Here is a 72089-nt window from a genome sequence, read left to right on the forward strand (position 1 = left end):
TCTCTCTTTTTCTTGCCTCCGTCTCTCACACATACATTCTCTTCCTATCTGTCTTTCTCTTCATCTCTGGCACCTCTCCATCTCTCTAGTTTGTTCTCTCTCTCTCTCTCTCTCTCTCTCTCTCTCTCTCTCACACACACACACACACACACACACACACACACACACACACACACACACACTTAAACAAGAAATAAGGGTGGATTAAAAAAATGAAGGAGTAAATGTAAAAGTTTTAGAGCTTGACTGTGGAATGCATTGCCGATACGCAGTGTACGAGGAAACACTCAGAGAATTAAGTAGAATTTTCATTTCCCCAAATGCTGACTGACCTGCTGAGCATTTTGGCATTTTTCTGCTGCAGAGCAACTCCAAAATGGAAGTGATAATGTTTCAGAATGGAAATCAGCAGATTAGTAAAGAAATATCTGATCAGAAAAATGTATCACTGTTGAACCCAGCACCAAGGAAGCAAACAGTTCAAACAAATGCTAGTGTGAGGAATGGAATTCAAGATCAGGGATAGAGATCACAACAGGGACTAAAGAATATGGCTTCAATTATCCATATTGATTTGGAGGAAATTTCCATTTACCCTGTACTGATTATAGTGTGGCCCTTTTCACAAATGTAGGGATATCGGAGGGTTTGGCTGGGGTGGTTGTGAGGTAATACATATATCTGAACCGTTTGTTTTAATTGTTGCAAGCAAAGGGTGGTGTGTGGATCAAAATTAAAGACAGCCCCGAGGATATATTCTTCAGGCACTTCAGAGGTTGTACAGTACAACAGATCAAAAGAATTTAAGCAAATGGAAGTGGGAGCCGGACATTCAGCCCATCAAACCTGCCTGCCCTACCAGTTAATGTCATTATGAGTGATCTTCCACAGGTTTCACCTCCTCTCTTTGGTCAAACGGTCATAGCTCTCAATTCCTTGATCTTTCGAAAAATGTATCTACTTCCTATCTAAACCCTCCCCAATGCTCTGATCTCAGTGAATGAATGGAAACAAGTAGGAGCCTATCCAGCTCGAAAATGGAAGAAAGGAACGGGACAACCAAGCTGCAGCAAGAATTTTAACAGCTCCACATAGATCAGGAAAGATGAGGAGGGTTGGCTTACCACATTTCCTGTCACATAGGGTTTCAACTGTTACACTGCTGGGAGACGTTTGGTATTGTGGCAGAGTCACCAATATTTCCAACAGAATGAAGGTTCCGCTCCAGGATACACAGTCCACATCCTCACGAGCAAAACTGTAGAATTATGACCCATAGATTTTCACCCCACGTTAAGTCTTCAAATTCAAACATAGCATGTTAACATTTCCACCTCATCCCTGAGTATACAAAATATAATGTATAATAATAATTGTGATATCTTTATTAGAAATATCTCATGATGCTTTCTGAAATAGAAACGTTAAACATGCTATGTTTGACTGTGCTAAGGTGAAGGCAGCTGTCAGCAAAATGATAGTCTGGATGAGTGAAATGGCTCCACTGTATTTAAGCACTTCAAAGATACTTTTCATCCTTTAATAATATAAAGTTTTAATACTTCAATACCCTGACCTGATCTACCACAGCAGTAAGGATATAGTAGCTACATCTCGGTAGCTATGTAGAAGGTGGTATGGCTTTACCCAACTTCCGTTAATACTATTGGGCAGCTAATATTCGCTGTCTTACATTTCGCTGAATACCTACGCTCCGTCCGTCAGAAAAAGCAGGATCTCCCAATGGCCACACATTTTAATTCCACGTCCCATTCCCATTCTGATACATATATCCATGGCCTCCTCTACTGTCAAAATGAGTCCCTCAGGTTGGAGGAACAACACCTTATATACCAGCTGAGTAGCCTCCAACCTGATGGCATGAACATTGACTTCTCTAACTTCTGTTAATGCCCCTCCTCCCCTTCTTACCCCATCCCTGACATATTTAGTTGTTTGCCTGTTCTCCATCTCCCTCTGGTGTTTCCCCGCCTCCTTTCTTTCTCCCGAGGCCTCCCGTCCCATGATCCTTTCCCTTCTCCAGCTCTGTATCACTTTCGCCAATCACCTTTCCAGCTCTTAGCTTCATCCCACCCCCTCCGGTCTTCTCCTATCATTTCGCATTTCCCCCTCCCCCCACTACTTTGAAATCTCTTACTATCTTTCCTTTCGGTTAGTCCTGATGAAGGGTCTCGGCCCGAAACGTCGACAGCGCTTCTCCTATAGATGCTGCCTGGCCTGCTGTGTTCCACCAGCATTTTGTGTGTGTCTTACATTTTGGTGCTTTTTTTATAACCAGTCTGATTGTCCTAAATGGGTGGCAATGGAGTTTTAATGGTCTTCATGGTTTCTCTCTTTCTAGTCCTATCTTGCATAATCATCTTTTCTTACCTTCTATGCAAGACTCAACATTTCATGATTGGTATAGAAAGGGCATTAGGCATTTTGAAGGTCTTTTCATTGATAATCGTTTTGCAACTTTCCAACAACTTTCTGCAAAGTTCAATCTACTTCTTTAGATACCTTCAAATTAGACATTTCATTAATCCTTTATTATCCAATTTTCCCGCGATGCCCGAGAAAAACGTTGTGGACCTGTTTCTTTCTATTAATCCATTGGGCAAAGGCTTAGTATCTTTTATTCGTGATAAATTAGTGACCCTAAGACGTGCCCCCTTTGATCAAATTAGAACTGCTTGGGAGCATGATTTAAATATTTCTTTGTCTGATGCGGTTTGGGACTCAATTCTCAAGTCAGGTAATTCAACCTCTCTATGTGCTCGCCACTGTCTTTTACAGTTTAAGGTTGTACATAGGGCCCACATGTCCAAAACTAAATTGTTCCAATTTTATCCTGACATTAGTCCTGTTTGTGACAAGTGTAAAGGTGGTGAGGCTCCTCTTATCCATATGTACTGGGCCTGTCCTAGTCTAGAGAAATTTTGAAGAGAAGTTTTTTAAACTTTATCCCTTATTCTTAATTGCCACTTAGAACCTAATCCTCTGATTGCTCTTTTTGGTACCTTGGGTGAGGCAGATATACATTTGAGTCTGACTAAATGTCAAATGTTATCTTTTGCCTCTCCTTTGGTTAGACACTTAATTCTTCTTAGGTGGAGAGATGTTGCCCCACCCACCCATGCCCAATGACTTAATGATATTATTTCCTGTTTAGACCTTGAAAAAATTCACTACTCACTTCTCAACTCGGACATAAAGTTTGAAAGGTGTGGGGACCTATTCTTGAATACTTTCACAACTCCTCTTTCGATTAAGTTTATTTTCTTTAATCCCTTACTTGCAGCTTGTTTTTACTTTCTGTAAATTCTGTGGGTTTTTTTGTTTGACGTTTCATTTTAATTTTGGCAGTAGGCATTATTATTCTTTGTTTTTATTTATATTTACAGTTTTGGGGGTTTGAATGCTCCAATCAATGTTTTTTACATCTTATAATGGTTGGCCTGGAGTTTTTTTTTCCCGTGGGAGGGATGGGAGGATACTATCTTTAAATGATTTTATTCTGGGTGCTATTTCCTTACTGTTTTGAAGTATTTAAATGCTATGTTCATTTTGCACTGTATTAATCTTTATTTTGCTGTTGGGGTTTTTGCTTGTAGTGGTTTGTAGAAATGCTTTAAGAAATCAAAAAAAAAGGTATAATAGCCAGCATTTCAGTTGGTGGACTACAATTCATAGTTTATTATTGATTGGATGCATGAGTCTGAATCCCATCCTGGCAGCTGGAGAGTTTATGCTGCTAAAGTTATTATAAAATGATAGTTGCCTTCAGCATAATGTTGAGGTTGGCTCACAAATAGAGAAAGCTTGCAGACAGTGTGAAAGGGAGGATGGGCAGGTGATAGAGAAGAGACGCACTCAGAACGATGGTTTGAGATGTGTCTATTTTAATGTGAGGAGTATCATGAATAAAGCGGATGAGCTTAGAGCATTGATCAGAACTTGAAGCTATGAAGTTGTGGCCATTACAGACACTTGGATGGTGCAGGGGCAGGAATGGCTGCCTCAAGTGCCAGTGTTTAGATGTTTCAGAAAGGATAGGGAGGGAGGCAAAAGAGGTGGAGGTGTGGTAGTTGATCAGAGATAGTGTCACAATTGCAGAAAAGGAGAAAGACATGGATGGGCTGACTACGGAGTCTCTCTGGGTGGAAGTTAGGATTAGGAAAGGGTCAATAACTCTACTGGGTGTTTTTTTATAGACCACCCAATAGTAACAAAATTGTAGAGAAGCAGAAAGGGAGGCAAATTCTGCAAAGAAGTAATAATAACAAGGTTGTTGTGATGGGAGATTTTAATTTCCCAAATATTGATTGGCATTTCCCCAGAGTGAGGGGTTTGGATGGGATGGAGCTTGTTAGGTGTGTTCAAGAAGGTTTCTGTCATGGTTTGGTCCATCAAGTCCATGTTCCGGTTCACGGTCCAGTCTGTGGACACCAGACTCCGGGTCTTCCGGCTGTCCCTTGTTTCATTTGGGCTTAATCATAGGCATCTGACTCTCATGTTGGGACTGGAATATAAGTGTCCCTGGGTTCGAGTATGATTGCTGGTTTCTCTTGTCAGTATCCTGTCCTCGCCTCTGTGGAGTAAGTCAGGCTGTCTTTGCTGTTACCCTGAGGCTGGACTGGTCCCTTCCCTTCCCCTTCTTTCTGCAACCCCCACCTGAGCCTTGCCGGCAACCTCACCTGTGTCCTCACCTGTATCGTTATTAAGTTCAGCCACCGGAGTGAGACCGGAGCATTGCCATGCCAACAGATGGAACTATCTATCTCTGTCTCTTTGTGTCCCTGTGTTTAGTGTCTGTGTATGAATCCCGGCCCTATGTTCTGTCCCCAAGGAGGGGTTCTGGCTCTGTATAAAGCATGGGCCCTACATCCTGTCCCCAAGGAGGGGTCCTGACTCTGTATAAAGCATGGGCCCTACATCCTGTCCCCAAGGAGGGGTCCTGACTCTGTATAAAGCATGGGCCCTACATCCTGTTCCCAAGGAGGGGTCCTGACTCTGTATAAAGCATGGGCCCTACATCCTGTTCCCAAGGAGGGGTCGTGACTCTGTGTAAAGTCCTGGCCCTACATCCTGTCCCTAAGGAGGGGTCCTGACTCTGTGTAAAGTCCTGGCCCTACATCCTGTCCCCAAGGAGGGGTCCTGACTCTGTATAAAGCATAGGCCCTACATCCTGTCCCCAAGGAGGGGTCCTGACTCTGTATAAAGCATGGGCCCTACATCCTGTCCCCAAGGAGGGGCCCTGACTCTGTATAAAGCATGGGCCCTACATCCTGTCCCCAAGGAGGGGTCCTGACTCTGTATAAAGCATAGGCCCTACATCCTGTTCCCAAGGAGGGGTCCTGACTCTGTATAAAGCATGGGCCCTACATCCTGTTCCCAAGGAGGGGTCCTGACCCTGTATAAAGCATGGACCCTATGTCCTGTCCCCAAGGAGGGGTCCTGACTCTGTGTAAAGTCCTGGCCCTACATCCTGTCCCCAAGGAGGGGTCCTGACTCTGTATAAAGCATGGGCCCTACATCCTGTCCCCAAGGAGGGGTCCTGACTCTGTATAAAGCATGCACCCTACGTCCTGTTCCCAAGGAGGGGTCCTGACTCTGTATAAAGCATGGGCCCTACATCCTGTCCCCAAGGAGGGGTCCTGACTCTGTATAAAGCATGGGCCCTACATCCTGTTCCCAAGGAGGGGTCCTGACTCTGTGTAAAGTCCTGGCCCTACATCCTGTCCCCAAGGAGGGGTCCTGACTCTATGTAAAGCCCCGGCCCTACGTCCTGTCCCCAAGGAGGGGTCCTGACTCTGTGTAAAGCCCTGGCCCTATGTCCTGTCCCCAAGGAGGGGTCCTGACTCTGTGTAAAGCCCCGGCCCTACATCCTGTCCCCAAGGAGGGGTCCTGACTCTGTATAAAGCATGGGCCCTACATCCTGTCCCCAAGGAGGGGTCCTGACTCTGTATAAAGCGTGGGCCCTACATCCTGTCCCCAAGGAGGGGTCCTGACTCTGTAAAGCCCTGGCCCTACATCCTGTCCCCAAGGAGGGGTCCTGACTCTGTGCAAAGCATGGGCCCTACATCCTGTCCCCAAAGAGGGGTCCTGACTCTGTATAAAGCATAGGCCCTACATCCTGTCCCCAAGGAGGGGTCCTGACTCTGTATAAAGCATAGGCCCTACATCCTGTCCCCAAGGAGGGGTCCTGACTCTGTATAAAGCATAGGCCCTACATCCTGTCCCAAAGGAGGGGTCCTGACTCTGTGCAAAGCATGGGCCCTACATCCTGTCCCCAAGGAGGGGTCCTGACTCTGTATAAAGCATAGGCCCTACATCCTGTCCCCAAGGAGGGGTCCTGACTCTGTATAAAGCATAGGCCCTACATCCTGTCCCCAAGGAGGGGTCCTGACTCTGTATAAAGCATAGGCCCTACATCCTGTTCCCAAGGAGGGGTCCTGACTCTGTATAAAGCATGGGCCCTACATCCTGTTCCCGAGGAGGGGTCGTGACTCTGTGTAAAGTCCTGGCCCTACATCCTGTCCCCAAGGAGGGGTCCTGACTCTGTGTAAAGTCCTGGCCCTACATCCTGTCCCCAAGGAGGGGTCCTGACCCTGTATAAAGCATGGACCCTATGTCCTGTCCCCAAGGAGGTGTCCTGACTCTGTGTAAAGTCCTGGCCCTACATCCTGTCCCCAAGGAGGGGTCCTGACTCTGTATAAAGCATGGGCCCTACATCCTGTCCCCAAGGAGGGATCCTGACTCTGTATAAAGCATGGACCCTACGTCCTGTACCCAAGGAGGGGTCCTGACTCTGTATAAAGCATGGGCCCTACATCCTGTCCCCAAGGAGGGGTCCTGACTCTGTATAAAGCATGGGCCCTACATCCTGTTCCCAAGGAGGGGTCCTGACTCTGTGTAAAGTCCTGGCCCTACATCCTGTCCCCAAGGAGGGGTCCTGACTCTGTATAAAGCATGGGCCCTACATCCTGTTCCCAAGGAGGGGTCCTGACTCTGTGTAAAGCCCCGGCCCTATGTCCTGTCCCCAAGGAGGGGTCCTGACTCTGTGTAAAGCCCCGGCCCTACATCCTGTCCCCAAGGAGGGGTCCTGACTCTGTATAAAGCATGGGCCCTACATCCTGCCCCAAGGAGGGGTCCTGACTCTGTGTAAAGTCCTGGCCCTACATCCTGTCCCCAAGGAGGGGTCCTGACTCTGTATAAAGCATGGGCCCTACATCCTGTTCCCAAGGAGGGGTCCTGACTCCGTGTAAAGCCCCGGCCCTATGTCCTGTCCCCAAGGAGGGGTCCTGACTCTGTGTAAAGCCCCGGCCCTACATCCTGTCCCCAAGGAGGGGTCCTGACTCTGTATAAAGCATGGGCCCTACATCCTGTCCCCAAGGAGGGGTCCTGACTCTGTAAAGCCCTGGCCCTACATCCTGTCCCCAAGGAAGGGTCCTGACTCTGTGCAAAGCATGGGCCCTACATCCTGTCCCCAAAGAGGGGTCCTGACTCTGTATAAAGCATAGGCCCTACATCCTGTCCCCAAGGAGGGGTCCTGACTCTGTATAAAGCATAGGCCCTACATCCTGTCCCAAAGGAGGGGTCCTGACTCTGTGCAAAGCATGGGCCCTACATCCTGTCCCCAAGGAGGGGTCCTGACTCTGTATAAAGCATAGGCCCTACATCCTGTCCCCAAGGAGGGGTCCTGAATCTGTATAAAGTATAGGCCCTACATCCTGTTCCCAAGGAGGGGTCCGGACTCTGTATAAAGCATAGGCCCTACATCCTGTCCCCAAGGAGGGGTCCTGACTCTGTATAAAGCATAGGCCCTACATCCTGTCCCCAAGGAGGGGTCCTGAATCTGTATAAAGTATAGGCCCTACATCCTGTCCCCAAGGAGGGGTCCTGACTCTGTATAAAGCATAGGCCCTACATCCTGTCCCCAAGGAGGGGTCCTGACTCTGTATAAAGCATAGGCCCTACATCCTGTCCCCAAGGAGGGGTCCTGACTCTGTAAAGCCCCGGCCCTATGTCCCATCCCCAAGGAGGGGTCCTGGCTCTGTGTTCTGTGTTCCAGTGCTCAAGCCCAAGTCTCTGAAGAGGTTTCCAGTCCGTGTCCAAGTCCAAGTCGTAGTTCAGACCCTGAGTCCTAGTCTCGTCCAGGGCCAGTGTCCGTGTCCAGCTACGCCTCTCCCCGCTTCTGCTTTGCTCTCCCTCGATCAAGACCAAGTCTGAGCTTCATGTCCTTGTCCAGCCCTGGAGTCCCACGTCCTGCCCACACACCCAGTCCTGTTGCTTTGCCATGTCCAGTCCTCACCTGGATCCGGAGTCCGAGCCCTGTCCAGTCTCTGGCTCGGAGTCCTTGTCCAGGTTCCTAGTTCCTAGTTCCCTGTCCAGGTCCCACTTTCCTAGTCTAGTCCGAGCCCAGGCCCTGCATCCTAGACTTGTCCAGCGCTGTGTCTCCCCCACTTCCCTTGCTTTATGACACACCAGGTCCCACTTTCCCTAGTACTTCAGTGTCTGTGTCTTGCATCTGGCTTCCTTCCCAATGCCCACCTTATGACAGTTTCTTGACACAATATGTCGATAAGCCTACAAGAGGAGAGGCTGTACCTGATCTGGTACACCCTATCCTCATTATATGCTGGGGATACTTTCCACGCAGTCGATGCATAGTATGGAAAATGTGTAATGTGAATAATTATTTAAATGTAGAAAATAGGGATGTGTTCTGGAGGGCTTCCTAAATATGTTTTATCTGTAATTTATACGCATTTTCATACCAATATGACACAAAAGCAGTAGCACAAGGCAAAATTCATATTCTATTTAATCAATTTAAGGCAATATTCAACGTAATAAATCATAGAAAGTTAACAGTCTTTTCATCGTTACTTATGTAAAAGTGTTTCAGCATATGTTTCCAAAAATGCCCGGTCTTGTCTGCATTAAACACCTGCTTTGGTGTGATGCCTAACTCAGATATCATAGTCCGCAACTGCAAAGGGCAGCGTTCAGCAGCTTCGTGGTCAGCACCAGCTTGCTCACCGCACCCAGCTAAGTTGTGAAGCCTGTGACGATTAACAAACTTAGAAACCCATCCCCTACTTGCATTAAAGCTAACAATATCACTTGACACTTCCTCACTAGCCTCTGAACAAAGGTGACCACACTTTATTTTTTTCTTCTTATTAATGATCTATTGCTTAGCTTTGTTAGGCAGTTATTTGCTAATTTAATTCTTTATTGTACATAATGACATATTGACTTAATGTATTTTTGTTAATCTTCAATAATAATTAATAAAAAAGATTTAAAAATGAAATTGCCAAAGCTTTCACACGAAGATGATCGGAACTGAGTGTTGTTTTTTTCTTTATTTCATGCTCAATGTACAAACTCAACATTTTCTCCATTTTTGTCATAATCGGGTTACACACTTTGATAACAATCTTTGAAGACACTTGTGAAAAATCAATCACTACACTTTATATTTTCTCAACTTTTTTCTTTATGGTTTTGATTGTGGACTCACCCAGGTCGAGGTAGCATCCCACAGCTGTGTTACCTTCACCTGACGTGGCCCTGTTTACAATTTCCAACTCTTTTTCAAGGTGTTAGAGCAGTTCTCTGCTGCTTGGCTGGTGGCCCAGGACTTGACATAGGACACTTAGGAGGCATAGTTAAATATTTCAAGCACAAAATCAGTGCATTGCAGGTAATAACAACAAAAGTTTGAGAGTGCAAGATCACACATCCACACGCTGCCTAAACCATTTGGAGACTGGCGGAAGAGAGACTGTGAGGTGTGCGCACGGGATTTGTATTGGTGGGAAAGGAGTGCTTCTTGCCCCAACAGCCTCACACAACTGAGTTTTGGACTCATATAAGGAGATGTTGGTAGAAATAGGTTCAACGCATAACTGTGAATCTGCATTGGCTGAAGATGCATATAATGAAGTTAGGAAAATGAACCTGGTCAGGAGTCAGGTCTCTCAGTAGGAGAACATTTTGGAGATAGTGATCACAATTCTATCTCCTTTACCATAGCATTGGAGAGGGATAGGAACAGACAAGTTAGAGAAACGTTTAATTGGAGTAAGGGGAAATATGAGGCTATCAGGCAGGAACTTGGAAGCGTAAATTAGGAACAGATGTTCTCAGGGAAATGTATGGAAGAAATGTGGCAAATGTGCTGAGGATATTTGCGTGGGTTTCTGCGCAGATACATTCCAATGAGACATGGAAAGGATGGTATGGTGCAGGACCCCTGGTGCACAAATGCTGTTGTAAATCTAGTCAAGAAGAAAAGAAAAGAAATGTTAAAAGAACTAGGTAATGATAGGAATATAGAAGATTATAAGGCTAGCAGGAGGGAGCTTAAGAATGAAATTAGGAGACCCGGTAGGGGACATGAGAAGGCCTTAGTGAACAGGATTAAGGAAAACCCCAAGGCACTCTACAAGTATGTGAAGAGCAAGAGGATAAGATTTGAGATAATAAGACCAACCAAGTGTGACAGTGGAAAATTGTGTATGGAACCAAAGGAAATAGCAGAGGTAGTTAATGAATACTTTCCTTCAGTATTCACTACGGAAGAAGATCTCGGTGATTGAAGGAATGACTGGTAGTGGACTGAAATGCTTGAGAATGTAGATATCAAGGAAAAGGATGTGCTGGAGCTTTTGGAAAGCATCAAGTTGTATAAGTCACCGGCACCAGACGGGATGTATGCCACGCTATTGTGGGAAGTGAGGGAGGAGATTGCTGAGCCTCTGGTGATGAAGTTTGCATCAACAATGAGGACAGGAGAGGTTCTGGAGGATTGGAGGGTTGCGGATGTTGTTCCCTTATTCAAGAAAGGGAGTAGGGATAGCCCAGGAAATTATAGACAAGTGAGTCTTACTTCAGTGGTTGGTAAGTTGATGAACATTTGGAGAGGTTTAATATGCTTAGGAATAGTCAGCATGGCTTTGTCAAAGGCAGGACGTACCTTACAAGCCTGATTGAATTTTTGGAGGATGTGACTAAAGACATTGATGAAGGTAGAGCCGTAGATGTAGTGCATATGGATTTTAGCAAGGCATTTGATAAGGTATCCCATGCAAGGGTTATTGAGAAAGTAAGGAGGTATGGGATCCAAGGGGACATTGCTTTGTGGATCCAGAACTGGCTTGCCCACAGAAGGCAAAGAGTGGTTGTAGATGGGTCATATTCTGCATTGAGGACGGTGACCAGTGATGTGCCTCAGGGATCTGTTCTGGGACCCCTTCTCTTCGTGATTTTTATAAATGACCTTGATGAGGAAGCGGAGGGATAGGTTAGTAAATTTGCTGATGACATAGGGTTGGGGGTGTCGTGGATAGTGTGGAGGGGTGTCTGAGGTTACAGCGGGATATTGATAGGATGCAAAGCTGGGCTGAGAAGTGGCAGGTGGACTTCAGCCCAGTTAAGTGTGAGGTGGTTCATTTTGGTAGGTCAAATATGATGGCAGAAGATAGCATTAATGACAAGACTCTTGGCAGTGTGGAGGATCTGAGAGATCTTGTCCATGTCGATAGGACACTCATAGCTGCTGAACAGGTTGACAGTATTGTTAAGAAGGTGTATTGTATGTTTGTCGTTATCAACCATGGGATTGAGCTCAAGAGTGGTGCAGTAATGTTACAGATATAAGACCTTGGTCAGACCCCACTTGTAGTATTGTGTTCAGTTCTGGTCACCTCACTACAGGAAGGATGTAGACACTATAGAGAGAGAGTGCAAAGGAGATTTACAGGGATGAAGGGCATACCTTGTGAGAATAGTTTGAGTGTAGTTGGTCTTTTCTCCTTGGAGTGACGGAGGATGAGAGGTTACCTATTAGAGGAGTATCAGATGATGAGGGGCAATGATCATGTGGATAGCCAGAGGCTTTTTCCCAGGGCTGAAATGGCTAACATGGGGGGGCATAGTTTTAAGGTGCTTGGAAATAGGTACTGAGGGAATGTCGGGCAAGTTTTTCCGCACAGAGAGTGGTGGGTGTGTGGAATGCACTGCTGGTGGCGGTAGTGGAATCGGATACAATAGCGCCTTTTAAAAACCTCTCAGATAAGTAGATGGAGCTTAGAGAAATAGAGGGCTATACACTACCGAAATTCTTGGCAGTCAGTCGAGTCAATGTTATGGTCGGTATAACATTGTGGGCCAAAAGGCCTGTAATGTGCTGTAAATTTCTATGTTCTATATTCTATGTAGAACAGTCACAATTTCACTTTAGCATGCTATTCACAGGTTTCTGTCACACGCTCTGTGTCTTCTGCCTTTGCGTTTCCTGTGAGTGTGTTTCCATCAACTGTGGTCAGGTCTGGTGTGTCTGGCTGATGTTCATCTCTTAGGATCTCTGTACATTTGAGCAACAGGAAGGTGGTTTAACCACAGTCCTGTGTTTCCAGTGGCTGCCTCGCCGAGTCTGCACACAGACGCAAGTGTTACGCGTTAAAAGTACCGTCTGTGGTCTCATCCACCCCGAACAGTTGGCATATTTCCTTCATCACTCTCCCTGTGAAATGTGCTCCCTGATCCGAGTCCAGCTGGACTGGGGTTCCCCACCTTGGGAGGATTTCCTGAACTGGAATCCATGCGGTAGAATCCATCCTTGTTGGGAAAGCCACTACCCACCGGGTGAAGTGATCGGGAATTACTGGACTGTAGCTATTCCCCCTGCTTTTGGGTCGGGGTCCCAAGAAGTCAATCTGGATGTTTCCCCAGGGTCCCTTTGGCTGTGACTGATTTGCCAGCTGTAGATTTATGCCCTTACCAGAGTTATGCTGGGCACTTTTGAACCAATGGTGGCAGAATTTCTCAACACCCCGCCCATCCCTGGCCACCACCAGTCCTGCCACAGGGTCGTAATCATGCTCTGCCTTCCCTGATGCATCACCCTATGATATAATTCCAGTCGTATCTCCCTAACACATGGTAGTACTGCGAATCCTTCCTCCCCGTGTGCCCAGCTCCTCTCTGGTCCCTCCTTTTGCACCCTTTCTCCTCCATGTCTCCTTCCCTTCTGCCTCCACCTCTTTATAGAATTTGACTAAACCGGCTTCTGTCATTTCTTCCTGCAGGTTTGCAGTTTCAATTGGCTGTTGTTCCTTCTTCTCAGTGATGTCTGCCCACTCGATTCCTTTCTGCTCCTGACTCTCCCCTTTCTGGTCAGCTTTCACTTTGATGACTGCCACCCCTGCTGGCAGACTCACTGCTTCCAGCGGTTTTTGTATTAGGTGCCCGTGCCGAATACCCGGCCTTCTGCTATCTGTGACTGCTCTCTGCCTCCCCCCGTCTTCAGGAGCTCTATGGGGTATGGGGTGTGTGTAGTCTGAGTTGTCCCACACTACAACTGGTTCATTTACTTGCACTGACCACGCGGAGCAGTCTGAAGTTCCTAGGCAGCAGGGAAGTCTTTCTGCAACGGGTGTCTGTTTGAATAATAGGCCTCTGGCCTTCTTGTATCCCCATGGACCTGCAGCACAACTGTGTCGAAGTGCCCTCCCTCGTTGCTGCAGTACAGGGGAAAGGGGCGAGCCACATCGGGTAATACTCGCTCAGGTGCAGAGACCAGGGCTTTCCTGATATCTGTAAAAGCCCTTTTCTCATCTGGCTCCCAACTCACTTCCTCCAGAGGGGGCTTCCCTCCTTTAATCAAGGCCTAGATCAGGTGCTGTAGTCCTGAGATCCCTAGAATGAAATTACGACAGTAATTAAATAGACTTGTTACTTTCCTCACTCCCTTCATGTTTACTGGGCAGGGCAAGAGTCTGTTTGCTGAATCTCTGTCACCTGACCCTGGGAAATGGTGTAGCCTAGGTACTGTACGGTTTCCTATCTGGGCCTTGTGTGAACGGATTTTAAACCCCCCTCATTTTGCAGTATCTCCAAAACTCTGGCTATTGCCCCTAAATGACCTGCTTCATCTTCCGAAGCAATTAGTAGATCATATTGTCTAAGCTGGTCAATCCATACGGCATTAGATAGAGCTTTTCCAAAGTCTGTGGCACAACCTTATGGAAAATGGCTGGGCTATTGTGGAAACCCTGGTGGAGTCTGGTTCATGTATACTGCTGCCCACTCAGGGTGAAGGCAAATCGTTTTTGGGACTCAGGTGCCAAGGGAGCCTGCAAAATCCATTCCCAATTCCAGGACTGAAAAAATCTTTATGTTGTGGAGAGAAGCTACTCAGGATTGTTGCAGGTCTTGCCACAATGGGATGCAATCTCGGCGTGGATTTTTAAAGAGCGAGATCGTCTTTTGTTAATGGATATGATCCATCAGGTTTGTTTACTGTCCGTATAGCCGAGTTGGTAGTTGCTGCAGTCTCTCTCAGTTCCCCAAGTGTTTTAGTTCCTTCACTACACTCGAATATCTGCAGGTCACCAGTGCAGGCAGTGGTGGCCATCTCCACATCTTTTACTGACCCAGGCGGTGTCTTCACAGTTCTAGGATCTGATCGACAGTCAGTTTAGTCATTCTAGGTGTTGATGGGGTCAGTAATTACATTTCCGCTGTGACATTCACTTGTTCCTCTTTCCTCTTTTTTGGACTCTGCCTTCAACCGTGTATGTCCATATCGGTCACATCTGTAGCATATGAACTCCTTTACCCTCCCACATCTACTCGAACAGTTCCATGCTCCGTGAGCTGGTCACCGGCAAACAGAACACATCACAGTAGCTGCATCTACTACAGCCGCTTCACAATTTCTCTTGCACTTTCTTCGGTCTATCTCACAGGCCCACAAAACTATCACAGAGTGGGTCGACCCCACTGTTATCCCGAAATCTAAACCTTCCTGGTGGGCTGAGCTCAGGTTTTCCATCAGCATTTTTAGGAAGACTGGGTTGTCTCTCCCTGGATTATCCAACCCTGAATATTCCTCATACCCTCAGTATTTACATTCTGCATAATCCATGGCTGGAGTGGTTTGAACGGGGCATGACTGTGCAAACACATGGAGGTCGGCCAGTGAAAACAGCGGGAAGTGTTTAAAAAGAAGACAGCTTTACAGAGCGGTAGACAAAGTAGGAAGGCTTTGGCTCAATGGGGCTTCGGTGACAAGGGGTCGAGGTGAGGTAGGTTATCTGTTTAGAATACAGACAGAGTGTGTGTGTGAGGCCAGTTTTCTGTGCTCGGTGTCAGATGTGGGAGGTCCTGGAGACTCCTAGCCTCCCGGACGACCACACCTTAGGGACTGCATTAGGGAACTGGAGCTGCAGCTCGATGACCTTCGTCTGTTCAGGGAGAGTGAGGAGGTGATAGAGAGGAGCTAAAGGCAGGTAGTCCAGGACCCCAGGAGACTGAGAAATGGATCACAGTCAGGAGAGAGAAAGGCAAGAGGCAGATGGTAGAGAGTACCCCAGTGACTGTCCCACTTGAAAATAAGTACTGTACTCCTGTTTGAGTCCTGTTGGGGAAGACGGCCTCCCTGGGGGAAGTAACAGTGGTCACGCCTTTGGCACAGAGTCTGGCCCTGTGGCTCAGGAGGGTAGGGAAAGGAAAAGGATGGCAGCAGTGATAGGGGACTCTATAGTCAGGGGTGTCACGGCAGGAGACCAGTGTGTTGTCGGGGGAGTCGGGTTATCTTTGGCTGTGTGCCCAGATCTTTGGACACAGAGATTAAAAAAAAGTGAAGTAATGAACTTTTAACATCGTACACCAGCGAGCTGTTTGATGTGTTTCCCCACTCGCTGTGAAAACAGAGACAGCGCTTTCTCCTTTATTAGGGAGAAGGAGAGCCTGTGGTCTGTTGAACACCAGGTGGAACGTGAGTCTTTGGGGTAACTGCAAGTCTGTGTCTTTCCTGTTGCTTTGCTCACACTTGAGTGCTCGGTGGCAGGTGCTGATGGTTTTTTTGCTGGTGGGGAGTGGTATTGCTGCTTTCTGCTGCTGGTGTGCGGGAGGGAGGGGAGAGGGGAACTTTGGGGTTCTAACATGTGACTGTCATTCATTCTTTGAGGCATTCCTTTTTTCATGAATGGCTGTGAAGAAAAAGCATTTCAGGATGTATATTGTATACATTTCTCTGACATTAAATGTACCTTTGAAACCTTTGAACAGAAATAACAAATACAGGTGATTTCAAGAAATACTGCGTGTTAGGCATATTAATGATCTGCAGCCCAAAATCCATAAGACAGTATTCAGGAATTAAAATCTTTGACGTCTGGTGTTATTGGCCCTTTCATTCCAACAAACATATCCCCAACTACCATCTGGGTGATGGATATTGCCATCAGCTCTTTACAATCTTCACAAATCTGAATTAAAGGATGCCATCTATATTAATCCAGTCTAATAATATCATTTGGATTTGGATTTGGATTCTCAACATTTGAAGGTAAATGCAATAAAGTGGCATATTCAAATAATGCTTCTCAAATTTAATTGGTCTGTTAAGACATTTAGTATGTATTCACATAGGATCTGAATAGATATTTTCTACGTGTTCTCAGGCTACAGGATTTCAATGAAATGTAAGGAGAAGGACATCAGAATTAAAAGCAATCTCTCTCAGAAACCCATAATGTTTGCTGAAAATTTCCGGTTCACTTTGACCCTGTTATGTAAATTTCAATAACTGATGTCGATTCAGAACAGTAGATTTGCAAATCTTCACATTCTTTAGTGGTTTAGGGTGTTGGTGGGACACTGAAATAAATAAACCACTTCCCTCCAATTTAAGTATAAATTCAATAACTTTGGTGTTATCACAGAAGAAACAACGATGAATCCTTCACTGTACAATCCACTTGTTTTGTTAATTGTCGTCTTCCTAGCTCCAGCATGTAAGTAGCAAAATAAGGAATACTTAAATACTTTCCATTCATGAAAGCATTTATTTTAATTATATTTAATTTATGATGCACATTATAAGCATGCTTTATGGTAAGTACTGTACATTTACTGTTTTAGCTACATTAATATTTATCTTCTATATATGCCAATAGATCTCTACTTCATTGTTTCTCATTGTAATTTTATTTCTCATTTGGAGAGGACAACTATATAAAATGTGGTTACAAAATTTCAATGAGCAACATGTCAAGCAGCATCTACGGAGGGAAGGAAATTGTAGAGGTGTCAGCTTATTGTTTCTCCAGCCCGTGGCATCTGCTGTTTCTTGTGTCTCCTTGTACTACTATCAATTTCTCCTGTAAATCTACTTTGTAATACTTAATTTTTAACTAAGTACTATTATCTTGAGGACTAATGAGAAGCTGTTGAATTTAATTTTGCAGCTATGTAGGGTACTGGTCAGACGCCACTCGGAGTACTGGGCCAAACTTTAGTCGCCTCACTACAAGGAGGACATGGAAACCATAGAGAGGGTGCAGAGGAGATTGACAAGGATGTTGCCTGGAATGGGGAGCAAGCCTATTGAGAATAGGTTGAGTGAACTTGGCCTTTTTTCCTTGGAGCAATGGAGGATGAGAAGTGACCTGATAGAGGTGTACAAGATAATGAGAGGCATTGATCATGTAGATAGTCAGAGGCTTTTCCCCAGGGCTGAAATAGCTAGAAGGGGAGGGTGATATCTTTCTTCATTGTTTGGCATTCCCAGTATTTGCCCATGGACCATCCCGCACCCCCTGGGCCAGACGGTTCCACGTATTCCTTGGGCACTTCGCTTCTACCACCATGTGTATATCTTTAGCATGCATCTGGTGAACGTCTCCCTGAAATATCTCCACAATAATTCCCACACTATGTGAAATAGAAACGTCGGGTACCAGCTAAACAGCACTTACATAAAACCGTAGAGTATGTACTCTGCAATCTGCCACTTTTGAGTACCTTAACTCATGACATCTGCTGTGTTCCTTCACATCACACTCGCAAAACGTGTACTCTGAAATGCAGCTCCTCGATTGAATGAGTTTCCACGTCCCCACTCTGGTGTCGTGAACCATCAATAACCACCCTTCACAACTGGTGGCTTCGTCTCACCAAATTAACACGCAAAGTTTTGTCTCTTACACAAACAAACATGCACACACACACCACATTTATACCTACCAGTTCAGCTCTCCGTGTTCGTGATTTCTCGCGTTCCCGTGTACCACCGACCTGAACAGATCCAAGTGTAAGTGCTATTTCTTAATATACTCACCCAGTCAGACTGCTAAAATCACTGGCCACACGATGGGTCAGGAAGGTATCCCACTCCTGACACCAAATGTTGTTGCGTGAATGAAATCGCTGGAGAAAATTACTGGTAGATACAAAGCAGCTTCCTTATTCGACAAAACAAGGTGCAGCAGGCATCATTCGGAGACGCTTTTGGTCGAAAGATCTCCAGGCCCAACATGGGGCTCAATATTTTATGTGCTCAACATCAAAGGAGAACTTTATATTTACAATGTATGGACAACACTTTCTTTGATACTACGCACAAACTTCACACCTCCTGATTTGCATGCACACCGCAGACATCTGATTTTAATGTATTTTTATCAACATTGTCTAGAGTGGGATTCATGACTTTTATGAACCCATTGTTCAGAGATGCTCTCCAAATTAAATTCACAATGCATACTCAGATACGGACACTTGTAACCAAAGTCATTTGTTAAAAGTAAATTGCTAATCCCCAAATTACCTTGAAAACCTTCAACACATCTATTCCCGGGATGCAGTTTTGGTTTCTCTCCCTCTACTATTGATACTCCCCTCACCTGAATCTCCTCCATTTCCTGTACATCTACACTCACCCCATCTTCCCTCTGCCATAATAGTGATAGAATTCCTCTTGTCCTTGCCTACTCGCCCATCAGCCTCTGCATCCAACACATTATCCTCCGCAATGTACCCCATCTGTAAAGGAAACGTACCACTAATCATATCTTTACCCCCCACCCCCTGCTTTCTACAGCGATCGATCCAGTGCCATATTGGGCTGAGTCCATTACTCTCTGCACCTTCTTACACTCTTGTACAATCGAATTGCTGTGCAAGGCCATGGTACAACTACTCTCGGATTATCCCTGTCAGGATTAATTAGGAATGGCTAATAATTGCTGGCATTGTCAGTGATGTTCACAACCTGTGTGTGAATAAACATGTATGTGAAATAAAATGTCAGTATCTTCTATATATTGCAGATCCCGGAGCTGAAATTATTGGAGGTCATGAAGTTGAACGGCATTCAAGACCTTATATGGCATCGCTCCAACTGCATTTCAGGAACCGTTCGTTTGTTCCCTATTGCGGAGGTGCTTTGATCAGACCAAACTGGGTACTAACTGCAGCACACTGTGAAAAGTAAGCTATGTGGTGTATGAGTGAAAAAAATATTTTTTAATTAACATACAAGTGCTTAGCTCCCAATCTTAGCTTTCATAACATAATTCCTTTTATACTGTTGTCACATCTTCATTAGTATGTGTATCACTGTATTATTGGCATTTACTTTTATTGGCAGGTGTCAGTTTGAATGGTCAGATATATACTCAGTGGCCACATTATTAGGTACCTCCTGTAGCTAAAAAAAGTGGCCACTGAGTGTCTGTTCATGGTCTTCTCCTGCTGTAGCCCGTCTACTTCAAGGTTTGACATACTGTGAGTTCAGAGATGCTCTTCTGAACACCACTGTTGTAACACGTGGTTATTTGAGTTACTGTCGACTTCCTGTCTGCTTGAACCAGTCTGGCCATTCTCATCTTCCCTCTCCCATCAACAAAGCGTTTTTGCCGACAGAACTTCTACTCACTGGATGCTTTTTCTTCTTTATCACACCATTCTCTGTAAAAGCTAGAGAATGTTTTACCCAAAAATCCCAGGAGACCAGCAGATATTCAAACCATCCCGTCTGGCACCAACAACCATTCCATGGCCAAATTCACTTAGATCACATTTCTTACTCATTCTGATATTTAGTCTGAACAACAACTGAACCTCTTGACCATGTCTGCAAGGAGTGATTTACAATGAGCTTGTCTGATGAACACTTTGAATCAATTTCAATCAGGAGTATAGACTTGGCCCTTGCTTGGACACTGATTGACTTTTGGAATTTGCACATTAACTACCAAATATAACGTTGCTGAATTGTATATTTCCATAAAGTTTACTATTTGATTGTTGCTTTCCTGATGAATTTCTGTAAACCATTTTTTAAGTAAAGTGCAAATAATTATCTTTATTTTCGATTGGTAACAGAACAATTGGATCAGGCCAGGTTCTTCAAGCAGTTCTTGGAGCCCATGTTTGTTCAAAGAATGAGAGAAGTCAAAAAAGACTGCGCATCATCAGACAGATCCCCTTTACAAAATACAACAAGAAAACTAAGAAAGATGATATCATGCTGCTGCAAGTATGAATTTTTTTCTTATTCTTACACAGTGTTTAAAATCTTTAATTTGCATATTAGCAATGTTTACTTTACTGAACAACAACTGCTGAATGGCTTTTGTGACCTGGATGAGAATTATTGATTGTGGAGAATATTAGTATTGGCAATGATTCCTCCCATCCATCCAACAGTCTCCTTGATTCCCTTCCATCAGGCAGGCGGTTCTATAGAAATACGACAAGAACTGTGAGGATGAAAAAGCTTCTTCCCCTAGGCTGTAACATGACTGAACTCCCTGCCACCACCCAGGTCTCATCAGTTACGAAGTGCCAGTAGCACGTACTCTTTACTTTTTAACTATGCAACTTATTATTTGTTGATTTAATTGTGGTCATATTACTTCATGTGTTATGTGTATGGGGTACAGTATATGTAATGTGTTGTGACCTTGGTCAGGAGGAAGGTTGTTTCGTTTGGCTGAATACATGTGTACGATTGAATGACAATAAATTGAACTTGAACTTGAGCCTGGACAATATCACAGTTAACTTTGTCCTTGACATACAAAGGGTTAGTAAGTTAATTGGGCACATGAGTATAACTGGGTGGCTGGGTTCATTGGGCTGGAAGGGCCTGTTGTGTCTTTAAACTAAATTAAATATAACCTTTAATTAAAAGTGTGACAGCTGACTTATTGGAGTTTCATCATTAACAAAGAAAGAGTTAGAGTGAAGAACCTTCACAGTAGGATTAATGCTTTATGACCATCATCCACTCCAAATTATCATGACAAATTATTGATTCCATCATATGAAATGTAATTGATACTTAATTTTATTGGTCACTTTTAATTGAGTCTCTGTCCCTTTGATCATCTGAAAAATAAGAAAGAATTCTGGAAAATAAAATATATAAACTAACAAATCTCTTCAGGATTGAAGAGATCATTCAAGATATCCTCCACTTATAGGATCATAAATATGTGAATTCAATGTTTTTGTGTCAACAGCTCGAGACTGATGCAAAAATCAACCAGTATGTGAATGTGCTCAACCTTCCCAAAGGAGGAATCACCAACATGAAATCTGGAACAAGATGCACCGTGGCAGGATGGGGAAAAACAAAAATAAACAATTACTCTGACACACTTCAAGAGGTGGAGGTCAAGGTAATTGATCACAAAAACTGCAAAAGCGCTTATCGAACTAAAATAACCCAGGACATGATCTGCGTTGGTGACAGGAAAGGCAGAAGGAATGCATGTAAGGTGAGTATGATGTGTAGTGACGTGATCAGCAACATTTCTATAAAGCTACTGGATTAAGTATAAAAACCCCAGTGATTCACTGGTGCCTTCTACAGATTGAAACTTTCCACCCTTCCTCAGTGTTATTGTGACTGACTCTTACCTGCTTTCTGAAGGGCTGCTCAGTTGCATTAAAAAGTCTTCAGAATGTGGTCCAGCGTTACCCGAGGGAAGCTAAGGGAAACTAGATTAGGCCATAAATGCTACACTTACAGGCAATGTCCACATCCCCAGGTGGATTCAAAAAAATAATAATCAGATAAGAAAATGAGTACGTGTTGATTATGGAGGAACAATTTTCTTGCATTTTCAAGAATCTCATATCCAGGCCTGAATTTAGATGTCAACATAACTGACTATGATTTCTCTACCAATAAACTTTGTCTACCATTAGTGTGATGATGAAATGAGCCGATGCAAGATAACAGAGTCAATCCAGGGAAATGTAACGTATTGACATGTCTAAAATGTAAAGGGAATTTATTCTAAATCGTGTCAATTTGAAAATAAGGATCATGCTAGATCTAGTGCTGTGTCTGATCCTAACATCCAGTTGGGACAGAATGGATCAGTCTGTCTGACACTCTGTACCCATGAGGTGCCCTGTGAGACAGGCCAGGCTCGGGACGCTAAGCAGAATCTGGAATTGGATCCTGAGGATTTGCCTCCATGAATATCCTGACAGCCTTCAACAGCTCACAGTGAAAAATGCCAGAGATGATTAAAAACTACACAAGCATATTTAATAAAAATTGTTTAAAGACAACTGAATGTAATAGCAAATAATTAAAAAGGTTAAAATAAAGTAAATTTAATAGACCATTTCCCGTTATTTAGTTATTTCACAGACCAGTGACTCCGTTCAGTGAAGGAGGTTACTGTTCTTGTGTCAGCTAGTCTTGCTGAAAAGCAGGGGGTCGGGTGCAAAGTGAATCTGGCCAGATGCACGAACTGGGTTCAGTGGAGAGTCGAGTGGCAGAGTGGAGGGACAGCTACACCAGCATTTGACATCTGTTTCATTCTGACTTTCCACATTCCACCAGAATTTGAAGTCAAACTGAAGTACAGATTGCAGATGGCTGACGGTTTTCTACACAATGGCTAATTTAGGAATAAACTCAATCCAGGCCATGGGAAACATTCCATGAAAAGACTCTTTGTGAGTCCGGTTACCTACATTTGCTCCTAAAGTAAACTCACACATCCTCGGTACAGCTGGGCACGGATAATGAATTGTGATGTGATGTCAAACTTACAGTTTGAAGTCTGTCACTTTAGCTAATTCTGCTCAATTGTCACCTGCATCTTTTTCTCTCTCTTCCAGGGTGATTCAGGCGGCCCTTTGATATGCAACAAAATGTATACTGGGATTGTGTCCTTTGGCAAAATAGACTGCCAATATCCTGCAGTGTACACTTTACTAACAAAGAAATACATTGATTGGATTCTGGATACAATTGGTTGACCCACTGAAGAATGCTGATGGATGCTGAACTGAGTTATCACAATCCTGCTTCACTCTGCTCAGTTAATTGGCCTAGAGGGCCAGCTTGCCTCTATCCTTACCTTTTCTGTTTTGCATAAAATGTTACTGCAAAGTGCAATAAAAAACAATAATTATCAAATTCCTTGCCTTGTGAAATCCCTGTCCACTGATGTAAGTTATGAAAGTGAACTGAACCACATGTAGGTGACATTTTAGACGAGCAGCAGTGACTTGCTTTGCACCATAGAGATGTCGATAGTGGAGGCAATTAGATTGTGAGATAATTAGGATTTGCATTAAAATATCACAGATTGATTGTGGAGTAGCTTTATAGAGGTTGTCGCAACTTCATGGACAGAAGGGGCTGCCCGGTGCTGTGAAGTTCCTTGTTCTATCAAGTAAATATTTAACTTTGGAACTGAATGCTCCTCTTGCACTACCAATGATCGAATGAGATTTACAGGAAGATGTTGTTTCCTGCTTCTCATTGCTAACTGTCACAACTCCAACAGTGACCTCAGGTCAGCTGCAGTGTCATCAGCCGGGACCACCACTCGTTGATATTTCTCTCCCTTAGCCATGGTCCATCTCCTGGTGGCACAGCAGTGACACGGACCTCCCTGTCACCGCCTGCAACTTCCAGTGGGGTTAGTTGGTCCCTCAGTTATGTCCTTGCTCCTCAGCCACAGCCAAAAGCTGCCCTTTTCTGCCTCTTCAGCCAGCTCTCTGGTGGGGTTCCTGAGCCTCATTCCTGTCACTGCCCTATCACAGGGTAACCTTGTCAGGGTAGATGATTGCCTCATGTCTTACACTCAGCTGCTAGGACTGAGTACTTCAGCCTCTTCCGCTCATGGGCAGCCTCCACTCCTTCCTCCCATGGGACGGTTAACTCAATGAGAACCTCTGCACTGTGAGATGGAGCAGCTGCTCTCAATTTATCAATTGTCTCAGCTTAATTTGCCTGTATAACAGAAGCCTAATGTCTCCATGATATCCAGATGCCTCCTTAGTTGAACAATTATCTCAACTCTCCAAATGTTTCACAGAATGGTATAAAAAGTCTAAGGAACTTTGCAATTCCCATTTCCAACCCCAGTTGTAGGTTGCACACTTTGAAGGCAGCCACTGCAGGGAAGCTGCATGATGAATGAAATCAAATTGGGACAATTAACATGACTGAGAGTTGAAGAACTGTGGGAGGGAGGGAATCAGGAAGAGAGTGGGCCACTCTAAAACAGAGGTCAGAAAGATAACTGAGGAACAGAGATGCAGAAAGAGTGATTGAGCAATAGATGAGCTTCAGGGTGAGACGTGATTGGGAAATCAAAGTGAAAGACACAGGACATGGTGATTTGGGCATTATAGGGAAAGTTGTATCAAAGAACCAAAGTCTAAAAATGAACTATAATCTTTATTCATCAGTATACATTCAGAATTGGCACAACACAAAAAAAAAATCATGAATTTCTGCCTTGAGGTGTTTTTTGAACATTGAATAAGCTGTAAATATCTTATTTGCGGAACCTGATTACTGGATTTGACGATTCTATAATGACAAACCAATCCATGCTGAATTGTACAATGATAATTCAAATTCATTTATCTGGCTCTATTTTTGTCAGGAGGAAATTGTCACTCATTTCTTGCTACCTCACCTGTAATATTCATAATCCTGTTAACATCTGACAGTCAGACTGTTCATTTAATTGGATTTGGATTGGTTTATTGTTGTCAAATGCACTGAGGTGCAGTGAAAAGCTTGTACTACATACTGTTCATACAGATCAAATCATTGCACACAGCATTGCGATAGAACATGGTAAAGCAAGAACAGAATGAAGAATAAAGTGAAACAATTACAGGGAAAGGCAGTGTAGGTAAAGATATAAGGTGCAAGATCTTAACAAAGTGGAATGTGAGGTCAAGAGTTTGTCTCCTTGTAGTGGAGAAACATTTAATAGCCTTATAACCTCAGGGTAGAAAATGTCCTTGAGCCTGGTGCTACATGCTATCAGCCTGATTAAACCTCTGCCTGATGGGAACTTTAATTATGCTGGCTGGTTTACTGAGGTAGCGAGAAGTATGGAGAGTCCATGGAGCAGAGTCTAGTTGCTGTGGTAGAGTCATAGAGTCATAGAGAAGTACAGCACAGAAACAAGGCCTTCGGCCGATCTAGTCCATGCAGAAACCATTTAAGCTACCTAGTCCCACTGAGCTGAACTGTGACCATAGTCCTCCATACCCCTACCATCCATGTACTTATCCAATCTTCTCTGAAACGTTGTACTGGAGCTCTCATGCACCACTGATGCTGACAGCTCATTCCACACAAGTGTTTACTTGCATTTCTTGTTCTCCATGAGCACCTCATGTGTTCCTACTTGCCTATACCTGCTATGCACCTCCTTTTTTTCTCAAAACTAGGGCTTCAACATCTCTTGAAAACAAAGGTTCCCTACACTTATTATTCTCCTTACATTTTATTCTGACAGGCACAGACAAGCTTTTTTAACTCAATTTTGTTTTTGAAGGCCTCTCACTTTCCAAGTACACCTTTGCCTGAAAACAGCCTGACCCAATCCACACTCACCACATCATTTCTGATTCCATCAAAATTGGCCTTTTTCTGATTTAGAATCTCAGCCTGTGCACTGGACCTATCTTTTAGCATATTTACTTTGAAATGTGGTCACTGGATTCAAAGTGTTCCCCTACAGAACCTTTTGTCACCTGCCCCGTCTCATCCCTGATAGCAGATTCAGCATTGTACACTCTCTCATTGGCACTTCTATGTACTGATGGAGGAAACTTTTCAGAGCACGTTTGACAAACTCTATCCAATCTCGTCATTTTACAGTATGTGATTCCCAGTCACTATCTGGAAAGCTAAAAGCACCAACTGTAACAACCTTATGTTTCTTGCAACAGTCTGTGATCTCTTTACAAATTTGTTCCTCTAAATCCCTCAGACTGTTGGGTGATCAGTAATATAGCCATTAATATGGTCATACCTTTCTTATTTCTCAGTTCCACCCATAAGGGATCACTAGTCGAGTTCTGCAGTCTGACCTGATGGACCACTGTCGTGACATTTTCCCTGACTAGTAACACCACCCTTCCTCCTTTCATCCCTCCTGCTCCCTCACATCTAACACAATGGAACCCCATAATATTGAGATGCCAGTCCTGCCTCTCCTACAACCAAGTATCACTAATGGCTACAACAGCATAATTCCATGTGTTGATCCAGGCCCTGAGCTCATCCACCTTTCCTATGATACTTCTTGCATTGAAATATACACAGCTCAGGACACTAGTCACACCCTGCTCAATCTTTGATTTCTGACTCTGTCTGAGGTCTTACAGATATCTGCATCCACAACCTCTCCACTAACTGTTCTGGCACTCTGGTTCCCGTCCCCTGCAACTCTAGTTTAAACCCCACTGTGCAGCATTAACAAACCTTCCCACTAGGATATTAGTCACCCTTCAGTTCAGGTGTAAACCACCCCTTCTGTACAGGTCCCACCTTCCCTGGAAGAGAGCCCAATGGTCCAAAAACCTTCTGCGGTCCCTCCTGCACCAACTCCTTAGCCAGGTGTTAAACTGGATAATCTTCCTAGTTCTGGCCTCACTAGCATGTGGCACAGGTAGTAATCCTGAGATCACAGCCCTGGAGATACTGCCCTTTAAATTGGCACCTAGCTCCTGATGCAGAACTTCATCAATTGTCTTACCCATGTCATTGGTACCTACGTGGACCATGACCTCTGGCTGTTCACCCTCCCATTTAAGAATGTGGAGGACTTGATCTGAGATTGAATTGAGGAAAAGATTGTTGTCATGACAGCATGTTACTAAGCTCTCAGTCTCCTTCCTGTATCCGAGTTCATCATCATTTGAGATAGGGGCCACCATGGTGGAGGTAGAGCAGAACCTGGCCACAGAGTTTGAGTGTACGGGGATCTGAGGACCCTGTGCAAGTAGGGGTTGAGGACACAGCCTTGTGAGATGAGAATAATCATGATGAAGGTGTTGAGCCTACCCTTCTGGTTCCAGTTTGTTGGTCAGGAAGTCAGGGATCCAGATGCAAAGGGAAGTGTTGAGTCCCAGATCGAGGAGTTTGGAGATGAGTTTGCTTGGATTTATAGCATTGGAGATGGAGCTGTAAACAATAAATAATAGTCAAACCTAGTTGTATTTACTGTCCAGATTCTCCAGGAGATGGCATTTGCTGAAGACCCTTTTCAGAAGTGGTGAATTGCAGCATCAAGTTTGTCTGGGAGGCTGGAGTTAACGTTTAGTATAACAGCATCTCAAAGCACTTCCTGACTCTGGATGTCGGAGTGATCAGGCAACAGCTCATCCAGACAGAAGGGCATCCAGCTGCAGCTCCTAACAAACTGCGTTAGGGAACTGGAGCAGGAACTGGATGACCTCCGGATCATTCGGGAGAATGAGGAGTTTATAGATAGTAGTTTCAGGGAGGTAGCTACACCAAAGGAGCAGGGCACAGGTAATTGGGTTACCATCAGGTGAGGGAAGGGGAAAGGGCAGGCAGAGCAGGGTTCCCCTGTGGCCATTCCTCTCAACAACAAATATACCGATTTGGATACTGTTGGGGGGTGGATAACTTACCTGGGACAAGCTGTGGCAGCTGGATCTCTGGCACTGAGTCTGGTTCTGCAGTGCAGAAGGGAGGGTGGAAGAAGAGGAGAGCTGTAGTGATAGGGGACTCGATAGTTAGAGGTACAGACAGGAGGTTCTGTGGTCGTGACAGAGACTCCCGGATGGTTTGTTGCATCCTGGGTGCCAGGGACAGGGATGTCTCTGATCACGTGCCAGCATTCTGAAGTGGGAGGGTGAGCAGCCAGATGTCATGGTACACATCGATATCAATGATGCAGGAAGAAAGAGTGAGGAGGTTCTGAAGAATGAGTATAGAGATCTTGGTAGGAAGTTAAAAAGCAGGACCTCGAGGGCAGTAATCTCAGGATTGCTACCTGTGCCACGTGCCAGTGAGGGAAAGTGTACGATGCTCTAGAGGATGAACACATGGTTGAGGAACTGGTGTATGGGGCAGGGTTTCAGATTTCAGGATCAGTGGGACCTCTTCTGGGGCAGTTGGGACCTGTACAAGAGAGACGGGTTACACCTGAACTACAGGGGGACCAATATCCTTGCAGGAAGGTTTGCTAGTGCTATTGGGGAGGGTTCAAACTAGATTTGCTGGGGATTGGGAACTAGAGTGCCAGAGCAGACAGTGGAGCGGGGGTGAAAATAAATTATGTTAAAAGTTCATGCAATGTCAGAAATAGAAGGGTTGTGTGTTGAGGTAATAATCTTCTGAGGTGTGTCTGTTTCAATGTGAGGCGTATTGTGGGGAAGGCAGATGAGCTGAGAGCATGGATTGGCGCATGGAATTATGACATTATAGTCATTTGTGAAACTTGGTTACAGGAGGGGCAGGACTGGCAGCTTAATGTTCCAGGGTTCCAGATGTGATAGAGGTAGAGGGATGAAGGTTGGGTGGGGGGGTGGGGTGGAGGTGGCATTGCTAGTCAGGGAAAATGTTACAGCAGTGCTCAGGCAGGCATATTAGAGGGCTGGTCTACCGAGGCCATATGGGTGGAGCTGAGAAACAGGAAAGGTATGACCACATTAATGGAGTTGTATTATCGACCACCTAGTAGTCAGTGAGTATTGGAGGAGCAAATCTGCAGAGAAATAGCAGACAACTGCAGGAAACATAAAGTTGTGATAGTAGGGGATTTTAATTTTCCACATATTGATTGGGACTCCCATACTCTTGAAGTTCTAGATGGGTTAGAGTTTGTAAAACGTGTACAGGAAAGTTTTCTATATGAATATACAGAGGTACCAACTAGAGAGGATGACATATTAGATCTCCTATTTGGAAATGAGTTTAGGACAAGTGATGGAAGTGTGTGTAGGGGAACGCTTTGGGTCTACGGATCAGAACACCATTAGTTTCAGCTTGGTCATGGATAAAGATAGATCTGCTCCTTGGGTTGAGGTTATAAAATGAAAAAAAGCCAAATTTGAAGAAATGAGAAAGGATCTAAAAAGCGTGGATTGGGACAGGTAGTTCTCTGGCAAGGATGTCATTGGTAAGTGGGAGGCCTTCAAAGGAGAAATTTGGAGAGTGCAGCGTTTGTAGTTCCTATAATAAGGCAAAGTGAATAAAAATAAAGAACTTTGTTTTTTGAGGGATATTGGAAATCTGATAAAGGAGAAGAGATAGGTGTATGACAGGTAAAGGCAACAAGGAGCAAATAAGGTGCTTGAGGAGTATAAAAAGTACAAGAAAATACTTCAGAAAGAAATCAGGAGGGCTAAAAGAAGACATGAGGTTGCTTTGGCAGTCAGGATAATCCTAAGAGCTTCTAAAGGTATATTACGAGCAAAAGGATAGTAAGGGATAAAATTGGTCCCCCCGAAGATCAGAGTGGTCGGCTATGTATGGAACCAAAAGAAATGGGGGAGATTTTAAAAGGGTTTTTTTGCATTTGTATTTACGAAGGAAACTGGCAATGTCATGGTCCGGTCCGTGAAGTCTACATGTCGGTTTACAGTCCGGTCCATGGACATGGACTCTGGGTCTTCCGGCTGTCCCTTGTTTCAGTTGGGCTTAATCATAGGCTCATCTTGGGGCTGGGAATATAAGTGGCCCTGGGTTCGAGTGTGGGTGCTGATTCGTCTCATCAGTATCCCATCCTCGCCTCTGTGGGGTAAGTCAGGCCGTCTTTGCCATTACCCTGCAGTTGGATCTGTCCCTTCTTGTCCTTACCTCCATTGGGTAAGCCAGGCCATCTTTGCCATTACTCTGAGGTTGGACTGTTCCCTTCCTTCTGTAACCCTTGGCTGAAGCCTTGCCTGCTACCTTTCACCTGAAGCTTCGCCTGCGTCCTCACCTATTCTCACCGTCAAGTTCTACTGCTGGAGCAAGACGGGAGCCTTGCTGTGTCCAGATAAGGAACTGTCTTTTGTTGTTTGGAACTGTCTTTCTGTGTCCTCACCTTCACTAGGTAGGTCTGGCCATTTGCAGCTACCTTGAGTTGGAACTGTCTCTGTCCACGCTTTCGCTAGGTAGATCCAGCTGTTTGCCTCTACATAGTGTTGGGAACCGTCTTGTTGTGTTCAGCTTTCTGTGTATTAGTCCCGGCCCTACGTCCTGTTCCCAAGGAGGAGTCTCAGCTCTGTGTTCTACATTCCTGTCTCCCAAGACCAAGGTTCTGTGTTCCAGTATCCCAAGTCCAAGTCTGAGCTTCATGCTTTCATCCAGTTCTGGTCCCACATCCTGCCCCCACGTCCAGTCCTGTTGTCTTGCCACGTCTTGTCCTCGCCCAGATCCGGAGTCCGAGTCCAAGCCCGAGTCAAGACCCAGGTTCCGGGTCCCTGTCCAGTTTCTATCTCGGAGTCCTTGTCCAGGTTCCTAGTTCCTAGATCCTCATCCAGGTCCCACTTTCCTAATCTAATCCTTGCCCAGGCCCTACCTCCTAGTCTCGAACACGGCCTGTGTCTTGTGCAGCATTTCTTTTTCCCCACTTCCCTTGCTTTCTTGACACACCTAGTCCTGTCCCCAGTACTTTAGTGTCTGGGTCTTGCATTTGGGTCCGTTCTCAATGCCCACTGTATGACAGGCAAGGAGTCTATGGAAATAAGGCAAACAAGTAGTGAGGTCATGGAACCTATACAGATTAAAGAGGAGGAGGTGCTGGCCGTCTTGAGGCAAGTCAGAGTAGATAAATCCCCAGGACCTGACAGGGTATTCCCTTGGACCTTGAAGGAGACTAGCATTGAAACTATGGGGGCCCTGGCAGATACATTTAAAATGTCAGTATCTACGGGTGAGGAACGGAGGATTGGAGGATAGTTCATGTTGTTCCATTGTTTAAAAAAGGCTCTAAAATTAATCTGGGAAATTATAGGCCAGTAAATTTGATGTCAGTAGTAGGTAAATTATTGGATGGAGTACAAAGAACTAGGATCTACAAGTATTTGGATAGACAGGGACTTATTAGGGAGAGTCGAAGTGGCTTTGTGTGTGGTAGATCATGTTTAACCAATCTATTAGAGTTTTTTGAGGAGGTTACCAGGAAAGTGGGTGAAAGGAAGGCAGTGGCTGTTGTCTACATGGACTTCAGTAAGGCCTTTGACAAGGACCCGCATGGGAGGATAGCTAGGAATACATGGTTAGTTAGGTATACATGGTGAGGTAGTAAATTGGATTAGACATTGGCTCAATGGGAGAAGCCAGGGAGTCGTAGTGGAGGATTGTTTGGCTGAGTGGAGGCCTGTGACTAGTGGTGTGACATAGGGATCAGTGCTGTGTCCATTGTTATTCGTCATCTACATCAATGATCTGGATGATAATATGGTAAATTGGATCAGCAAATTTGCTGATGATACAAAGATTGGAGGTGTAGTGAACAGCGAGGAAGGTTTTCAAAGCTTGCAGAGGGATTTGAACCAGCTGAAAAAATGGGCTGAGAAATGACAGATGGAGTTTAATGCAGAAAAGTGTGAAGTATTGCACTTTGGAAGGACAAACCAAGGTAGAACATACAAGGTAAATTGTAGGACACTGAGGAGTGCAGTAGAACAGAGGGATCTGGGAATACAGATACATAATTCCCTAAAAGTGGCGTCACAAGTAGATAGGGTTGTAAAGAGAGCTTTTGGCACATTGGCCTTTATAAAACAAATTATTGACTATAAGAGTTGGAATGTTATGGTGAGGTTTTATAAGACATTGTCTTTTTTTTCAGGTGTAACAAATTTTAATCTTTACTTAAGCCTTGTACAAATTACAGCCAAAGAACCTCTCTGATACCTAAAATAAGTTTCAAAATTCCATGACCCAAGGGTACATTAAGCAATTATAGTGCACAGCACCCAATAAAAATTCTGTTTGTAGATTACTAATGGGAAATTTAAAATTTCACATGGACCCTTATATGAATTTTCCTGCCCAGTGAGTTAGGTATGGAGCATAGATATCATGGCTGTCAGATACATCAGGGTTTGTGTCATGGGGAAGAAATGTCTGGTGATAGTAGGTTGGGGTGTGTTAGGTAAAGGACAGTGATTTGAATCTGGTTGACGGGAACAGTGGGGGACTGGGATAATTGGGAGTAGCTGAGTCAGAGGAATACTGTTCGCAATCTTCTGGATGGCTTCTCCATGGCTTAATATAAAAGATCTCTTAGAAATGATGCCAGGATGAAAGTACATCAAATTCAATTCAAAACTAAAATAATGCAGGTGTTAGAAATCTGAATGAAATAATCCAGATGTTAGAATTCAATTCAAAAATAAAATAATGCAGGTGCTAGAAATCTGAAAACAAGCACGTAAAATGCTAAAACAAAACAACCTAACAGATCAGATAGCATCTATGGAGAGTGGAATAGTTAACATTTCATATCAAAACTATGGAAATTAAACCTATGGCACAAAGTTTGCTCAAACTTTGAACTGCTTTATCTTGGGTAACAGGGAGAATCAATTCTCCTGTGCTGCATGGAAAAGCTGGATCCTTCAGGCAGTAGCCCTCTGAACTTAAGGCTAGGCAAAGATCTAACACTGCAACTTCTGGTGCTGGGGCAAAACACAGTGGGGAAAAAAAACCTGAAGTAGTTATTAGGATTGAATATTGACACTGGACCAGGTTCACATAATTGGCAGTAACAGTTCTTTAATGTTTAGGATTGGCAAGGATATGGTGGAATGAATAGGAGCTTCGTGTCCTGTTGCTACGTGCAGTGGAATCCAATTTAGAAGATTTCTATTAGAGAAAGTCAATTAGTAGAACTAGGTAGGTATTAAAGATGACTGAGTATCAATTTCTGAGTCTCTATATGTAAGGACGACAGATTGGATTCAGCATCCACTTTTATTCTGTTCGTGCTTTCATCTTTCTTTTATTTATTAAATTTTTAGAAAATTGCAAAGAATAAATGTAATGAAAAAAAATAAGAAAAAGAAAAATGATTTTGATCCTCCCCCCTCCCCTTAACCCTCCCCCCCTTAATCCTTATCTAAAGTGTTACGAATCCCGTAACTGGAGAACTTACCAGCAAAGATAGAGAGGTCCGTTGAAGTCTGATGTCACTATTTTCAAACATTTTATTCGTAAAGGGACACAAAAGTAGGGTTAATACATACATTCAGATAGTGCACATTGTCAACATTCAATCTAAAGCGCGGGTATAGTAATAATCATCATTAAGAAGTGAGCTCTGCTGGTGTCTAGGGGTTAATAGATTTTTTTTTGAAAACTTTTTTTATTGCATTTTTAAGTGATTACAGAATGAAATATGAAAAAAAAGATATGTATATAACCCTTCCCCCTCCCCTTAACCCCTCCCCCTAACTATCCTATATAAAAAAAAGAGAAAGAAAGAGTGCCTGGTTGTTGGTAGATCTCCACATGCTCCATGGAGTTCGTAATAACTTTAATATATATATTTATTTCTTTCCCCAAATAACCAATTGTTTCACCTTCAGAGCATCTATATATTTAGTCCTGTCTTTTGTAAATAAGGGCTCCAAATTTTCAGAAATGTTTCATATTTATCTCTTAAATTATAAGTAATTTTTTCTAATGGAATACAGCCATAGATTTCTTTCTTCCAAGAGTCTATACTTAAATGTGTATCCGATTTCCAAGTAACTGCAATAGCTTTTTTGGCTACTGTCAGTGCAATTTTTATGAATTCTTTCTGGTATTTATTTAGTTTGAGTTTCGGTTTTATCCCTTCAATATCACCTAGTAAGAGTAGTATTGGATTATGAGGAAGTTGTGTTCCTGTAACTTGTTCCAATAAAAGTCTTAAATTTGTCTAAAAAGGTTGAATTTTAGAACAAGACCATGTAGAATGTAAAAAAGTACCAGTTTCCTGGTTACATCGGAAACACTGATCCGATAAATTTGGATTTAATTTATTTATTTTTTGTGGTGTAATATATAATTGATGTAGAAAATTATACTGCACTAATCTTAACCGAACATTTATTGTATTTGTCATACTATCAAGACATAGTCTTGACCAATTTATTTCTTCAATTTTAATATTCAAATCACTTTCCTATTTTTGTCTTGACTTATGGACTCCTTGTTTAATTGCCTGTTTTTGAATCAAATTATACATACAAGATATAAATTTTTTAATATTTCCTTTTTGAATTAAAATTTCTATTTCATTAGATTTCGGCAATAACATTGTCTGACCTAATTTTTCTCTTAAATAAGCCCTTAATTGAAAATAACAAAATAAAGTGTTATTTGATACTTTATATTTATTCTTTAATTGATCAAATGACATTAATATACCTCCTTCAAAACAATCTCCTATATATCTAATCCCTTTTTGAATCCAATTATATAAAAGTTGGTTGTCCATTGTGAAAGGAATAAGTCTATTTTGAATTAAAGATCTCTTTGCTAATAAAGATTTTTTTGTCTCATCATCAACATTTATCTTATTCCATAAGTCAATCAAATGTTTTAATATAGGAGATTCTTTCTTTTCCCGTATCCACTTAGATTCCCATTTGTATATAAAATCTACTAGTACATTTTCTCCTATTTTATCTAATTCTATTCTAATCCATGCCGGTTTATCTTTCTCGAAAAAAGATGCAATAAATCTAAATTGATTTGCTTTATAATAATTCTTAAAATTTGGAAGTTGTAATCCTCCTAGATCAAATTTCCATGTCAATTTTTCCAACGATATTCTTGACATCTTACCTTTCCAGAGAAATTTCCTCACATATTTGTTTAACTCTTGAAAAAACTTCTGGGGTAATTGTATTGGTAATGATTGAAATAAATATTGTAGTCTAGGGAAAGTTTGAACATTAGTGCTTGGTTTTAAATGACATAATAAAGAGAGTAGGAATGTACAAGTGATTCCTCAGTCAGTAAGTTGTTGTTGTTGTGAGAATTTCTGAAGGAAATATAATTTCTGAAGGCTTATACAAATGAGATAGATTGGCCCCCTGACTGGTGTCACAACAGCCACTTCATACTCAACATCAGTAAGACAGGGAATTGATTGTGGGTGTCAAGAAGGGGAAGTTGGGATGAGACACACCAGTTCTCATTGAGGAGTCAGCAGTGGAAAGGATGTGCGGCTTCCAGTTCCCACACATTGAGATCTCTGAGGATCTGTCTTGCACCTAAAACACTGATGCAATCATAAAGAAAGCACAGCAGTGGCTCCATTTCATTGAGAGTTGAGAAGATTTGTTATGTCTCCAAAGAACACAGAACAGTGCAGCACAGTACAGGCCCTTTGACCAATGATGCTGTGCCAAACTTTAAACCTACTCCAAGATCCATTTAATTCTCCCCTCCTGTATAGTCCTCCATTTTCCTTTTCTCCATAAGATTATCTTAAATATCCCTAATGTAACTGTCTCTACCACCACACCCAGCAGTGCATTCTATGCAATAACCACCCAACTGTGTAGAAAACCTTTCTCTGACATTTCCCCCTGTACTTACCTTCATTCATGTTAAATTATATCCTTTCTTATTAAGCATTGGCACAATGGCACTTACTGTCCACTATCTATGTTTCTCATTATCCTAAACTCCACTGGCAGGTTTCCTCTCATTCTCTATGAAGATTCTCATTCATCCAGGTCAAGCAGTAGCAAATCAAGGCAACTGGACTTGCTGTGTTGTCCAGAGGCCATTTCACCTCTCATCCAAGAGGATTCTTCCATTCTGATCCTTGGAGGGCAGTTTTCTGTCTTATATACTCTGTGAGCTGTATAAAGGGATAGCGATCACCTGCTATACCGTTAAGAGTTGTAGAGGTAATGAGAGGGTCATTAATCTTATCTTTGTGAGAAGGAAGGTGTGAACTATTGTGGAGACGTTGGGGTAGAGACATAGGGACTGCACTGTAAGTAGCTGATAGGTGGTGTCATGCCCCACCCCCTCTGTTCAAGCATGGCTGTTCCACTTTGACAAAGATGCCTTCCTTAACCCCGCTTTCAAACCACCCGTCCTCCCTGTCCAAAATGTGCACATTGCTGTCATCAAAGGAGTGTCCCTTGTCCTTTAGGTGCCGATATACAGCTGAGGCTTGACCTGAGGTGTGAGCCTCCTATGTTGGGCCATCCGTTTGTGAGGTGGTTGTCTTGTCTCGCCGATATACAGATCTGTGCAGTTCTGTAAAGGATCGAGGGGACTGATGCAAGAGCCATATTGACACAGGTTCTCAGGCTACTCTGCTGTACAGATCCTTCTACAACGGTATTCACCATTGACGCCACTCAGTGCCCTCGAGCTCTGAGGCCTTAGTACTGCTGACTACCCACATCAGGGTTACTTGTCGCTGAAGCTGGAGTTTTCAGAGGCAGATGTGGGAGTAGCTGAGATCCCTGATATGTTAGTGTTGGTCTGTCTGGACCCAGTTGGGAAGGGTGAAGCATCAGTTCTTGTGGGAACAAATACTATTGTGAGGAGGTGAGTGGGGACCTGTGAGGAAAGAATTGGAGAGAGCTTTCTGAAAACCCTGCCCATTCACCTGGTGTTCAGTGCTGTTTTTGAGAATGTACAAGCCCATCCTAGGCCAGATGATGAGCACAGACAAGGAACTGTGTGATACACTCAGTCGAAACCCATCGTGTAATGGCCTGGGAATGTAGCTGGAGTGACAGGAAACACCCAAATTTCACCGAATGCCTGATGCTAAGGCCCTCCTGGTGGATGCTCTGGAAAACCATGAAAAGGAGTCACTCTTACTGCTGGGGTGTTGGTGAGGCCCGAACTGTAGAAACTGTCGGTTTTACTGGTAAACAGGATGACAGTGATTGTCAGGACAGGAACACCTCAGAGAGGGAGGTCACCCTCAGGAGGGGATGCCAATGGCACATCTTTTTCCAGTGACTGTAATCTCTAGTTTTCCTGTGAGAAAAGCAGGCGAGGGAACATCTCCTGGAGCAGGAAATTTGACGGCCAAGTCATTCAACTTTGGTGACTCCTGGTGCCTGGAAGCTGGAAAAGGAGACTGACAGAGAAGATGTTGAAGTTCGAAGATGTCTTTTCTTTGGATGAGTTTGATGTGGGTTGTTCCAAGAGTACTTGCCACAGCATCCGAGTGACAGAGGACACTCATTTCAGAGAAAGGTCTTGGTGATTGGCACCCGCAGAGATGGAGGATATTCTGCAGTATCTGTGGAAGCTGAAGGACACTGGGAAGGAAGTTTTGATGGAGACCAAGAGGGGGAATTCGACCGGGTGTCGGAGAGTATGTGATGGTGCCATGTTGGCTTTTGGAAAATTTGAGCACCACTTGAGCACATTTAACTGTTTAATTATAATAGGCCTTTTGGTTTCTTTTCTTTTCTTTCTTTCTTTTCTTTTTCAATCTTTTTATTGAGTTTCATATAAATATAAAAAAAACATAACATAATAATGAATAGGTTATGAATACAATAGACTTGAGATTACATTGATAATAGGATAATAATATCCTATTAAACATCAACAAAAAAAAGTACATTAATCAATCGAGTCTATATAATTATATATGAAAAAAAAACAAAAATAATCATCAAAAGAAAAAGAAAAAAAAATTTAAAATGTGTGAAAGAAAATATATATATGAAACAAACACTAAACTAAAACTAACATGGGCAATAATAACAGTTTATAAGTATATGATAGTGTCAAAGAACTCCGGAACTCCATACCTGAACAAGAATAAACAGAGAGAAGGTCTGGGAAAGGCCAAATTAATTTATATGAAAATGTCGAATGAACGGTCCCCAAGTTTCTTCAAATTTAATTGACGAGTCAAAAATAGTGCTAATTTTTTCCAAACTCAGATAAGAAATAGTTTGAAAAAGCCACTGAGACGTGGTAGGAAGATTTACTTCTTTCCAATTTTGTAAAATAGACCTTCTGGCCATTAATGTTACAAAAGCAATCATTCGTCTGATTGAAGGAGAAAACTGATTACCATCCTCATTTGGTATACCAAAAATTGCAGTAATAAAGTGAGGTTGTAAATCGATGTTCCAAATTGAGGAAATGGTAACGAATATGTCCTTCCAATAGTTATGTAAAGTGGGACATGACCAAAACATGTGGGTCAGTGAAGCCACTTCTGAATGACATCTGTCACATTGAGGGTTAATATGAGAATAAAATCGAGCAAGTTTATCTTTAGACATATAAGCTCTATGTACAATTTTAAATTGTATTAAAGCATGTTTAGCACATATAGAAGAAGAATTAACCATTTGTAAAATTTTTTCCCATTTATCTGTTGGTATATTGTATCGAAGTTCTTTTTCCCACTGTTGTTTAATTCTATCAGACATCTCTGGTTGTATCTTTATAATCATGTTGTAAATAAAAGCAACTAATCCCTTCTGACTCTTTTCTTTAGTAACTCTTTGGTTAAGTTAATGTTCATAAATATACATTCTTTATATCTTTATGCAGTGTATGAATTGTTAGTTCTTCCTGACAGGCGATTGCATGGAGCAGTAAAACCTGTGTTCGGGTGGGTGAGACATTCCAACCTCACAGGTTTGGCAGGACCCCAGTCTCATCTACCCTAGATGTATGGAGACTTGTTTGAGGTACTGATGTACCTGGATGATCTCATAGTGTTCGGGTCCACACAAGATGAGCATGAGATGAGGCTACAGTTGGTGTTAGACCACCTGAAAGAAGAAGAGAAGAGTTCAAACTGTCACGGAGCCAGTGCCAGGTCTGTAAAATGTCAGTCAACTATGTTGGACTCAATGCCTCACAGGATGGAGTGGCTGCAGACCGTCCAGGATAGAGGAGGTGACCACTTGGTCAAGGCTCAAGAATGTGAGTGCACTATGTTCATTCCTTGGATTTTGAGGGTACCACTGGAGATTTGTGAAGGACTACTCCAGAGAAAGCCACTCTGTGAATCAGTTTCTGTGTGGTTACCCACCCTCGGGAAAGAAAGGGAGGAGAATGAGAAGAAAAGAAGGCAAGGTTGATCTTAGCCATTCGGAGCCTTTCAGGGAAAGATGGGATGCAAAATGTGAAGGGGCCTTTCGGCTGCTGAAAGTTGCTGACTGACACAGCTGTGCTGGTCTTTGCAAACCCCAGTTGTCATATGTACTGCATACAGGCACCAGCTGTGAGGGCTTCGGCAGTGTTCTATATCAGGACCAAGGGAAAGGGGTGAGACCTCTGGCTTTTGTCAGATGGAGTCTGTCACCCTTCGATCGAAAGTACCCAACACATATATTAGAGTTCCTGTCATTGAAATGGGCAATGGTAACTAAGTTTAGTGACTATCGATATGGTGCCACGTTTGAGGTGAGAACTAACAATAATCCACTGACTTATATCCTGATCTCGACAAAGTTGGATGCCACAGGTTTTCACTGGTTGGTGGCATTGTCTGTTGATGATTTCAGTGTTAAATATCGGCATGGAGTCGGAACATTGATGCAGATGCATTGTCCTGACATTCGAATGAGCTGCTGGAAATGGACAGAGAGAGGAAGGGCATTCCTCCCTTGGTGTAAAAGCAATGCACAGAGGGGAAATAAGAGGCTGGAATTTGGCATGGTAGAGCTGTGGGTCATTTGGGAGCTTCTAGTCATGTCATTCCACAAACATATTGCAACTTGACCACTCCGGATATGAAGCAGTTGCCTGCCTTGAGTCCTGCAGAAATGGCAGAGCCCGAGATGTCCCTTGTATCGGTGCCATTTGGTCATCTGTTATCAAAGGGGATATGGCCCAAGGTGAGAAGACAAAACACCCTGCAATACCCTTACTGACGAGAGAATGGGACAAACTGGAGTTGAGGAAGAAAGTTTTATACAGGGTCATGTCTCCTCCAGACAGGCCTCGGCATTCCCAGTTGGTTTTGCCTGAGAAGTACTGGAGTATTGTACTAAAGTCACTTCATGATTATTCAGGTCATTTGGGGTTGGACAAGAGCCACAGATTGGTACGAGACCGGTGATATTGGCCCCAAATGAAACCTGAGGTTGAAGAATACTGTAAGTCGAGCATCTGATGTATTCGGAGGAAGACACTGCCTATGAGAGTTGCTCCGTTACCTCATTTACAAAGCTCAGGACCACTTTAGTTAGTGTCTTTGGATCTCCTCTCCACAGAGCCTGATTCCAGTAATGTTGGAAATGTCTTGGATCCCCACACCTGAAATGCTCAAGGCTTCCCCACAAAGGATCAGAGAGCAGCCACAGTTGCCAAAATGTTCTGGGAAAAGTATTTTGTTGTTTACAGCCTCCCAGGAATAGCACACCGTGATCAGGGAAGGGATTTTTGTGAGTCAGCTCCTACATGGGTTACTGAGCATGCTGGGATCTGAGAAATCAAGGACCACGCCGTATCACCCTCAGAGTCATCCTCAGCCTAAAAGTTTCAACGGGACATTGTTAGACACGCTTGAAACTCTGGATGACAACAAAAAGAACAAGTGGAATCAGCATATAGAGCATTTGGTACACCGCTACAACTGTACACAGAATGAAGCTACTGACTACTTGCCATGCTATTTGACGTTCAGATATGAAGAGAGATTACCTGTGTATATCTGTTTTGGAGCCAACAGTGAAGACTTGCTGCAGAAAAAGTAACTCAAGGTATGTGTCTGGCATGAAGAAAGAACTGCAAAGAGCTTATGAACTAGCAGCGGTTGCTGTTACCAAGGAAACGAGGAGATATGATCAAAAGATTAGGTTCACTGAACTGATGTCTGGAGACAGAGTTTTAGTAAGAAATTTGGAGCTACCAGGTATACACGCGTTGGCTGACCACTGGGTGTCCATGCGCTGTGCAGTGGAGAGCCAGATGCCAAATTTGCCAGTTTCTGGGTGAAGCCAAGGATGAGAAAATCCTCCATCAGAATCTCTTTCTACCCTTAGGGCATGAAGTACGTGTTGACCCGGAGTCTGACACAGAACTACACCTGGTAGGAGAACTCTGCACAGAAGGAGAACAGAAAGACAAACGGCTGACAATAATGTGATTCCAGTGGAAAGACCTGAAAAGGGACCGACCACTGAATGGAATACAGTCTCAGAGGATGAGGAACTGGGAGTATTATATGATTTATATGCAAACTCCCCAAGATTTGATCAACAGGTTTCTGAATCTGCCAGCCCTGACTCAGAACTAATCGGGAGGAGTACCAGTGGTCAGGCCAATGGGAAAGTGGGCTCCAATATAATTGAGGATGAAGCTGAGTTCAGTCAGTTATGCTTCTTGAGGTGGAGGAATCCAATAACCGAAGTTCTTCTTGTGGTGGGTGATGAGAATTCAGTGCCATGAGCAAAGCAATCTCCCAGCTACTACAGAACTGAGCGCCAATCCTTTCTCTGTAACTGCAATACAATGCATATTTTGCATTCTCTTCCTCATTTTACCTTCTCAATGTACCTATGTATGATACGATGTCTGGATAGCAAGCAAATGCAATCTTTTTATTACATCTCAGTGCATGTGACAATAAACCAATAAAGCAATAGTGTTAGATGGACTTCATTTGTGTTTTGATGACTTTACAAGACAACATGAACATATAATTGCAAAAAGTTTCAGTAAAGTGACAGAAATTTAAAATATCATTACAAATTGTGAAGAAGGTTGTTTTAAAGTTCACTTTTGAAGGTTAGATTGACGGTACTGGTGGGTTTCATTATTAATGAAACATTCAGCTCTGGAAAGGGTGACGAGCCACTTGCTGCCAAGGAACAAATGACCATTTAGCTGAAGTATATTTCACAGGGTGAGACACACTGCACACCGATCTGCTGAGGCTCTGCCACTCAAAGGATGACTCATCTTTCTCAATCATTTGCAAACCGATCAGCAGTATGTTTACTGCGTTCTCTGTTTCTAATTGAAATCTCTTGCATTTAAGTTATTGTTGAATCCTTTAAAATATCTTGAGATCACTAAATAGAGTTTGCTCACTGAGTGAAGCATATTGTTAAATTCAGTTGGCTTATTGTTTAGACTGATTAAATGGGATTTGATTTGGCTGTACACGAGCCATTTGTTCACAAATTACAGGGACATCTGGGTAGAAAAACAAAAGAAGAGCTGAATCATCTTTAAGAAGGAATCAATTTATGTACGAAACAGTGACGGATTGCACAGATGCTATTCCATGTAAAAGTGGAATATTAGATGTGGGTAAAATATGCAGCATCTTGTGGTTTTCTGTAGAGAGTAGAGCTGCAGCTTCAGTAGTTTGTAATATGTTTCATTAATCTTGATGATGCGCTGGTCTGATTTGTTAGATTAATAACATCCTTTCTTTTTGACTCTTGTTTTTTACTGCTAGATTGCTGGAAAACTCTTTAAACTTGTAGAAATGTAAACACTGATCATAAAATTCTTACTGATAGAACCAGGCTCAAATTTAGTCAGCAGAGAAGGGTATTGTCTCCCAAATGCAGACACCCCATTGCAGTCAGTCAGTAAATGAACAGATTATGAAACCAAGAGGATGCAGAAAAGTGAGAGCTCCCCAAATTCTTCAGAGGAACTCAGAAGTCCGAGGCAAGAAGAAGATCCAGTGTACTAGAATACATGGCAGGAGGAGACTCTGTTTTCCTCCTTCATGGGCTACATGCTGCTTTCAATGAAGCTATGCCAGGTGAGATTGTCCATTATGAGCATTCCCAGATCTTGGAGCTCCTAACTCTCTCCACGGAGGAGCTGTGTATGTACAGTGAGGAGTGATCAGCCTGCACCTTCCGAAATTGTACAATCATTTATTTGGTCTTGTCCATGTTGTGACTCAAATTGCTGTGCTCGTACCGTTCTACCAAGCACTCTACCTCCTCTCTGTACGCGTCTCATTATCATTGTTGATGACAACCACTGTTGTGTCATCAGTGAACTTGATAATTTGGTTTGATCAGTCATGTGTCAACAGTGTGAACAGAAACAGGCTGAATACACAGCCCTGAGAGTGCTGGTGCTCAGCGTATGAAGCTAGAGATGTTTCTGCCCTCATGAACTGACTGTGACCTTACTGTCAAGAATTCCAGGATCTGGAGCATCCTGGCATTTGAGGCACCATTTTCCAGGTGGGACAGGACAGAGTGGAGTGTAGAGGCTATGACATCATCAGTGGACTGATTGGAGTGAAAAGTGAACTGGAAAGGATGCAATGTGGCAGAAAGATGGGGTTTAATATGATCCATACCCAGCAAGTCAAAGCACTTCATTATTGTTGACATCAGTGCCACTGGATGGACAGTGCTGAGGCAGGTTACTGTCGTATTCTTGGGCACCGGCATGATGGTGGTCACCTTAAAGCCTGTGGGGACAGTGAACTGCTCCAGAGAGATATTGAAGATGTTTGTTAGAATCTCATGTGCCTTATGTCTCTGGTGTCACAGAAATGGCTGTGAATTCTCTAAGAATAATCCCATTTTGTCTTCCTGATGGCATGGGAAAGCACAGCTCTTGCTCACCAGAGAGTTGTCTTATTCTCTAACCTGAAGGCAGTATCACGATTTCTCAGCTCTGCCTGGGCCAAGATTTGCACTCACATAGATCCGTTTATTAACAGAGACGTCTTCAGTGCCCTTCTCTATAGAGCCAGTCACAGATCTTGCATATACATTGACGTTAATGTCATGTTTATAGATAGCCACTCCCTGAGCATATTCCAGTCCATGGTAACCTGTCTCAATGACTATCGTCCAGTAGCACTTATGTCCACAGTGATGACGCTTTTTGAGAGGTTGCTGATGAAATGTGTCAACTCCTGCTTGAGAAGCAACTTGGATCCACTCCAATTTACCGACCAGCACAAGTCCACAGCAGATGCCATTTCATTGGACAGCAAAGGCACACACATCAGGATGCTCCTTATTGACTACAGCTCGGTATTCAATGCTCTCATCCCCTCAAAACTAATCAATAAGCTTCAAGATCTTGGCCTTAATACCTTCCTGTGTAATTGGATCCTCGTTTTCCTCACTTACAAAACCCAGTCAGTTCAGATTGGTAACAATATCTCCTCCATAATCTCCATATGCACAAGTGCTCCACAAAGCTGCATGCTTTGCTCCCTGCTCTACTCGCTTTACACTGATGACTATGGCTATGCACAACTCCAGTGTCATGTTTATCTTTGCTGATGACACCACTGTCATGGGCAAATCAAAGATGGTGACGTATCAGCATATAGAAGGGGGTATTAAAATCTGGCTGAGTGGTGCCACAACAACAACCTCTTACTCAATGTCACCAAGACCAAGGAGATGATTATTGACTTCAGGAGAAGGAAACCAGAGGTCCATAAGCCAGTCCTAATTGGGGGATCAGAGGTGGAGAGGGTCAGCAACTTTAAATTCCTTAGTGCTATCATTTCAGTGGATCTGTCCTGGGCCCAGTGAGTAAGTGTAATTATGAAGAAAGCATGGCAGTGCCTCGACTTCCTTAGGAGATTGCAAAGACTCAGCATGACAACTAAAACGTTGACAGACTTCTATAGATGTGTGATACTAGCTGCGTCACAGCCTGATATGTAACACCTTGTCTGTAATGGAAAATCCTACAAAAAGTAGTGGATTTGACCGAGTCCATCATGGGTAAAGCCCTCCCGACCACTGAGCACATCTGCACGGAGCATTGTTACAGCAAAGCAGCATCCATCATCAGGGACTCCCACCACCCAGGTCATGCTCTCTTCTCATTGCTGCCATCAGGAGGAAGGTACAGGAGCCTCAGGACTCCCACCTCCAGGTCAGGAACATTTATTACCCCTCAAGCATCAGGCTCTTGAGCTAAAGAGGATAACTTCATTCATCTTCACTTGCCCCATCAGTGAATTGTTCCCACAACTGTGGACTCACTTTCATGCACTCTTCATCTATGTTCTTGATATTTATTGCTTGCTTGTTTGTTTGCTTATCTATCTACCTATTTATTTATTTATCCATCTATCCATCTGTTTCTTTATTTCTTTCATTTTCCTTTTTGTATTTGCAGAGTTCACTTATTGCCTTTGGCACACTGCTTGCCTGCCCTGTTAGTGTGGCCTTTCATCGATTCTATCATCGTTATTTGATTTATCAAGTGTCCCCACAACAAAATAAATTTCAGCATTGTAAACGGTGACATAAATGCAGTTCGATATTAATGTTTGAACTTTGAACTTTCAGAACATTGTGTATGAAACCCCCTTTTACTGGGTGTCTCTAGAAACAGCTCGTTAACCCCTCACTAACTGATGCACCATCAATAACTCTCGGAGACAGGAAGTTAAAGGCTTTTATTGGCAGCAAAAGGGAGCACGACATCTCTGAGACGGAGGGAGGAGCAGTGCCCCAATCACCCTTATACAAGGGTCTGTGGGAGGAGCCACAGGAGCAGTCAGCAGAGGGGCATGTCCAGACAGGTATACATAGTTTACCACACACCACAGCCACTGGATTCTGCGACAGAAACTCCACCTTTCCCTGACTTCATACGTCTAGGATGTATACAACTTTGATCCCACTAAATCTGTGAGGTTGGGATGCCTTGCCCACCCAAACTAACCCATAATTAATTATTGGCAAATGGTCTGACCACAAAAACCTGTATGAAATTCATGTTGTAGCTTACTTAGGTACCTTTTTGAAATTTATGAATTTTAAAGTAAGAACTCTTCTCATTGAAGTATAATTTTTCCTTATAATCGGTTTGTTCCAATTTTGAAAAAGAATTCTGCAAAGATAAAGGAAAATTGCTTCGAGGTATTCTCATTGTGGGAACACCTTAAAGTGAATAACAGTTGATCACCATGGTAACTTTGAACTGCAGGCCAATAGCCTCAAGGCAGAAATCCTTGCAGCAGAGATCACAGAATCTTTGTTTGGAACCTTCTTTAAGACTAAAATGAAAGTCCTTCTCTGAAACTCTGGCTCTTAACTCTGGGTTATTATACTTTAATGTGACTCCTCTTCCAATATATAAATTGTTCGCTGATTTGTCATACACCATTTTTCTATTTTCACTTGAATCCTTTGGAATGTGTAAACTTGCAGTTGCATCCCCTTTTCTGTGCTTGATCCAATGACTTTCAAACTTTTTTAACACCTGGTGAAATTTTGTAAGTGGTAATGAGCAACCATTTCTCTCACAACTTCTGCTGAATTTCTGTCATAAATATTGTGTTGGAATTCTTTTTCAAGTCTTTTTGATGTCTGTTAAATAAAAAAAAATTCATTGATGTGGATGATTTAGTTCATTCAGGTTTGTGTTATTTGCATATTTAAATTCAATCGTCAAAATCTCTTGCAAAAGTGAACACCAATATATATTTATGGAATAGGTAGCAGAACAAATAATCTCACCGTTCTTACTAACAAGTTTGTGCATATTGAATATATGACACCATTTCCTTTCTATAATTGCCAGTCACAGTGCAGTGAATTTCCCAATTTTTGTTTTGACGGTAATGTTGCTTGTCATGTAGAACATCTACCAGTAGGTGGCTGCCTAATGTAGTAGCAGCTCTTCAGATTATTTAACCCATTTTTGCTGGATTTCTTGTGATATTTTAGAGAACAATTTGGCCAGTTAAATTTTTCCTTACAAGAAGGAATTGGAGGCAATATCCTTCTTGAAGTACGCCTAATCTTTGTGGCAAAGATATTCCCTACAGTCAATAATTTAGAGCTTTCAGAATTATAACCCAGTGATGATGAAGTAAAGATAATATATTTTTAACAACTGCATGCTATGACTTAAAGGTAAACATCAAGCTGAAAAATGCTGTGATGTTCCCAAGCACCAGCTGCCCCTGTTGCAAGAATGATAAAAGTGTCAGGTATAGGACTATAATTTATAGGTGGCAGGGCAAGTTGGGAAGACATCTCATAACAAAGTGTACAGTATGCTTGAGTTTAATATTGGACTAATAGAATGCAGAAGGATGGAATCATGCTGAATTTTATAAAAAACTACAGATGGAATTATTTGTATGATTATGTTCTTTATAGGACCACAATTTAGGAATGATAGCAAGGCTTTGGCAATACTGATTTGACATGGCACCTAAACTTTTGACAGATTTCCTATAGGTGTGTGGTGGAGAGTATATTAACTGGCTACAGCACAGTCTGGTATGAAAACACCAATGCCCTGGAAAGGAAAATCCTATAAAACGTAGTGGACAAAACCCTGTCCATCACGGGTAAAGCCCTCCCCATCATTGATCACATACAGTATACATGGAGCGTTGACACAGGAAAGCAGCATCCACCATCAGTGACCCCCACCACCCAGGTCATGCTGTTTGCTTGCTGTTGCCATCAGGAAGAAGGAACAGGGGCCTCAGGACTCACACCACCAGGTTCAGGAAGAGTTATTATTCACCCTCAACCACCAGGCTCTTGAACCAGAGGGGATAATTACACTCAACTTCACTTGCCCCATCACTGAACTGTTACCACAACCTATGGACTCTCTTTCAAGTACCTTTTGTCTTGTGTTCTCAATATTTATTACTTGCTTGTTTATTTATTTATTTGTTTGTTTGCTTATTCATTTATTGGAAACCAGTCACATTTGGCACAAAATTGCCAGGTTCAGTAGTCAGAGGTCTAGGATCCAAAAGGCCAAAAATCCAGGGACAAGAATTTGAATCCCACCAGAGAAAGTAATAGAGTAAAATTCAAATAATCAGATAAATGTGGAATTAAAGATAGTCTCTGATTGTTTAGAAATATACATGTTTCACCAATGTCCGTCAGGAAAGGAAATCGGCCAGCCGTACCTGGACTGGCCCTTAACATGACTCCAAACCCACCAATGAGGCTGACTCCACCTCCTCAGTTTAAGGACAATTAGAAATGGACAAGAATGCCAGCATTAGTAGCTACGCCTACAGCAAATGAACCAACAAATTAAAACAAAGGATTACAGATATGCCATTGAAATTAACATACAACAACTCTGAGCAAATGCATGATTGCAGCATAGGACTGTGGAATTGGCCTTTAATTAATCTTGAGAACATATATTTAGTACCTGAACCAGCATGATGTCATTTTCAGGAGATATTGAGTTAAACTCTGTGTGAGAAATCATCTTCCTTATTACGATTGTCTTCTTCCCTTTTGTCTTACAGAAAGCAAATCTACTCCTAGGACCACTCTAGATTGTTTTATTTGACAAATCCTAAGTTGACAAATTTCACGACACATGCCGGTGATAATAAACCTGATTCTGATTCTGATTCTGATTGGAAAGGTGACGGAGATATTCAGGATTCCAGAAAGCACTTGAAAAACAATGGTCTCGGGACATTGTCCCGTTATCTATCATGTTATCTATGAGCACGAAATACCAATTTTTCAAAATCATAAAGCAAACGAACTTCCCTCTTACTTTCTTTTAATTTCACTCATTTCCTTCAGTTTGTTGTTCTCATTAGAACTTCATTCTCTAGTATTTTGGACAGATTTTAGCATCATCTTTCCTGAAGACAGATTCAAAGTGATTGTTCAAGTTCTCTACCAATTTTGTATTTTCCATGACAAATTGTCCTGCCTCCTGTCTATAAAGGACAAATATTAGCCCCAAGTAGCATTTTGCATTTTAACTTAATCTACCAAAGTTCCTACAGTTTATGAAAAAACTCTTCTCAGGCTTCATGCAGTGCACACGTATTGATTATAGCAAACGGTTTGATAAGAAACTCTGCCATCATCTTCAGGGACAATGCCTGGATATGTCTAGTCAGGTGGAATTTATATCCCTGTATTCTGTCCCTCCTAATTGGTTAGTCTGTATCCAATGAGGTCTCCGCTCTCCAACCTTGATTATGATCAAATTCCAGTTCTTACCTAGAGCAAGACCTGTGTCTTTGTTAAAATTGATTTCCTCTAGTTTTATATCAATGTCTTTCTTCACCGGGTGGTTCTGAAAACCATTGGTATGGCACAGTAGTTTTGTGCTGTCGAAGTCGATCATATGACCATTGAAAATACGATGTTCTGCTACCACCAGTTTCTCCAGGTAACCCAAATGGATACACCTCCTGTGCTCCATGATGGGCGTTTCCACCGTGCGTTCAATCTGGCTGATATACACTGGCGGTAGCGACGGGTTCCTCCTCGTTGTTCGGTTTCCTGGTTTTACTGTCAGCCCTGTTAAGGCCCCAATTGATTTCTTTCAGCTTGTAGCCATTCTGCGTGTATAATTGTCTTATTTCCTCGAGGAGACACTCTGTGTCGGAAATACCTTTTGGACAGCTAAGCAAAGTAGAAAGTACCGCTCTACATTGGGAGTCGTGATGACGGCTATTGTTATTAAGGTATAAGTCAGTGTTTGTGGGTTCCCAGTAGACACCATGTTACCGTCCAGTTTCCATCACAATAGAATGTCCAGGAACAGGAGGCAACCATTCTTCTCCATCTCCATCATAAATTGTATGTTTGGCTGTTTACTGTTGAGATGTTTGTGAAACTGTTGGAGTGCCTGTAGTCCATGAGGCCACAATATGAAGGTGTCACCACCATTACACCTCCCAACGTAGAGTGGTTCTTTCTACTTCGAGTAACTGTGCGTACATACTGAAATTTGTGAAAGGGGCCACACAATAGTCAGGGTAAATGGAAATTTCCTCCAATTCAATATGGATAATTGAAGCTAAACCAGGAAAACCTGCAGGTTAGGGTAATGACTTGCATTGCCAGAGGAGTATGTTTTATTCCATCATGCTGACCGTCTCCTTTGCTTTGTTCAGAAAGAATATGTATACTCCTTTCAGATCAGGTTATCAGGAACTCCAAGGCCCGGATGATTTGTGAACCCAATGCAGTGGGAGGTAATGCCAACTGGAGGGCAATAAAGGGTCTAAAGTTCAAAGTGGGAGTTTAAAGGAGATTTATGAGTTGATGGAAGTAGATATTATAGCAATGATTCAGAGCTATTTGGACAGACACATGAACAGGCAGACAATGAAGAGATGTGGACCCTGTACAAGCAGATGTTCACATGGTATCAGGATCAGCACAGACTTGGCGGCCTGAAGGACTTTGCTATTCTGCTCTATATTCTGTGTAAGTGTCTGGTCACTTTCATTGGAGGTTGGAGGGTGGGACACTCAAATAAATAAATCACTTATACAGCTGAAATAGCTAAGGGTACATAAGACATCCAGACTGGAGCACTGGAAAGTTGCAAATGTGACTCCACTCTTTATGAAAGGAGGAAGGCAGCAGAAAGGAAATTATAGACTAGTTAGCCTAACCTCAGTGGTTGGGAAGATGATGGAGACAATTGTTAAGGATGTGGTGATCAAATACTTGGTGACAGGGGATAAATAGGACAAAGTCAGCATGGTTTCTTTAAGGGAATATCTCGCCTGATGAACCTGTTGGAATTCTTTGAGGAAATTACAAGTAGGATAGGTGAAGAGGATGCAGTGGATGTTGTATATTTGGACTTTCTGACGGCCTTTGACAAGGTGCCACTCACGAGACTGCTTACCAAGTTCAGACCCATGGTGTTACAGGAAAGTTACTGGCATGGTTGAGCACTGGCTGATCGGTAGGATGCAATGAGTGTGAAGAAAAGGATCCTTTTCTGGGGGTTGGCTGCCAGTGACTAGTGGCATTCCGCAGGGGTCGGTGTTGGGACCTTGTCTTTCTATACGATAGATTTCTCTTCACACAACCCTACAACATCTGGACAGCAAAGATGCATACATCAGGATGCTCTTTATCGATTACAGCTCGGCATTTAACACTATCATCCCCTCAAAACTAATCAGCAAACTCCAAGACCTGGGCCTCAATATCCCCTTTGTGCAATTGGATCCTGGATTTCCTCTCTTGTAGACCCAGTCTGTTCAGATTGGCAAAAGCATCTCCTCCACAATCTCCATCAGCACAGGAGCAACACAGTGATGTGTACTTAGCCCCCTGCTCTACTCACTTTACACCTGTGACTGTGTGGCTAAGTACAACTCCAACACCATATACAAGTTTGCTGATGTCACCACTGCTGTGGGCCGTATCAAAGGGGTGATGATTCAGCATACAGGAGTGAGTTTGAAAACTTGTCTGAGTGGTGTAATAACAACAACCTCTCACTCAATGTCAATAAGACAAAGGAACTAATTGTAGACTTCAGGAGAGGGAAACCAGAGGTCCATGAGCAGTAATCATTAGAGAATCACTAAATTAGTCAGTATCTTTAAATTCCTGGGTGTCACTATCTCAGAGGACCTATCCTGGACCCATTATATAAACATTCTTACAAAGAAAGCACAACAGCACCTCTACTTCCTCAGAGTCTGCGGAGGTTCAGCATGTCACCGAAAACCTCGGCAAACCTCTATAGATGTGTGGTGGAAAGTGAGCCGACTGGATGCATTATGGCCTGGTATGGGAACACCAATGCCTTTGAGTGGAAAATCCTACAAAAGGGAGTAGATTCGGCCCAGTACATCATGGATAATACCCTCCCAACGATTGAACACATCTACATGAAAGGTTGCCATGGAAAGCAGCATCCATCATCAAGATCCTCAGCACCCAGGCCAGGCTCTTTTCTGACTGCGGCCCTCAGGTAGAAGGTACAAGAGCCACCAGGTTCAAGAACAGTTACAACCCCTCAACCATCAGGCTCTTGAACAAAAGGGGATAACTACACTCAAAGGACTCTATTATATTGTTATTTCATACTAGTTATTTATTACTATTGATTTATATTTTGTAACCTGGAGAAAATACACACTCTGGACAACAAACTGCTTTTTCTGTTTTTAATTCCTTTATCTATTTTAAATATTTTAATGCAGAAAGAGGGTATTAAAATTCCAGTAATAAAATGAGTTTGAAAATAACAGTTCCTGCTGTTACAATCTCAGCCTACAATCTCTCCCTCGATATTGAAAGAAGGAAGGAGTTGATCGTGGATTACAAGAGGAGCAGAGACAGACTAGCCCAGGGGTGGACAACCTTTTACATTCCATGCATCAATTTTTTCATGCACGTATTCAGATGCACCATACAACTCTTGTACCCCATTCAATTCCTGTAAAAATATGTTACTATTGACAAATTCTGCATTTTTTCATGATATATTGATTTAATATAAAGACAAGATACACATTACTTACTTAATGAGACTTTTAACAAATATATTTTGTCTTCTTTTGATTTCTTTCTTTTACTTAAACACATATTCTTTCTGTAACTCAGACCCAAGCATTAGCTTCAGTTTTCCTTCTATTTCAGTCTGATGTTGTGTTTTATGTTGTCTATTAAGATCATGTCTTCTATTCTGAGAGAAAGTGTTTTCACAAACAATGCACAACGGTTTTCCTGACGGACCTGCTATAAATAAGAACTCATTTTCCCATTGTTCATTGAATTACTATTACTTTCTGCTTTTCTTTTGCTCAGTTTCTTTTGCACTGTGATGGGTAACTGAATATAAAAACAAGGCTTAATTTTTGATAAAATTCAAAACTGAAAATGTTCACAAAGGATGAACAAAGCACAACTCCATAGCGCACGAGTGTCAATTGTAAACTGACTGGCAAAAACCTGCGACACACCATTGGTGCAGATGCCTGGCACCTCAGGATCAATCAAGTATCAAACATGTATTGAACAGTTACGGAACGACTGCAGAACAAAAGTCCTTCTTTCCTACTCTGACTCATTGAACATTTTTTAAAAATTGAAAACAGATTAATGCGAAAGAAGATAACATTTGTTAAATGATGTGCATGAAATAATAAAATCACTAAAAGTAATTGCTACGTTTTACGTTTGTAGATTTATTCTCAGCAAAACCCATTTCTAGAACTAAGCTACTTCAATTCCTAGTATAGATTTTTTTTCTACAACTCGGTTTTTGGTTAATACATTTTACATGAGTAGGATTACTTTTTTATTATTCTCACTGGGGTGCAATGCGTCACTTCTAACCATCCAATGCGTCACCTTTGGCACATGCGCCATAGGTTGGCCATCCCTAGACCAGCCCCTATCGGCATCAATGGGACTGTAGTCGAGAGGGAGAGTATTTTCAAGTTCCTCGGTGTACACAACAGTGAGGATCTCACCTGGAATGTACATACCAGCTGTGTGGTGAAAAAAGCACAACAACATCACTTTCACCTCAGAAGGCTAAAGAGTTTCAGCATGAGTCCTCAAATCCTCAGGACTTTCTACAGAGGCACCATCCAGAGCATCCTGACTGGCTGTGTCACCGCCTGGAATGGGAACTGTACTACCCTCAGTTGCAGGGCACTGCAGAGAGTGGTGCGGAGAGCCCAACGCAAAGGTGTACGGGAACTTTCCTTTATTCGGGACATTACACCAGCAGGTGCATAAAAAAGGGCCTGGAGTATCATGAGAGACTCCAGTCACCCCAACCATCAACTGTTTCAGCTCCTTCCATCAGGCAAACGGTACCACAGCATAAAAGCCAGGACCAACAGGCTCTGGGACAGCTTCTTTCACCAGGCCATCAGATTGATCGATACACATTGATCTGATTGTACATGCACGTATACCAAACAATTATGTATACAATTTGAGCAATACACACAAAATGCTGGAGGAACTCCGCAGGCCGTGCAGCATCTATGGAAAAAAGTACAGAGGTGTTTCGGTCTGAGGCACTTTGACAGGACGGGAGAGAAAAAGATGAGTAGATGTAAAAGGTGAGGGGAGGGGAGAGAGAAACACAAGGTGGTAAGTGAAACTGATAAGGGAAGGGATAAAGTGAAGTGCAGGAAAGTTGTTTGGTGAAGGAGGAACAGGGACAGAGAAGGGGGAATCTGACTGGAGAGGACAAAAGGCCATGGAAGAAAGAAAAAGGGGCGAGGAGCACCAGCAGGAGGCGATGAGCAGGCAAGGAGGTAAGGTGAGCGGGGGAAAAGGGGATGTGGAATGGTGAAGGGGAGGGGCATTAAAAGAAATTTGAGAAATCAATGTTCATCAGAGGCTACCTGGACAGAATATAAGGTGTTGTTCCTCCAGCCTGATGGGTGTGCATATGAGCGTGCACACTTCTTTTGCTACTAGCACAGAAAGGAATTTAAACTGTGCACAAAAGGTTGTCACTCTCTATCTCATTGGCATGTTAACTATATTTCACAATCGTATACAATCACATTTCCTTTTCTGGTTTGTGATGCAGACACTGTTGACAACGTGGAGTTTGCAATGATCTATCTGCAGATTTTAGAACTGGCTTATTTATATTGTTATAATACTAACACCAAAGTTATGGAATTTAGCATGAACTAGAGGGAAGTGGTTTATTTATCTTAGTGTCCCACCAACACCCTAAGCCAATAATGAAAGTGAAGATTTGCAAATCTACTGTTCAGACCCAACAGCAGTTATGGAAAGTCACATGACAGGGTTAAAGTGAACCAGAAATTTACAATCAACATTATGGGTTTCAGAGAACTATTGCTTTTAATTCTGATGCCTATCTCTTTACATTTCATTGAAATGCTGTGTCCTGATAACATGCAGGATATATTTATTTAGATCCCATGTGAATGCATACTAAATGATCTCTTTAAAGATCATTAAGTTTGAGAAGCGTCATTTGAATATGCTACTTTATTTCATTTATGTTGAAATATTGACGATCCAAGGCCAAATGATATTATTTCACTGAATTAATATAGATGGCATCCATTTGTTCAGAGATTTGTGAAGATTGTAAAGAGCTGATGGCAATATCCATCACCCAGATGGTAGTTGGGGATATGTTTGTTGGAATGGAAGGGCCAATAACACCAGACATCAAAGACTTTGCTTCCAAAATACTTCTGGGGTTATCTTCTGGATTTTGGGCTGCAGATCATCACAATCACCATGAAATTATCAACTATATTTATTATTTCTATTCATTATTCAAGACAGAATAACTGATGTCAATAATAAAGAAGCTGCTTTTGTTGGTCAATATTTTTAACATGCATACAAAGATTCCTAGTAGTACTGGAGAAAGTTGCACGGAAGCCATTGAAGAATGTTGAAAATTTTCTGGGCAACTACAGAGTACCAGACTGTATAGCAGGTTGACAACGTGCTTCAAGCATACAAAACCATGAAGTGCAGTGTGCCACTGAAGATACATTTTCTGCATTCACAATTAGACTGAATAAATGTTATTTTCTTATTTCTCCAAATTCCTAGATTTGTGTTCAGCTTTAAATTGTCCATCATACACAAAAAATATCTGAGGAAGCAACATTTTTGAAAATAAATTGTTTCCAGTGCAATTGGACTGATGGACTGGATAACTATCAGTGTATTTTCTTCAGGATTCCTGTTTCTGACTATTGTCCGGCAATAGATCCTGGAAATTGTACCCTTCTGGAAAGGACGAGGCTCTGTTCTGATCAAATCCAGTTCATATAATTGTTCTCACTCACTGGTAAATCAACCTGGGGTCAGTAAACCAGGCCAATAGTCCAGAGCAATGAAATGAAGGGTTCTCTTGTTGGTGGTGTCAACTTTTAGAGGAGATGTCAAACGAAGACTCTTATAAGCTTCTCAAGTAGACATAAAATTGACAATGGCCCTATTCAGGGAAGAACAGCAGAGTTCAGTTGGTGTCTGAGCAATACTATGAAACACTTTGGAACATCTTCAAACCTAGTTCCTCCTTGCTATCTTTCAAAAACGTCTGTAGCCATTGAGTTTAGAAGGATTAGAGATAATCTAATAAAGCAGGGTAGGCTGATAAATGGAATAAGTGAGATGGACAGAGTGTGACTATCACTGGAAAAACTGGGATTTATTGTCCACTCCTAGTTGCCCTCTTACCCAGCCACCTCAAGAGGCAATTACAAATCAACCCTGTCAGTAGCCTGGACTCCCAAGCAGGCTGAAACAGGTAATGATGCCAGAACACTTTTGCTTGAAGGACATGAGTGAACCAGAATGTTTTCTGATGGAGAATTGACAACTTTATGGTCACCAGAGCTGAAGGCAACTGTCATTTTACAATAACTTTAGCAGCGTAAACTCTCTAACTGCCAGGATGGGATTCAGACTCATGCCTCCAATGAACTCTATGAACTGTAGTCCATCAACTGAAATGCTAGCTACTATATTCTTACGACTGTGGTAGGCAAGGTCTGGGTATACAAGTTTTGAAACTTTATATTATTAAAGGATGAAAAGTATCTTTAAATCTGATTATAAATTGCTTAAATACAGGAAGCCATTTTATTCATCCAGACTATCATTTTGTTGATAGCTGCCCTCTCCTTACCACAGTTCCAGTACTGTTTGCATGATCTCATAAAATGCGCACAAATGCTTTTCACACCAGTCCTGAACGATATCAATTGTTCCCGCATCACCATCTGCCACTCCATTATCTTTTCATAGTTTTCTGATCTTCATGCTATCTCTCATTTTTCTCAGTTCCCATTTAAAAGTCAATATATTTCTACAATTTTCTCGTTACCATGACACTTACACAGAATATAGAGCAGAATAGCAAAGATCTCAGTCCACTAAGTCTGTGCTGATCATGGTGCCAATTTACACTGTACATCTGCTTGCACATGATCCACGTCTCTTCATTGTCTGCCTGTTCATGTGTTTGTCCAAATGGCTCTGAAACATTGCTATAATATCTACTTCCATCACCTCCCTGGAAGAGTGTTCCAGGCACATACTGTGATGTTAAAAAAGACTTGCCTCGTAAATCTCCTTTAAACTCCCCCCTTTAAACTTTAAACCCTTTAATGCCCTCCAGTTAACATTACCACCCATTGGATTGGGTTCACAAATCATTGAGGCCTTGGATTTCCTGATAATCTGATCGGAAAGTAGTATACATATTCTTTCTGAACAAAGCACAGGAGACAGTCAGCATGATGGAATAAAACATACTCCACTGGCAATGCAAGTCATTATCCTAACCTGCAGCTTTTCCTGGTTTAGCTTAGCATGTATAAACCTTTATGAAAATGTATTGTTTCATCTATGGAGACTAAGGAAACTGAAATTCCCATTCACTTGAACAGAAGAGACTTTTATATTCTGAATGCAAGAATCAGTCGTAACTGGTAATAAATGGTTGAAGTTGTTAAATACTGCAACTTTCTCTCTCTCTCTCTCTCTCTCTCTCTCTCTCTCACACATACATTCTCTTCCTATATTTCTCTCTCTCTCTCTCTTCGTCTCTGGCTCCTCTCCATCTCTCTAGCTTATCCTCTCTATCTCTCTCTCTCTTACACACACACACACACAGACATGGATGTAAAATAAGAAACAAGGGTGGATTGAAAAATCAAGGAGAAAATGTAAAGGCTTTAGAGCTTGGCTGTGGAACACATTGCCAATATTGAGGGAGTGAGTAAACACGCAGTGTACGAGGAAACACTCAGAGAATTAAATAGAAATTTCATTTCCCCAAATGCTGACTGATCTGCTGAGCATTTTGGCATTTTTCTGCTGCAGGGCAACTCCAAAATGGAAGTGATGATGTTTCAGAATGGAAATCAGCAGATTAGTAAAGAAATGTCTGATCAGAAAAATGTTTCACTGTTGAACCCAGCAGCAAGGAAGCAAGCAGTTCAAACAATTGCTAGTGTGAGGGATGGAATTCAAGATCAGGGATACAGATCACAACAGGGACTAAAGACAATGGCATCAATTATCCATATTGAATTGGAGGAAATTTCCATTTACCCTGTACTGACTATTTCACAAATTTAGGTGTGTTCGCACAGTTAATCCAAGTAGAAAGAACCACTCTACATTGGGAGGGGTAATGGTGGCTGTTATTATTAAGGTATAAGTCAGTGTTAGTGGGTTCCCAATGGACGCCATGGATGAGGCTACCATCCAGTTTCCATCACCTTAGAATGTCCCGGAACAGGAGGCAACCATTCTTCTCCATCTCCATCATAAGTTGTATGTTTGGATGTTTACTGTTCAGATGTCTGTTGTATGGACCCTTTGACAACTTGAGGGACACCGGAGGATTCGGCTGGGGTGGTTGTGAGGTAATCCATGCATCAACATGTATCTGAACCCTGTTTGTTTTCATTGTTGTAAGCAAAGGGTGGTGTGTGGATCAAAATTAAAGACAGCCCCGAGGATATATTCTTCAGGTACTTCAGAGGTTGTACAGTACAACAGATCATAAGAATTTAAGCAAATGGAAGCAGGAGCCGGACATTCAGCCCATCAAACCAATATGACACAAAGCAATACCACAGGGCAACATTCGTGTTATATTTCATCAATTTAAGGTAATATTTAATGTATTAAATCATAGAAAGTTAATGCAGCCTTTTCATCCTTACTTATGTAAGGGCGTTCCGGCATACACTTCCAAAAAAGCCCGGTCTCGTCTGCATTAAACACCTGCTTTGGTGTGATGCCTAACTCAGCTATCATAGTCCACAACTGCAAAGGGCAGCGTTCAGCAGCTTCGTAGTCAGCACTCGCTTGCTCACCCCACCCAGCTAAGCTGTGAAGCCTGTGAATAAATTATCAAACTGAGAAAACTCATCCCCTACTTGCATTAAAGCTGACAATATCACTTGACACTTCCTCACTAGCAACCAACTAACAAAGGCAACCATAAATTTCCAAAGCTTTCACATAAAGATGATTGGAACTGAGTGTTGTTTTTTTCTTTGTTTCATGCTCAACGTACAAACTCAACATTTTCTCCATTTTTCTCATAATCAGGTTACGCACTTTGGTAACAATCTTTGAAGACACTTGTGATGAATCAATCTCAGCATTTTTCTTTACCTTTCTGATCGTGGACTCACCCAGGCCGAGGTAGCGTCCCACAGCTGTGTTACCTTCACCTGACGTGGCCCTGTTTATAATCTCCAACTTTTTTTCAAGTGTTGGAGCGGTTCTCAGCTGCTTGGCTGATAGTCCAGGACTTAACATAGGACGCTTAGGAGGCATTGTTAAATATTTCAAGCACAAAATCAGTGTACTGTGGGTAATGACAAGAAAACTTTAAGAGCACAAGTTCACACATCCACACGCTGCCAAAACCAATGTGAGACTGCTGCGAGTGAGACTGTGAGGTGTGTGCATGGGACTTGTATTGGCGGGAATGCAGCGTTTCTCGTCCCAACAGCCTCGCATAACTATGAGTTTTGGACGCATATAAGGAGATGTTGGTAGAAATAAGTTCAACACATAACTGTGAATCCGCATTGTCTGAAGATGCATATAATGAAGATAGGGTGTATTGGGAAATGAACCTGGTCAGGTGTCAGGTCTCTCAGTGGGAGAGCATTTTGGAGACAGTGATCACAATTCTATTTCCTTTACCATAGCATTGGGGAGGGGTAGGAATTGACAAGTTGAGAAAATGTTTAATTGGAGTAAGGGGAAATATGAGGCTATCAGGCAGGAACCTGGAAGCAGAAATTAGGAACAGAAGTTCTCAGGGAAATGTACGGAAGAAGTGTGGCAAATGTTCAGGGGATATTTGCGTGCGGTTTTGCGGAGATACATTCCAAAGAGACATGGAAAGGATGGTAGGGTACAGGAACCGTGGTGCATAAACACTGTTGTAAATCTAGTCCAGAAGAAAAGAAGAGCTTACAAAATGCTAAAAAAAAACTAGGTAATGATAGGAATCTAGAAGATTATAAGGCTAGCATGAAAGAGCTTGAGGATGAAATTAGGAGAGCCAGAAGGGGCCATTGAAGGCCTTGGTGGACAGGATTAAGGAAAACCCCGAGGCATTCTACAAGTATGTGAAGAGCAAGCGGATAAGACATGACAGAATAGGACCAATCAAGTGTGACAGTGGAAAAGTGTGTAGAGAACCAGAGGACATAGCTGAGGTACTTTATGAATACTTTGCTTCAGTATTCACTACAGAAAAGGATCTTGGCGATTATAGGGATGACTGGCTGCAGATTGAAATGCTTGAGAATGTAGATATTAAGGAAGAGGATGTGCTGGACATTTTGTAAAGCATCAAGTTGGATCAGTCACTGGGACCAGATAGGATGTACCCAAGGCTGCTGTGGGAAGTGAGGGAGGATCTCTGCATCATCAGTGAGAATGGGAGAGGTTCTGGAGATTGGAGGGTTTTGGATGTTGTTCACTTATTCAAGAAAGGGAGTAGGGATAGCCCAGGAAATTATAGACCAGTTAGTCTTACTTCAGTGGTTGGTAAGTTGATGCAGAAGATCCTGAGAGGCAGGATTTATGAACATTTGGAGAGGTTTAATATGATTAGGAATAGTCAGCATGGCTTTATCAAAGGCAGGATGTGCTTTAAGAGCCTGATTGAATTTTTGGAGGCAGTGCTTATACACATACATGAAGGTAGAGCCATAGATGTAGTGCAGATGGATTTTAGCAAGGCATTTGACAAGGTACCCCATGCAAGGCTTATCGAAAAAGTAAAGAGGCATGGGATCCAAGGGGACATTGCTTTATGGATTCAGAACTGGCTTGCCCACAGAAGGTAAAGAGTGGTTGTAGACGGGTCATATTCTGCATTGAGGACGGTGACCAGTGATGTGCCTCAGGGATCTGTTCTGGGACCCCTTCTCTTCGTGATTTTTATAAATGACCTGGATGAGGAAGTGGAGGGATAGGTTAGTAAATTTGCTGATGACATATGGTTGGGGGTGTCGCGGATAGTGTGGAGGGCTGTCAGTGGTTATAGCGGGATATTGATAGGATGCAAAACTGGGTTAAGAAGTGGCAGGTGGAGTTCAGCCCAGATAAGTGTGAGGTGGTTTATTTTGGTAGGTCAAATATGGTGGCAGAAGATAGCATTAATGGCAAGACTCTTGGCAGTGTGGAGGATCTGAGAGATCTTGGGGTCCATGTCGATAGGACACTCATAGCTGCTGAACAGGTTGCCAGTGTTGTTAAGAAGGTGTATGGTATGTTTGCCATTATCAGCCATGGGATTGAGCTCAAGAGCCGTGAGGTAATGTTACAGTTATATAAGACCTTGGTCAGACCCCACTTGGAGTAGTGTGTTCAGTTCTGGTCACCTCACTACCGGAAGGATGTGGACACCAGAGAGAGAGTGTAGAGGAGATTTACAAGGATGGAGGGAGTACCTTATGAGATTTGGTTGAGTGTACTTGGCCTATTCTCCTTGGAGAAACAGAGAATGTGAGGTGACCTGATAGAGGTGTATAAGATGATGAGGGGCATTGATCGTGTGGATAGCCAGAGGCTTTTTCCCAGGGCTGAAATAGTTAACATGAGGGGGTATAGTTTTACGGTGCTTGGAAATAGGTATGAAGGGAATGTCAGGGGTAAGTTTTTCCACACAGAGAGTGGTGGGTGTGTGGAATGCACTGCTGGTGGCGGTGGTGGAGGCTGATACAATAGTGTCTTTTAAAAGCCTCTCAGATAAGTAGATGGAACTTAGAGAAATAGAGAGCTATGCACTACTGAAATTCTTGCCAGTCTCTAGTTATATGGTCAGTATAATGTTGTGGGCTGAAAGGCCTGTAATACGCTGTAAATTTATATGTTCTATATTCTATGTAGAACCGTCACAATTTCACTTTAGCATGCTATTCACAGGTTTCTGTCACACTCTCTGTGTCTTCTACCTTTGCGTTTCCTGTGAGAATGTTTCCATCAACTGTGCTCAGGTCTGGTGTGGTCGGCTGATGTTCATCTCTGAGGATCTCTGTACATTTGAGCAACAGGAAGGTGGTTTAACCACAGTCCTGTGTTTCCAGTGGCTGCCTCGCCGAGTCTGCACACAGACGCAAGTGTTACGTGTTAAAACTACCGTCTGTGGTCTCATCCACCCCTAACAGTTGGCATATTTCCTTCATCACTCTCCCTGTGAAATGTGCTCCCTGATCCGAGTCCAGCTGGACTGGGGTTCCCCACCTTGGGAGGATTTCCTGAACTGGAATCCATGCGGTAGAATCCATCCTTGTTGGGAAAGCCACTACCCATTGGGTGAAGTGATCGGGAATTACTAGACTGTAGCTATTCCCCCTGCTTTTGGGTCGGGGTCCCAAGAAGTCAATCTGGATGTTTCCCCAGGGTCCCTTTGGCTGTGACTGATTTGCCAGCTGTAGATTTATGCCCTTACCAGAGTTATGCTGGGCACTTTTGAACCAATGGTGGCAGGATTTCTCAACAGCCCTCCCATCCCTGGACACCACCAGTCCTGCCACAGGGTCGGAATCATGTTCTGCCTTCCTTGATGCATCACCCCATGATATAATTCCAGTTGTATCTCCCTAACACATGGTAGTACTGCGAATCCTTCCTCCCCGTGTGCCCAGCTACTCTCTGGTCCCTCCTTTTGCACCCTTTCTCCTCCATGTCTCCTTCCCTTCTGCCTCCACCTCTTTATAGAATTTGACTAAACCGGCTTCTGTCATTTCTTCCTGCAGGCTTGCAGTTTCAATTGGCTGTTGTTCCTTCTTCTCAGTGATGTCTGCCCACTCGATTGCTTTCTGCTCCTGACTCTCCCCTTTCTGGTCAGCTTTCACTTTGATGACTGCCACCCCTGCTGGCAGACTCACTGCTTCCAGCGGTTTTTGTATTAGGTGCCCGTGCCGAATACCCGGCCTTCTGCTATCTGTGACTGCTCTCTGCCTCCCCCCGTCTTCAGGAGCTCTATGGGGTATGGGGTGTGTGTAGTCTGAGTTGTCCCACACTACAACTGGTTCATTTACTTGCACTGACCACGCGGAGCAGTCTGAAGTTCCTAGGCAGCAGGGAAGTCTTTCTGCAACGGGCGTCTGTTTGAATAATAGGCCTCTGGCCTTCTTGTATCCCCATGGACCTGCAGCACAACTGTGTCGAAGTGCCCTCCCTCGTTGCTGCAGTACAGGGGAAAGGGGTGAGCCACATCGGGTAATACTCGCTCAGGTGCAGAGACCAGGGCTTTCCTGATATCTGTAAAAGCCCTTTTCTCATCTGGCTCCCAACTCACTTCCTCCAGAGGGGGCTTCCCTCCTTTAATCAAGGCCTAGATCAGGTGCTGTAGCGCTGAGATCCCTAGAATGAAATTACGACAGTAATTAAATAGACCCGTTACTTTCCTCACTCCCTTAATGTTTACTGGGCGGGGCAAGAGTCTGTTTGCTGAGTCTCTGTCATCTGACCCTGGGAAATAGTGTAGCCAGGTAATGTACGGTTTCCTATCTGAGCCTTGTGTGAACTGATTTTAAACCCCCGTTGTCTTGCAGTATCTCTAAAGCACTGGCTATTGCCCCTAAATGACCTGCTTCAGCTTCCGAAGCAATGAGTAGATCATCTGCATATTGTCTAAGCAGGTTGACCCATACGACATTAGATAGAGCTTTTCCAAAGTCTATGCCACGACCTTATAGAAAAATTGTTGGGCTATTGTGGAAACCCTGGCGGAGTCTGGTTCATGTATACTGCTGCCCACCCAGGGTGAAGGCAAATCGTTCTTGGGACTCAGGTGTCAAGGGGAGCCTGCAAAATCCCTTAGTGATTCCAGGTCTGAAAAAATCTGTATGTTCTTCAACCATGTATGTCCGTATCAGTCACATCTGTAGCATATGAACTCCTTTACCCTCCCACATCTACTCGAACAGTTCCATGCTCCGTGAGCTGGTCACCGGCAAACAGAACACATCACAGTAGCTGCATCTACTACAGCCGCTTCACAATTTCTCTTGCACTTTCTTCGGTCTATCTCACAGGCCCACAAAACTATCACAGAGTGGGTCGACCCCACTGTTATCCCGAAATCTAAACCTTCCTGGTGGGCTGAGCTTGGTCTTCCATCAGCATTTTTAGGAAGACTGGGTCATCCCTCCCTGGATTATCCAATCCTGAATATTCCTCATACACTCAGTATTACATTCTGCATAATCCATGGCTGGAGTGGTTTGAATGGGGCATGACTGCGCAAACGCGTGGAGGTCAGCCAGTGAGAACAGCAGGAACAGTTAAAAAGCGAGCGGAGTTTAAAAGGTGACAGATATTTCTTCTGTGGTTTGAACAAGGCATGACTGTGCAAGCACATGGATGTTGGCGAGTGAGAGCAGCAGGAAGAGTTTAAAAAGAAGACAGATTTACAGGGTGGGCATCGGAGGAGCGGGCGATGGAGTAGAGAGAGACAGAGTAGGAAGGCTTTGGCTCAATGGGGCTTCGGTGATAAGGGGTCGAGGAGAGGTAGGTTATCTGTTTAGAAAACAAACAAAGTTTGTGTGTGAAGCCAGTTTTCTGTGCTCGGTGTCAGATATGGGAGGTCCTGGAGACTCCCAGCCTCCTGGAAGACCACATCTAGGAAAGAAGTTGAGAAGCAGGACCTCAAAGGTAGTAATCTCGGGTATACTCACGTGGCACAGTGAGTATAGGAATAGAATGAGGTGGAGGATAAATGTGTGGCTGAGGGATTGGAGCAGGGAGCAGGGTTTCAGATTTCTGGATCATCGGGATCTCTTCAGGAGCAAGTGTGGCCTGTACCAAAAGGACGGGTTGCACTTGAATCCGAGGGGGCCCAATATCTGGTGGGGGTTTGCCAAGGCTGTTGGGGAGAGTTTAAACTAGAATGGCTGGGGGGGGGGGGGTCCTGAACTGAGGTTACGGAGGAAAGGGAGGTTGGCTCACAAATAGAGAAAGCTTGGAAACAGTGCGAAAGGGAGGATAGGCAGGTGATAGCAAAGGGACACACTGGGACCGATGGTTTGAGATGTGTCTATTTTAATGTGAGGAGTGTTAAATAAAGTGTTAAAGCGGATGAGCTTAGAGCATGGATCAGCACTTGGAGCTATGATGTTGTGGTCATTACAGACCCTTGGATGGTGCAGGGGTAGGAATGGCTACTTCAAGTGCCAGGTTTTAGAAGTTTCAGAAAGGACAGGGAGGGAGGCAAAAGAGGTGGGGTCGCTGCAGTGTTGATCAGAGATAGTGTCACAGCTGCAGTAAAGGAGGAAGTCATCAGGGGTTGTCTTTGAAGTCTCTGTGGGTGGAAGTTAGGAACAGGAAGGGGCCAATAACTCTACTGGGTGTTTTTTATAGACCGCGCAATAGTAACAGGGACATCGAGGAGTAGATAGGGAGACAGATTCTGGAAAGGATTAATAATAACAGGGTTGTTGTGGTGGCAGATTTTAATTTCCTAAATATTGATTGGCTTCTCCCTCAAGTAAGGGGATTAGATGGGGTAGAGTTTGTTTGGTGTGTTCAGGAAGGTTTCTTGACACAATATGTTGATAAGCCTACAAGAGGAGAGGCTGTATTTGATCTAGTATTGGAAAATGAACCTGGTCAGGTGTCAGGTCTCTCATTGGGAAAGCATTTTGGAGACAGTGATCACAATTCTATCTCCTTCACCATACCATTGGAGAGGGGTAGGAACAGACAAGTTCAGGAAACGTTTAATTGGAGAAAGGGGAAATATGAGGCTATCAGGCAGGAACTTGGAAGCATAAGCTGGAAACAGATGTTCTCAGGGAAATGTACGGAAGAAATGTGGCAAATGTTCAGGGGATATTTGCGTGGGGTTCTGCATAGATATGTTCCAATGAGATAGGGAAAGGATGGTGGGGTACAGGGTACTGTGGTGCACCGAGGCTGTTGTAAATCTGGTCAAGAAGAAAAGAAGCGCTTCCTAAAGGTTAAAACAAAACTAGGTATTGATACAAAACTAGAAGATTATAAGGCTAGCAGGAAGGAGCTTAATAATGAAATTAGGAGAGCCAGTAGGGGACATCAGAAGGCCTTGGTGGACAGCATTAAGGAAAACCCAAGGCATTCTACAAATATGTGAAGAGCAAGAGAATAAGACATGAGAGAATAGGATTAAACAAGTGTGATATTGGAATAGAGTGTTTAGAACAGGAGGAGACAGCAGAGATACGTGATGAATATTTTGTTTCAGTATTCACTGCTGAAAAGGATCTTGATGATTGTAGGGATGACTTGCAGCAGACTGAAAGGCTTGAGCATGTAGATATTAAGGTAGATGATGTGCTGGAGCAAGTTGGGTAGCTCACCTGGACGGATGGGATGTACCCCAGGCGATTGTTGGAAGTGAGGGAAGAAATTGCTGAGCCTCTGGCGATGATCTTTGCATCATCAGTGAGGTCAGGAGAGTTTCAGGAGGATTTGAGGGTTGATGATATTGTTCCCTTATGCAGGACAGGGAGTAGGGATAGCCCAGGAAATTATAGGCCAGTGAGTCTTACTTCAGTGCTTGGTAAGTTGATGGGGAAGATCCTGAGAGGTAGGATTTATGAATATTTGGAGAGGTATAATCTGATTAGGAATAGTTAGCATGGCTTTGTGAAAGGCAGGTTGTTCCTTACAAGCCTGATTCAATTTTTTGAGTTTGTGACTAAACATATTCATGAAGGTAGAGCAGTAGATGTAGTGTATATGGATTTTAACAAGGCATTTGATACGGTACCCCATGCAAGGCTTATTGAGAAAGTAAGGAGGCATGGGATCCAAGGGGACATTGCTTTATGGATCCAGAACTGGCTTGCTCATTGAAGGCAAAGAATGGCTGAAATGTTGAAGTTCTTCAATTTGCCTGTCATTGAATGCCTGTTAAAATTGTTGACCAATAAATACAGCTTTCTTAATCTTGACATCAGTTATTCTGTTTGAATAATGAAGACAGAGAGGAGCAGAGTGATGATGGCACTAAATGGCAACTCCTTTGCTTGCATCCTCAGAAACAGGTCTTTAATATCATTATTTTTCCCTTTCAGAGTTCTTTTGAAGACCCTGACCTGGAGTTAACGCTGACTACGTGGGAATAGGATCCACTCTTGGAGTTTTATAACCAGTTGTTGTTGTTCGGCACGCCAAGGGCTCGGCCTAAGTGCTTGGCTCAGTTGTGGAGGCCTAGGATCTCGGAGCTCGGGAGACAGGTAGATCGAAGGTCGGTGTAACAGCAAGAGACCCGTGTGGTTTCAAGGGAGTCGGAATATCTATGGCTGTGTGCCCAGATCTTTGGACACAGAGCTTGAAAAAAAAGCAATGTAATGGACTTTTAACAACGTACACCAACGATTTGTTTGTTATGTCTCCCCACTCGAAGTACAGGAGGGAAGCGAGTGCGGGGGACTTTGGGTTTCTAACAGTTGACTGTGGTTCATTCTCTGAGGCATTCCTCTTTTCATGAATGGCTGTGAAGAAAAAACATTTCAGGATGTATATTGTATACATTTCTCTGATATTAAATGTACCTTTGAAACTTTTGAACAAAAATAACAAACATAGGTGATTTCAAGAAATGCTGCGTGTTAGGCATATTTCATGTGATTTTCATTATCTGCAGCCCAAAATCCATAAGGTAGTATTCAGGAAACAAAATCTTTGATGTCTGGTGCTATTGGCCCTTTCATTCCAACAAACGTATCCCCAACTACCATCTGGGTGATGGATATTGCCATCGGCTCTTTACAATCTTAATAAATTTGTGAATAAAAGGATGCCATCTATATTAATCCAGTGTAATCATATCATTTGGATTGTCAATATTTCAAAGTAAATGCAATAAAGTGGCATATTCAAATGACATTTCTCAAATTTAGTTGGTCTTTTAAGACATTATTTAGTCTGCATTCACATAGGATCTGAATAGATATTTTCTACGTGTTCTCAGGTTACAGGATTTCAATGAAATGTAAGGAGATGGACTTCAGAATTAAAAGCAATCCCTCTCAGAAACCCATAATGTTTGCTGAAAATTTCTGATTCACTTTGACCCTGTCATGTGACTTTCAATAACTGATATCAATTCAGAAGAGTAGATTTGAAAAATTTCACGTTCTTTAGTGGTTTAGGGTGTTGGTGGGACACGGAAATAAATAAACCACTTCCCTCTAATTTCATTATAAATTCAATAACTTTGGTGTTATCACAGAAGAAACAACGATGAATCCTTCACTGTACTATCCACTTGTTCTGTTAATTGTCGTCTTCTTAGCTCCAGCGTGTAAGTAGCAAAATAAGGAATACTTAAATACATTCCATTCATGAAAGCATTTATTTTAATTATATTTAATTTATGATGCACATTATAAGCATGGTTTATGGTAAGTACTGTACATTTACTGTTTTAGCTACATTAATATTTATCTTCTATATATGCCAATAGATCTCTACTTCATTGATTATATTTCTCATTTGGAGAGGACAACTATATAAAATGTGGTTACAAAATTTCAATGAGCAACATGTCAAGCAGCATCTATGGAGGGAAAGAAATTGTAGAAGTGTCGGCTTATTGTTTCTCCAGCCTGTGGCATCTGCTGTTTCTTGTGTCTCCTTGTACTACTATCAATTTCTCCTGTAAATCTACTTTGTAATATTTAATTTTTAACGAAGTACTATTATCTTGAGGATTAATGAGAAGCTGTTGAATTTAATTTTGCAGCTATATAGGAGCCTGGTCAGACCTCACTTGGAATACTGTGCTCAATTCTAGTCGCCTCATTACAGGAAGGACATAGAAAGCATAGAGAGGGGGCAAAGGAGATTTACAAGGATGTTGCCCGGATTGGGAAGCATGCCTTATGAGAATAGGTTGAGTGAACTCGGCCTTTTCTCCTTGGAGCGACGGAGGATAAGAAGCGACCTGATAGAGGTATACATGATATTGAGAGGAATTGATTGTGTAGATAGAGGCTTTTCCCCAGGGCTGAAATAGATAGCAGGAGAGGGCATAGTTTTGAGGTGCTTGGAAGTAGGTACAGAGGAGATGTCAGGGGTAAGTTTTTTTCACAGAGAGTGGTGAGTGCGTAGAATGGGCTGCCAGCAGCGTTGATGGAGGTGGAATCGATAAGGTCTTTTAAGAGACTCCTGGATGGCAACATGGTGCTTCGAAAAATAGAGGGATATGTGTAAAGCTTAGGTAGTTCCAAGGTAAGGACATGTTCGGCACAGCTTTGTGGGCCAAAGGGCCTGTATTGTGCTGTAGGTTTTCATATGTTTCTATGGCTGTCTCATCAGCTCACTGCCATTATTGCTCCTTGGTTATTCCCAGCTCCCCCGAGTTGCTGCCTCACTTACACTTTAAAAGAGCGATATCTTTCGTCATTGTTTGGCGTTCCCAGTAGTTGCCCATGGACCATCCCGCACCCCCTGGGCCAGACGGTTCCACGTATTCCTTGGGCACTTCGCTTTTACGAGCATGTGTATATCTTTAGTGTGCATCTGGTGAACGTCTCCCTGAAATATCTCCACAATAATTCCCACACTATGCGAAATAGAAATGACGGGTACCAGCTAAACAGCACTTACTTAAAATCACAGAGTATGTACTCCGCAATCTGTCACTTTTGAGTACCTGAGCTCATGACATCTGCTGTGTTCCTTCACATCACACTCGCAAAACGTTTACTCTGAAATGCATCTCCCCGATCGAATGAGTTTCCACGTCCCCACTCTGGTGTCGTGAACCATCAATAACCACCATTCACAACCAGTGGCTTCGTCTCACCAAATTAACATGCAAAGTTTTGTCTCTTACATAAACAAACATGCACACACGCACCACATTTATACCTACCAGTTCAGCTCTCCGTGTTTGTGATTTCTCACATTCCCGTGCACCACCGACCTAAACAGATCCAAGAGTAAGTGTTATTTCTTAAAATACTCACCCAGTCTGACTGCTAAAATCACTGGCCACACGATGGGTCAGGAAGGTATCCCACTCCTGACACCAAATGTTGTTGCGTGAATGAAATTGCTGGAGAAAATTACTGGTAGATACAAAGCAGCTTCCTTATTTGACAAAACAAGGTGCAGCAGGCATCATTCGGAGACGCTTTTGGTCGAAAGATCTCCAGGCCCAACATGGGGCTCAATATTTTATGTGCTCAACATCAAAGGACAACATTATATTTACAATGTATGGACAATACTTTCTTTGAAACTACGCACAAACTTCACACCTCCTGATTTGCATGCACACCACAGACATCTGATTTTAATGAATTTTTATCAACATTGTCTAGTCTGGGATTCATGACTTTTATCAACCCATTGTTCAGAGATGATCTCCAAATTAAATCCACAATGCATATTCAGATACGGACACTTGTGACCAAAGTCATTTGTTAAATGTAAATTGCTAATCCCCAAATTCTCTCTAACACCTTCGTCACATCTATTCCTGGGATGCAGTTTTGGGTTTCTCTCCCTCTACTATTGATGCTCCCCTCACCCGAATCTCCTCCATTTCCTGTACATCTACACTCAGCCCATCTTCCCTCTGCTGTAATAGCCTCTTGTCCTTGCCTACTCGCCCATCAGCCTCTGCATCCAACACATTATCCTCCGCAATGTACCCCATCTGTAAAGGAAACCTACCACTAATCATATCTTTACCTCCCCCCACACCCCGCTTTCTACAGCGATCGATCCAGTGCCATATTGGGCTGAGTCCATTACTCTCTGCACCTTCTTACACTCTTGTACAATCGAATTGCTGTGCAAGGCCATGGTACAACTACTACCCTAGAGTACAACTACTCTAGGGTTATCCCTGTCAAGGGTAATTAGAGATGGCTAATAATTGCTGGCATTGTCAGTGATGTTCACATCCTGTGTGTGAATAAACGTGTATGTGAAATAAAATGTCAGTATCTTCTATATATTGCAGATCCTGGAGCTAAAATTATTGGAGGTCATGAAGTTGAACCACATTCAAGACCTTATATGGTATCTCTCCAACGACTTAGGCGGAACAGTAAATATGTTCCCTATTGCGGAGGTGCTTTGATCAGACCAAACTGGGTACTAACTGCAGCACACTGTGAAAAGTAAGCTATGTGGTGTATGAGTGAAAAAGATATTTTGTGATTAACATACAAGTGCTTAGCTCCCAATCCTAGCTTTCATAAAATAATTTCTCTTATACTGTTGTCACATCTTCATTAACATGCGTATCACCGTATTATTGGCATTTATTTTTATTAGCAAGTGTCAGTTTGAATGGTCAGATATATACTCAGTGGCCACATTATTAGGTACCTCCTGTAGCTATTAAAGTGGCCACTGTGTGTCTGTTCATGGTCTTCTCCTGCTGTAGCCCTTCTACTTCAAGGTTTGACATACTGTGAGTTCAGAGATGCTCTTCTGAACACCACTGTTGTAACACGTGCTTATTTGAGTTACTGTCGACTTCCTGTCTGCTTGAACCAGTCTGGCCATTCTCATCTTCCCTCTCCCATCAACAAAGCGTTTTTGCCGACAGAACTTCTACTCACTGGATGCTTTTTCTTCTTTATCACACCATTCTCTGTAAAAGCTCGAGAATGTTTTACCCGAAAATCCCAGGAGACCAGCAGATATTCAAACCATGCTGTCTGGCAGCAACAACCATTCCACGGTCAAATTCACTTAGATCACATTTCTTACCCATTCTGATATTTAGTCTGAACAACAATTGTATCTCTTGACCATATCTGCAAGGAGTGATTTACAATGAGCTTTTCTGATGAACACTTCGAAACAATTTCAATCAGGAGTATAATCTTGGTTCTTGCTTGGATGCTGATTTGCTTTTGGAATTTGCACATTAACTATCAAATATAATGTTCCTGAGTTTTATATTTCTATAAAGTTTACTATTTGATTGCTTGCTTCCTGATGAATTTCTGTGAACTATTTTTTAAGCAAACTATTTTTTAACTATTTTTTATTTTCAGAAAAATTGCATCAGGCCAGTCTCTTCAAGCAGTTCTTGGAGCACATTTTTTTTTAAAGAATGAGACAAGTCAACAAAGACTGCGCATCATCAGACAGATTCCCATTACAAAATACAACAAGAAGACTAAGAAAGATGATATCATGCTGCTGCAGGTATGAACGTTTTTCTCATTCTTACGCAGTGTTTAAAACTTTAATTTGCTTATTAGCAATGTTTACTTTACTAAACAATAACTGTTGAATGGCCTTTGTGACTTGGATGAGAATTATTTTCATTTTAAAAATCTTTTTATTAATTA

General features: G+C 42.8%; 2 protein-coding genes across 2 annotated transcripts in view; both read left to right on the forward strand.

The window, feature by feature from the left end:
* The first annotated feature begins 13495 nt into the window (after nucleotides 1-13495).
* On the forward strand, nucleotides 13496-23111 carry LOC132404503 (granzyme K-like). Its single transcript, XM_059988657.1, has 4 exons — nucleotides 13496-13572; nucleotides 20194-20347; nucleotides 21336-21593; nucleotides 22957-23111. The coding sequence occupies exons 1-4, from the start codon at nucleotides 13496-13498 to the stop codon at nucleotides 23095-23097; spliced, it is 630 nt and encodes a 209-aa protein (XP_059844640.1). The 3' UTR covers nucleotides 23098-23111.
* Nucleotides 23112-68012: 44901 nt separating this feature from the next.
* LOC132404861 (granzyme K-like) overlaps nucleotides 68013-72089 on the forward strand; it is a 12126-nt gene continuing 8049 nt past the window's right edge. Inside the window, exons 1-3 of the mRNA XM_059989421.1 lie at nucleotides 68013-68068; nucleotides 70742-70901; nucleotides 71790-71943. Of these exons, the coding sequence (XP_059845404.1) occupies nucleotides 70798-70901; nucleotides 71790-71943 (258 nt within the window). The 5' untranslated portion in view covers nucleotides 68013-68068; nucleotides 70742-70797. The remainder of the gene's footprint in view (nucleotides 68069-70741; nucleotides 70902-71789; nucleotides 71944-72089) is intronic.

Source organism: Hypanus sabinus, chromosome 14, assembly GCF_030144855.1.
Source record: "Hypanus sabinus isolate sHypSab1 chromosome 14, sHypSab1.hap1, whole genome shotgun sequence".
Lineage (NCBI taxonomy): Eukaryota > Metazoa > Chordata > Chondrichthyes > Myliobatiformes > Dasyatidae > Hypanus > Hypanus sabinus.

Coding starts and splice junctions, on each gene's coding strand:
- LOC132404503 (XM_059988657.1), top strand. CDS start 13,496: ATGGACCTGCAGCACAACTGTGTCGAAGTGCCCTCCCTCGTTGCTGCA. Junction 13,573..20,193: donor AAAGGGGCGAGCCACATCGG/GTAATACTCGCT, acceptor GATTGGTAACAG/AACAATTGGATCAGGCCAGG. Junction 20,348..21,335: donor ATGATATCATGCTGCTGCAA/GTATGAATTTTT, acceptor TTGTGTCAACAG/CTCGAGACTGATGCAAAAAT.